The sequence below is a fragment of the Malania oleifera genome, chromosome 7 (genome assembly GCF_029873635.1).
Source record: "Malania oleifera isolate guangnan ecotype guangnan chromosome 7, ASM2987363v1, whole genome shotgun sequence".
In the NCBI taxonomy this organism is placed as follows: Eukaryota; Viridiplantae; Streptophyta; class Magnoliopsida; order Santalales; family Ximeniaceae; genus Malania; species Malania oleifera.
The window spans coordinates 108,232,021-108,304,109 of NC_080423.1; the positions used below are offsets into that span (position 1 = coordinate 108,232,021).

At 35.0% G+C, this 72,089-nt stretch overlaps 1 protein-coding gene across 1 annotated transcript; it reads left to right on the forward strand.

Annotated features, from left to right (window-relative positions):
* The first annotated feature begins 21,532 nt into the window (after positions 1-21,532).
* Positions 21,533-58,590, forward strand: LOC131160583 (ubiquitin-like modifier-activating enzyme 5). Its single transcript, XM_058116398.1, has 14 exons — positions 21,533-21,773; positions 22,611-22,679; positions 22,776-22,889; positions 23,497-23,625; positions 23,864-23,932; positions 43,403-43,555; positions 44,437-44,473; positions 44,597-44,679; positions 46,724-46,798; positions 47,154-47,228; positions 47,514-47,600; positions 47,704-47,819; positions 48,164-48,210; positions 58,149-58,590. Exons 1-14 carry the CDS (start codon positions 21,684-21,686, stop codon positions 58,286-58,288), a joined length of 1,284 nt encoding a protein of 427 aa, XP_057972381.1. The 5' UTR covers positions 21,533-21,683; the 3' UTR covers positions 58,289-58,590.
* Positions 58,591-72,089: the final 13,499 nt, after the last annotated feature.

Sequence of the window (72,089 nt, forward strand, 5' to 3'; positions counted from 1 at the left end):
AATGGGCGGGTGGTAACATTTCAACCCATAGGTTTTGTGTCGCTCCATAGTATCCAATGTAGCGCAATGGTGGCTAATGTCCCCAGATTATCAATATATATATATATATATATATATATATATGTATATTTAATTTAAAACATGTCTTATTAATGCCAACCTAATGTCATAATAAGCTATAACTAGGGTTTGCTAGCCGAAAAAACACCTGGAGATCCATCCACACATGCAACCCATGCATGCATTGCTTGTAATCATCGCTCCCTATCCCTATCTAATTTGCATATATAATATGTATACATATTATACATAGGCAGCCCCAAGGTACCATCATTACTTAATTCTCCCTCTCTCTCTCTCTCTCTCTCTCTCTCTCTCTCTCTCTCTCTCTCTCTCTCTCCACATATGTATATATATATAGTATGTAGCAGACACAGAAAGCTAATGATATATGCAAAGGGTTGCTTATTGACCTCGCAACTGAGGCAGATAAGGAATGGCTCCCGTGAGTTGAATTATAATATATATATATACACACACCCGCGCACACACAGAAATTTAAATAATTATTTTATTGAATCTTTGATTTGCCGTACAAGTGTGGATATAAAAAAATATATATGTGAATATATTATCATATGTAATATGTTTTCATTTAATTTGTTGGTACAATTTATTAATTATTTACCTTATATTTTTTTAATTCTATAATTCAATTAACTTATTATTTTATGTGAGTAAAAAGTAGATATTAAATATAAAACATTTATTGGCAATTATTAACTAATTGGTAATCAGTTAAGAACACTAAGATATTATATTTAAATATAAGTAACTATAAATTGGTTATATGATCAATTGTATTTTTTTATGTATCGTCATTAGTGGTTTCTATTCAACCAATATTCTATCCTTATGTTTGAAGAGGTCTTTGATTTGAACAAATTATGATATAAAATTGTATTGAAATTTATTTAAATTCACTAAAATCCAAATTTATGCTTTCGAACAAATTGTATGAAAAACTTTAGAAAAAATTAAATATTGAAGTAGAGGATGAATCAAACCTATATTAAAACATATGTTTTCCATGCCCAACTCGGTTTGCTCAAATGATAAGGAGTGAAATTGGGACTTGGTGACTCAAAATTTCAAGTTCGATTTTCACTTATGGTTTGCTTTAGTGAATTAACAGAGATGCATTAATGAGTGAGCAGCAATGTTTTCATTCCCTCAATTTGATATCGTCCGAGTGGTCCAAAGGGCTTGTCTAGGTTAAAGTTTCGGGTCACCTAAAAAAAAGGGATATATTTTCCACTTGTATTGATCCAAATACGTACTAATGTCACATATTTTATAATTAATATATTTTAAAAGTTATATGAGAACAATATGCATGTATACATATATATACATACATATACATACATACATATATATATATATATGTGTGTGTATATATATATATAAAATTTATCTATGGAGACATTATTAGAACACTAATATATAGCATCCACATGGCCACATGGGGTGTATGCCAATTAAACATCTTTTTGTAGGTCATGTGACATAGCACAACTTTAAATAAGGAGAAGGTTTCCTTGTTGCAGAATCCCCATCAATGGGCGACCAGCATATAAATACATAAAATAAATAAATAAATATATCTAGAGAAGGAAAAATAATGTATATATATTCTAAAATAGTGCATGATTGATATAAGTTTCAGATATTTATATCAGAGGTTTCAAATTTAAATTTAAAGAAGGGTTAAAATAAATATAAAATGAAAAATGATTTATTCTGGTGGTACAATTTAAATTTAATATAGGCTTTCAACTGATAAAAAAATCTCGTAAAGTTTACAAGATTAGATCCCATTTCTATTCATTTATCATCATACGAACAACAAAAGGGAACCGTTTTTTTTTTTTTTTAAATTATTTATTTTGGTTTTTCTGATACCGCATCACGCCTTTAAAAAAAATTAATGTTGAATAATTGTAATAATAACAAGGACAATAATAATATTTTCTCCTCAATCATTTAGTCTTAAGTATTAATTAGGGGCAAGCCGCTTAGTTGAACTCATGTTGTTTGGTCTAAAGCTTGTATACCTGGATTTTCTAAAACTACAAAAAAATAAGGTTATTAGTGACGATTTTAAACTATCACTAATAAAACAAATTCGTCACTAATACTTATTAGTGATGATTTTGTGAGTATTAGTGATGGTTCTAAATTAGTCGATAAATCTACGGTGACCAATACTTTTTAGTGACGGTTTTGTGGTTGGTTGCTGGTGTTGTTTTTTTAGAAGGGTTTTTTTATAATCACCCTTTTGCTTATCTTGTAATCACGGTATTCTTCCGCCAAAAGTGAAGGTATATTAATAAATAAATGGAGGTGCCGCACTCTTTTAGGAAAAAAAAAAATCAAGGCATGAAAATTACTACAGTTTCATTATTTCTGCCACAATACTATTAAATCAAGGGATCGATTGGTCTATTCTTTTCTTACTATTTTTCAATCAAATCTACTTGAAAATTACTAAAGTTTAAAAATGCCAAGACAGGAGGAGGTCACAAGGCTTACGAACTAGTGTGACAAATGTACCAGGGTTAGATTATGTGTTTTTCAATACCCTAGTAGCTTGTATTCACAATATTTGGAAGACTGGCAACCAAATTGCATTTAAAGGCCTTATCTTGCACTCGTAATGAAATCGTATAATCCATAAAAAATAGAAATCTCTAAATCAACAAATACCTAGTTAAGAAACTTAATAGTCTTCGCTTAATTATCGAATCCACTCATACTATATGTTGTTATCCCTTGATATCAATGATGATTACATATTCAAATGCTCCTTAACATAATATTGGATGATTAAATTTGGTTACTTTTTTTTTATAATTTTTTTAATCTTTAAATATTTAACATTTGCCATGTTTAATTGGTTGGTCCATTATAGTATTGTAAGGTCAAAAGTAACTTGATTAATAACAAATATATGGATGATAAATGAAATATATATATATATATATATATATATATATATATATATATTAATTGAAACGGCAAATTAGATATGTGCATGTGTAGGGTATTAATTATTTGATTAATTACTGTACTGTCCTAACAGGAGAGGTCAACCTAACATCGGTTGCACCTTAAAGGCAAACTAGTTAAGGTGACCCTTAATTGATGCAAAAATATATTGTTAATTTTGGTGCAATCCCAAGAGGGAGGTGAATTGGAGATTAAAATTTTTTTCTCTTAGGTTTGAGTAATACAGCAGTAGTTTTACACAACCTAGGAGCAGTTTAAATGTATATGAAGTTGCACATATGATATATTAAACAATTTTTAGAACATGCGCCACAATTTTAGTATTTCTCAACCAAAAGTAATTCTATGTCAATCAGGTATACATTATATTTAGTAGGAAATTTAAATCAAGCACAAAGCAGAATATAATGTAGGAAATGTAAATTTGACACCGAATATGATATCAAAGTTCGGTCAATGCTGCCTATGTCCCCACCTTGGCACACCCGCACAAGAATTACACTATAAGCTTACTTAACGGGTGGAGCGACATCTAAACAATCAGGTTAATTAGTACAGGGCTAACCTCAACCTTTACAAATTTTTCTTGCTGGGCAGAAAATGCCCTAACAATCCTTATGGGCTAAATTGCCACCCCCTCATTCCATACCTAGAATACAATAGTATTTTCACAATACAAATAGGGTACACTGATTATACTTCTCAATCAAGTAGATATGTATCAAATGTAATCAATCAAATGCACATAAACTATATAGGTAAATATAAGTTCAGTGATATGTATTTTTGTGCAAGCCACACACTCAACAAGATATGATCACAAGAATGCTTAAGAGTGTTCTAATCAAACTATTTCTTTGAAACAAGTTATATCAAATCTCAATAATAAATCAGAGTTTCAAAGATGCTGCAATAATATTCAAATCAACTAAAAATATTTTCTTCGATGAAATGTGCTCTGTTTGAAAGAATAATATAGCTTGTAAAAAATGTTTGCACAACAAAATATAACTATAGGAATCTTGCAATGACAATGCAAAGATTCTCAAGCTAATAGGTTTTTCCCAACACAAGATTTATTAAATAAATTTGTGGAATTAACCTTGCTTAATTCCCCAAAATAAATTAATCAATCAAACAAAAATAATGGGAGTATCAAGCATATTATACTAAGCAATAACACAAGCAAGAACTCTCACAAAGTTAAGATTTATCAAACGAATAAAGGTATGAGAGTGTTTGGAAGAAGATTGGGCAAAATAAGCTTTTTGAGATGGAGAGGATTTTTGCTAATGATTTTCACTAATTTTTTGCTAATCCACACAAATGAGGCCCTATATATAGAAGTTGAGCAAATTATGACTGTTTAGGACATGTAGGGTATTATTATAATTATTTAAAAGTCAATTAGGAAAAATAACCACGTTTAAACAATTTTAAACCAGTAAAAAATAAACAACCAGAGAGTTTTCGGGTGGCTGAACCTTGGTTCGGTCGCCCGAATAGACTTAGTTAAAAAAGCAAGTTTTGAACGTTCCGGTGCCCGAGTCTGGGTTCGGTTTGCTGAATTGGCGATTCCATTATGTCCGTGTTTCGGTCGCCCGATCTATGATTCGGTTAACCGAACTCATGTGTTTAGTCACCCGATCTATGATTCGGTTAACCGAACTTATGTGTTCGGTCGCCTGAGGCCCAATTTGAATGTAAACGTTCGGTTGGCTGAGTTGAAGGAAAAAGTAAGTTCACGGGTTCGTTTCTCCGTAGATGGTACGTTCATATTTGGTTCGGTTGTCTGAAACCAAGCCAACCTACTGACTTCTCAGCCGTTCGTGCGCCCGAAGTGTTTTGAACACGACAAGTTCTGTCGCCTGACCTCTCACAGATTTGCCAATTAAGTTCATTTTCACTTCAATTAATTCCCCTAATATGTTAAGTGATTTTGGGGACATCTAATGTGCTTGTACATGAACCTAAAGGCCTTCTAAGGTCTTTGAGGACACCAAAAAAATCTGACGTCGGTCAACCGAAGGGTGTCCTAATGACATTCTGTTCCCTATGGTCAATTTACGATAATTTTGAGCTTACAATTACCTACATGCATGACATGCAAAAATTATTACAGACCGATATAAATTATTACAAACCAAAATATAATAAATGCATTTACAAAATGAAGCATAAGCTGGTCTTCTTCTTTTGCCCTTCAATTTCTCATTGAATACGCTAGGAGTATGATGTTTAAGACTTTCAAGCTTCCATCGATCCTTTCTTATGTATGTGCACTGAATATGTAGTTTGTCATAATCAAAACCAGAGATCGGATTGAAAAAGTCAACATATCTACTATAAAGTTTGTCGCAACGTGCTCCTGCGTAGGTCGGAAACACCTGATGTGTATTGTCCCGGGGTATGCGAACTGGAAAAGGTGGATTTTAAAATAATATTTTCATGGAAAAAAATGTGTGATAGAATCGCCACTAACATTTTAGTGTGGTTAGAACACTTGATTACTACCCAACTAAGGGTAGAATCGGTCTGCATTACCAAAGTCGAATTTGGGAGTTCGGTTACGCGAGGGGAAGGTATTAGCACCCCCTATGCGCCCGTTCTTATGAACGGTACCTAATTAATTAAAAATTATAGCAAAATAAATCTAGTAAGCCTTCTTATTTTACTCCCTTTCAAAAAGTGTGAAGAAAATGTACAAAATAAAAAACTATATAAGTATTCTCTCAGAACCGGAGCATACCGTACTCCGAAGAGCTAATGCCACCCTTTTAAATCATAGAGATAGAAAATCGAGGAAATAGGGTTTTACAAAAATAGCTCCTAGGTCTTTTTAAATTTGTAAGATTTTTCTAAGTACGAAAATAGTATTCTGGGAGGTTTTTGGAATTCAAATGGTGTCAAAAACGATTTACAAATCTCAAAATATTTTTCTTGATTTTTCTATGTTTCTAATTTTTTTTTTACATTTTTTCACATTTTTTTGAATTTTTAAATAACAAAAAGACAATTAAAGAAAAATAATGAAAATCAAGTCCCAAAAATATTTTTAAATTTTTTCCAGAGTATTCTGAATTTTTTTATGATTTTCTAAGTATGAAAATATTTTCCTGGCTTTATATTTGTTGTGAATTTTTTATTTTTTATTTTTTATTTGTGATTTTTAACATGAAAATTATCTTAAGATGGAAACGCAATGAAATTGGCTTGTGAACATTTTTAGAAATTTTCCTAATTTTTTGTGATTTTTTATGAATTTTTGTTATTTTTCGAATTTTTATTGAATTATTTTAACTAAGATAAGAAAATGCTAAACCAATTCCACACTAGTCCAGTGGATCGAACCGGTTCAGAGGGGAAATCAATCAACATGGGGCAGTTAACCATTTTAAAGCCTGATCAGGGCCATCGGTTTAAAGTGTGTGCATTAGTGTGTAAAAGTGTGTGTTTAAGAGTGTAAAAGTGTGTGCTTTAGTGTATGTAATTGTAACGACTCGAATAAAAATGGAATTTAAATAATAAAGAAAAGAAATTTACTAGAGGACTCGTCGACGAATATAGGGGATTCGTCAATGAGGGTAGAAGAAAATCCATCAACGAATACAGGGATTCGTCGACGAAGAAATATCGAGAGGGGTTTTTTAGCCAACTGAATTTTGTCGATGAGGAGTGGATTTCGCGACGAAATTATTGAAGAACTCGTTGACGAATGACATGACTCGTCAATGAATACTCTACTCTATAAATATCAAAAATTCGAGTTTATCTTCACAATTAAGCTAAGTTTTTCCCTCTCTCTCTCCTCTTCAGTTTTCTCTCTCTCTCTCTCTTTCTCGCTAAATTTTCGCTGGATCGACAATTTGAAGCTAACACGACGCTCCTGGAAAAGTTCTCTATGAGTTTGCCGGAGCGAATCGTTGGGAAAACGAAATTGGAAATCATCCCTAAATTGAGGTAAGACTTTTTAAGCAAAATTTGATCTTATGGTAGTTAAAAGAAATGATGTACACATAAAAATACTGAAATTTAATACTGACAGTTTTCATTTTCAAGGTAGTGGTCAGGAAATCCTACTGGAGTTAGACTAGATTGTTTCGGGGGCTTTCTCAGTAATCAAGTAAGGGGACAAACTAAGCTAATTCTTTTTGAGAAAATGTATGTATATATATATAGCATTTGATTCCTGGAAAATAAATATATTTATATATGATATATGATTTATATTTGGGAAATATTGTTGAATATGATCGTATGTTGAATATGGAAAACTTGTTTAGTGTGGCATGAGTAGAATTGGCTATGAAATACTATTTTCCTGGAAACGTGATTACGATACGGATTTTTATAATGGAAAACCGGCGTACGGGCCGTGCTATGTGCATGATTTGCCAGCATACAAGCTGGGTTATGATGTGATTTGCCAGCGGACGGGCTGTGCTATGTTTGCCGGCGTATGGGCCGTGCTCTGATATGATTTTCCAGCGTACGGGCTGTGCTATGATTTGCCGGCGTATGGGCCGAACTATGATAAAATGTGTAATACTAGCTTTCAAGCTGATGATTTTCATGATATATGTATATATGCAAAATGATATGATTGATCTGATAATTAATGATATGAGATATTTGTGTATCACAATTTTAGTATATGTTATATGATATCAGAACCTGGTTGGTTTGGTCTAAGCTAACACTTGCACGGTACCGTTGCTATGTGCCTATGGTCTTCGTGATCGTGATATTTGTGTTAACACCGTTGTACGAAGTGGTGTGAGATTGGATGGTCGATGTGATTATTAAGAAGTGTGTGTGATCGCTCCTAGTGTACGGACCAGGTCAGGAAGACCCATCGGACTTACAAATTGTATGTTTGACTTGCCAGTGGTCGGTCAACCATTGTCAGGTCCCGCCTTCGAGCCACACAACCTAGTCATTTGGGGTAATACATGACAACAGCCAACTAATCTATCAGAAATGTTTTTATATTATTATTATTATATGAGTTGAAATATGCATATGAAAATGCTATATATTCTGCCATGATTTGATATATATATATATATATATATATTCCCAGATTTGACAAACATTTACAGCATATGTTATGTATGGTATATGTAGAACACAGAATACTCATGTTGTCACACAATGATATTAGTTTATTTTCTTTACTGAGAGGTGTCTCACCCCTAAATTTTATAAACTTTTCAGGAGCCCCAGATAGAAGAGCGGGAAAAGCCCCGCTGATCTAGAGCAGTTACCCGCCCTTTCTGAAGGGTAACTAAAGGGTAAGTTTTGTATGGACAGTTAGGTTTTTGTGGGAAATGTCACGAGATTTTATTTTTGGGATGTATATATTGAATTATAGTGAAAGTAGTGACTCTAGTATTTGTATAATGAGATGGATGTTTTGTGTTTATAATACTATAATTATTTGTTTCCCACTCCTTAGGCTTCCGTGTTGTGTTTTGATTTATCCTTGATACCTACGGGTCTAGATGTATTATGATTTGCTGAGATGAGAATTATGATATTGATTATAAAAAAATATGTGAAAATTAAGGAGTTCGTCACAATAATAGTGTGTGTAAAGTGTGCATGATGTGGCGTATGAGTGTGCGTGAGTTAGTGTGTGTAACAGTGTGTGTCAGAGTGTGCCTGAGTTAGTGTGTGCGAATAGTGTATGCATGAGTTTGTGTAAAAGTGTGTGTTTAAGAGTGTGTAAAAGTGTGTGCGGTTTAGTGTATGAGTGTGCATGAGTTAGTGTGTGTTTTAATGTGTGTAAAAGCGTGTGTGTTAGGTGCGTGTATCAGTGTGTGCGTAGGAGTTCCAAACCCCCATTATCAACCCTCTCTTCAACTTCCCAAACCGATTCCCCACAATGGTGACCACGCAGGGTCACCCCATCTTCTGAAACAACCCGCAGAGGATCTGAACCCCAATGAAGAAAAGCAGCACGTGAACGTTCAGCCAATACCCCGAACCAAAAGGAATGGTGAGCAAACCGCTACTGAAGATCCCAAACACGAGAAAAATCCGAGGATCGATGCGGTTGCCGAAGCGGCAGGAGAAGTACATTCCGATTCGAGTAAGGAGCCAAAAAAACGAGATCGAACTCGCCGAGGCGATGAGGTCCCCGAGGGCCGTCAAAGGGAGGCTAACTAGTATCTTGTGCGGCGGAGTTTGAGGAATGGGCATCAGGCTCGGGGAGAACTATTCTGCTGTGAATGTTGGAACCGGTTGGAGCTGTCGGAGTTGCAGGGAAGAAGTGGTAAAGACATCGAACCACGATGAAGACGGCTGGAGGGACACAGATGACAAAGAAGAAGTGTAGACACCATTGGAGGAGGCAAGATCGCAGGTTGTGGAAAAAAGGTCACCATTGCAGGCGGATCATGAGGTGGAAACAAGCTTGAGCGTGTAGACTACGTAAGTGACAGAGACGAAAAGGATAAGCTAGACAAGGAGCTTGAGGAGGGTTCGACCGTGCGCTCCAGCAATGGTGATGGTAGCGGAGGGCAAAGATGAGAAAGAGCGCTGATGGAATGGGGCCAGAGAGCTTGTTGGCGGCGATGGTGAGGTTTACAAGGTGGCGAAAATGGCTGACGTCAGAGGGCAAAATGTCGGAGAGGTCGAGGCTGAAGAGATCGAGGGCGGTGGCACGGCGGTGGGCGTTGCACGATGGCGCATGCCCACATGCAGTAGGTTCCAGATGGTTAAGATCTCGAAAGAGTGGAGTGTAGGAGGAGAGATTGCAGAGAAGAAGAAGAAGAAGAAGAAGAAGAATACTGTGGCCAAATAGAGAAAGGGAGAGGAGTGGGGGTAGAGAGTGGGAGATCGGAGATGAGGGTAGGCATATGCAGGCGTTGGTATGTGAAAGGGAAGGTGGGGATTCAATACGGTTGCTACTGCGAGGCTGCTGTAGGTCGAGGTGACGGTGATGGAGCTAAGGAGTTGGCATCTAGGCAGTGGAGTTGCTGCTCGTGGCGGAGGTGGTGGATGAGGGATTGAGCTCGGGTGAGAGTGAGGGAGGAGATGTATGCGGGTGAATTTTTCTCCCAACGTCCGTGAAGATGATGTGGTGCTCGGCGGTGCTGGTGGTGATGAAGTTGGTCGTGATCGTGGAGCGGCGAGGGTGGTGACAAGTTTCCCGGTGCCCGGAGATGGATGATAGAGAGTAGGGGAGAGCAACGCTCTATGTGTGTGTTCAATGCCTCTACGGCCCTTACTAGTTCAAAAAAAAATTTGTAGCCATGAACTCCATAACAAGTCCTTTATGAATTGAAACAGGCATATACCATTACGGGATAATGAACAAATAAGCCAAACTAATTTTTTTATCTCACCCGCGTCGTAGTGTCTAGATTAGCAACTGTGGAGATGATGATCCATGAGCCTGGAAGAGCTACCCTCGAACCCACACCGTCCACCACGCGCCTCGCACCTCTCACAGGGCGGCGCCACCCAGGCGAGCCGTTGATCGTTGGCAAGATCCGACGACAAGAGCTGCTCGTAAAACGGTCACCGAAACGGAACTAGGACGGAAACAACCAGATTGCACTTCCCCTTTGACGAGGACAACAGCTAAACAACTCAAGTTGACGAAGTGACGAAAATAGTGAAGGATGAACCACTAAGGCAAATAGTCGGAGAATGGGTGCGAGTGGAGGTCAGGGAGTTGGGGAGCAGCTGAAGGCGACGGTGGTGAGCTGGAGGAGGACTGGTTCAGAGTTGCAGAAGCTCTATGGATGTGAGCTGGTCAAACTGTGGGTTGCCGAAACTACTAGGTTCGGCCTCATTGGGAGGAGGAGGAGCTCGACTGGGGTTGGCTATGTTCGGTTGGTAGCTATGGCCGTTGTGAGGTTGCTGAGGAGGGTTGTGGAGGTTAGCCTGAGTTTCAATGACAACGGCAGCGAGCTGGAAACGTGTGTAGTGCCTGTTGTGAGTGGTGATGGAGCAGAAGGTGGTGACGGTGAGGGGGAGCAAGGGGTGTCGTGGAGATGGTGGTGCGGGTGATGGTGCGAGAGAATGGAGATCGAAAATGGAGGGAATGGAGAAAAATGGAGAGTGAAGGCTAGGGAGAAGAGGGAGACTAGAGTGAGGGTGAGGAGGAACAGTGCATGAACAATGAATAGAGGACCTCCCTGCCAGTGAGGTGAACACTGAACAGTGCGAGTGGGTGCATTTATAGGGAGCTCGGGTGGAGAAATTTGGCACGAGAATGACTTATAGAAATTCTAGTCCTTCCTTCCAGTATGTTCCTTTATTCCCACGAGGGAATATTGCAACCACCCACACGCACATGCCTCTTTTCCTTTATTTATTTTTCTGAAAAATCCAGCTCAATAACTCTCTTTTCTCTGCCAATTTGGCTTAGCAGCCCTTGCGAGTATGGTGCATGTAACACCGGATTAGATTTTTTTTTTCTTTTTGTATTTTTTTCTCTTTTTCACCTTTTGTTATTCAATTTTATACTCAAAAAGAGAGATTCGGTTTGATAAGACTTGACTCCTGGAAATAGCGGGCCAGGACCCGATTTAATAAAAACGACTCGATAAAATGTTCAATTTAAAGAATTCAATTTTAAAAATTAAACAGCTCCATACAAAAATTTGAAAGAGTCAATTTAAAAATTAGGGGCTCAAATGGAAAGACTCGAGTTAAAAATTAAAAGACTCGATTAAAAAACATGACTCATTTTTGAAAATACGGGGACTCAACTTAAATATACTGGGACTCAAATAAAAGAATTTAATTTTGAAAAGGACTCAATTGAATTTTTGAAAGGATCCGCCAATTTTTCGAGATTTGAAGTCAACTTCTATTACGCCGGGTCTCCTTAAAAATCGGTCTGGTAAAAATTAGGGTGTTTACAAAGTTTCTTTAAAAAAAAAAGAAAACTCTTTTATCTTATTTGTTTAATTATAAAATAGAATTATGTGTATTAATTAATTGAAAAATATTTATTTTAGAATATTAAAGACCTGTTTAATTTGAAAATTAGTATCTATTTTTTTATAAAATATATATAAAATATTAGCTTTTTTTATGTTTTTTTTTTTTTTAAAATTGCATTAAAAAGATAAGCTAATAAAGGTTGATTTGTTTGGTTACAGAAAAAAAATTCAATTTTTATTTTTAATTTCTAATAAATTGAAAAAATGATAACCCAAAAATATAAGAAATCAAAAATATAAAAAATCATAAAAATATTTTCCCACTTTGCTATACAAATTGAAAAAATAAAAAAAAATAAAACTATTTTTCACAAGTGAATAGCATCAAAATTTTTATTATTTTCTATTTTCTTACTAAATATTGTGAAATGGAAAAATAAAAGATTTCTTTTAGTTATTTAAAAATTAAAAATGCAAAACAAACAATATTCCTACAACAAAATAAACCCGAGTTATTCTAATAATAATATTCTATCTTTAGAAAATTAAAAAGATAAAAGGAAAAATAAATCACATGCTTCTTGTCTATATTCAATGTATACGTACCTTTTTGGTGACGCTAATACATTGAATGGACCAACAATCCTTACAAACCACTTTAAAATGTGTTATTTAATGTAGAAAGTATCTTTGGCTGTACACCGACCCTGTGTTAAAAATAATACATATTAATTTAGAATTATGTCATTAAAATTCAATTTAGAATTATGTCATTAAAATGCGTGATTTAAAATAGAAAGTCTTTGAATGCTATGTTAATTTAATGTATTCTATTCTAACCTAAAAGCAATTGCTCCACAACTAGTGCAAACTTTTATCTCATGTTTGTGTACTTGAAATTCGAATCTTAAATTTGAATTTTCGAATTCGTATAAATATAATAAAATTTGAAACTTAAAATTTATGCTCCTAAACACAATTTTAATATTTTTTTAAATCTAATGAGTATTGCTTTATAGCTTATAAGTATAGCGCCCAGACCTGCCACGTGGGCTCAGAGTGCTAGTAAAATATAAAAGTGCTCCCGGATACCATAAATATGAGGGTCCGACCCCGAGGGATTCGCAATTACCCTATCTATAATCAACATACAGTAAAGCATCAGAAAACATTCATTCTCAAAATACTATACCAGAGTTCTAAGTCAACACTATTACATAAATACCTCCAGTATTTCTATTACAACCCCAAAAAGAGAACTTGACCATAGTCCAGTACTTACACGAGTACTTACAAAAACTCACAAAATAATATGCTTCAAAACCCTCTAGAACGCTAGGTCTGGTTTCCTGCAGCATCTGAAACAAGATTTGTATATTGGGGTGAGACACTTTTCAATAAGGTGAATCAGATTACATCAGTGTGTGATCACATGAGTTTATTTCAAGAGAAAACAACAGTAAGTTTAACTGAAATGAATTATGCAGTTAAAACATTCTCAACCCTGTAATATAGGAGATATATATACAATTTCTATAAAGATAGTTAGGCTTATTACGAGCGAGAGTTCCCGAGGTTGGGGTAGAATACATGTCCATACATTGTACAATCCCTCTGCTCGGTACTCAAAACTATAACTTTACTCATTTTATTTTTAAATAATGTATATGCATATCGAACTCTTCCCTATTTTGGAACATCACATGAACACCATTTACTTCCCCCATGGTACAGGTTGTGTTGCCCGGAGACCCGATCTAACACTGGCGGCCCACCAAGTTAGTCACTTCACTCAGTTACAAGTCCGATTTGGCCAACCCCACCCTGGATCGAACACCAGAACTCACACTTCGTAGTACAGTGTGGTTGCACTATATCAATTACTAGCAACGATATCGTGCTCTCATAGTAACAAGTTCTTCATATGGTTCATACATCATATATACAATTTATAACGAAAGCACAATAACCTATTTTCATTTCACAAAGCATTTAAGCAATTCTAGTATTTTTCACAAACTCATTCATTCATTGATATTAATCGGCACACACAACTCTCAGTATTAAACCTGGCACACCCAGCTCTCGGTTTAACCTAGGCACACATAGCTCTCGGTATTTAACCAATCTCATAGTAACAAGTTCTTCATGTGGTTCATACATCATATATACAATTTATAACGAAAGCACAATAACCTATTTTCATTTCACAAAGCATTTAAGCAATTCTAGTATTTTTCACAAACTCATTCATTCATTGATATTAATCGGCACACACAACTCTCAGTATTAAACCTGGCACACCCAGCTCTCGGTTTAACCCAGGCACACATAGCTCTCGGTATTTAACCGACACCTTATTTTCCACATTTCTTGAAAACAATTTGGAAGTCTAGTTCCCATGTTTCATACCAAATATTCCACAAGTTCAGTTTATTTCCATTTAACATCTCATGCCACACTCATTTGATTTAATATGCAATAGTATAGTAAATGGTTTGGAAAAATATAATTTAATTTAAAAACAAGGGTTCAAGCATCTCCAACCCTTAATTTAATATAAAACTTAAGTTTTAAGAAAAATGGAGACCATACCCCAAAACCCTAATTTTCCCGAAACAGTAAACCTTAAAAATCGGCAATTCTACCTAGTGAAAATTTCCAAATAAGTATACATATCATACCTATAACCATAAACTACAGTCTAGCCGGTTCAGATTTTAAAAATAACTAATGTAAACAAATCCTCTCACCTGACTTACAAGAAAGCCCACTGAAAACCTCAAAATCCACGTCTTACGGCGTTTGCAGTTCAAAATCTTGAAATCACATTTTCCTTAAATAAATCAACACAAACCCAAAAATATTCCTCATTTAACATTTCCTAGGCCTCTTATACTCCAAAACAATTATAAAGCCTTAAAATATCCTACTCATCCTAATTTTGGAATAATGTTTAAAAAACTTAGATCAAAGATTCGCTCTGCTAGACTTGTAGAGAATCTCCTCTAGATCCTCATGGCAACTTCCGATTGTCAAATTTGGCAACAAACAACGAGAAATCCTAGAGAGAGAGGGAGAGAGTGAGGGCATGTGTGTGTGTGTGAGAGAGAAAGAAATTTAGTTTCTTAATGATTAAGCAACCAAAAAAATTCAATTTATAAGTCGTTGACCCAGTCACCTTCGTCGATGAAATGACGTCTTCGTCGACGAATTACAAAAGGACGTTCGTTGACAAAAGAAAGAGCTTCGTCAACGAACCCTAAGCCTAAACTTTCAGAGGTTCGGGATCTCTTCGTTGATGATGCCCTGAACTTTGTTGATGAATCACAGAAGGGCATTCGTCGACGAAAATAGGAGATTCGTCGACGAAACCTACTGTTATTCCCTCTTTAATTTTTCTTTTCTTCTTTTCTTATTTATTTCTTTATTTCCCGAGTTCGAGTTTCTACAATAAGTGTAATTTTAATTTAAAAAATGTGTTCCTTTAATTAACACATACGGTAATTTTGTTAAATTTTAACAAACACTTGTTGTCCAAAAAAATTATAAAAGAATTCCGATCTAACTTTTACTTAGTTGTAAATAAATTATATAATTAATATGAATAAATCAACAAAACTAGTCATATCAAGAAAATTAAATGATTTTAGAGCAAATATGTGTGTGCCTAATTGCCTATATGTATATATAACTTCTACTAATCTTTTGATTTTTAGTATGTGCTTTTAATGAGAATGTTTCTTTTTTGTACAAATTAGGACACGTGTCCTTTTTCGGCAATTCCTCTAGAAGGTAAGTACCTTTTGTTAATAAATTATAATTTTTTTCCTTTTAAAAAGCTCGGATTCTTCTACACAAATGTAAATTATCTAGATAGACATTAATTGTGTCTACAATCTAGAAATTAATTAGATGACCGTATGATGTATCGGCATGCATGTGCCATGGATCATACAGAGAAAAATAAACAGTAAATAAATAATTTAAATTGTAACTAAATAAAGATAGAGTAGAAAACCCAATTAAATTAGAAAAAAAGTATGAATTTTTCAAATTTTAAATATGATTTTTATTCTCAAATATTATTTTTAATTTAATTTAAAATGTGGTTTGAGGCAAAAATGCAATATTATTTATTTTATTCTTTGTATAAAATTGTAACTAGATCTTCGGGTGGTACTGAAAATGAATAATATATTATTTGAAGAATATTAAAAAAATAAAAAGTCTTCAAATGAAATGCAAAAACATGATTGTATAAATATAATTAAAAGCCTTTTTTGTTTAGTCTCTGTTGCAATTAATTAAGATTTCATTCGGTATCACTGTAAAAAATTATGAGAAATAGAAAAAAATAATTTAAAATCATATACAAACCTAAAAATAAAAAATCAATGAACTATTTGATTAATATTCTAAACTAAAACATACATTTTTGCCATGAACCAAATAACAACTAAAATTATGATTAAAAATAAAAAAAATAATATAAAAAATTAATATAATTATTTTCACTTAATTATGAGCCTCTATTGCACTTAATTAAGATTTCATTTGGTATTGCTATAAAAAAATTATGCGAAAATAGAAACAAAAATTAAAAAGAATAAACAAAAAATATTATAATAAAAATAGTAATTGATATAATTATTTTTACTTAATTATTATGTTTCAAAACTCACCTTTTAGTGCTACGGAGCTATTTTTTATAGCTCATGACAATTGAAAAATAATAAAATAATTTAAAATAAATTATATTGTTTAAAATTTTTAAAACAAATTTTCATTAAGGTAATTTTGCACACATAAAGAAAATGCCTAGACATTTTTTCAAGTTTATTTTTAACATTGACACTTGCACTCATGTGTAGAATAGTGCTAATCAATTAATTAATTAATTGACTTGCACTCATGTGAAGAATAGTGCTAATTAATTAATGAATTACTTAAAACGTTAACATGTATAAGGTACCAAATTAATTAAGTTTAATAAAGTGGTGGACAGCAGGCACAGACATGGACTTGCATGTCGAGTTGACAAATTAATTAATCTCGTGCAGCCTCGTGTCAGCAAGTAGTAATTAATATTTAATTACGGCCATTAATTTAATAAAGTAATTTTAATTTCAAAATTGGTTGAAAATTGTAATTTTTCATTATCTTCTCAACCCCTAATGTTCTCTAAACATAATAAGTTTGGAAAAAATGAGACGCACACACATAACATAATTACAGGTAGCTATTAGGTAAAAGACAATAACCTTCTCTAAGATTTGTAGAAAGCATATAGAGCTCCCCAAAAGTTTCAAAAACTCTAAAATCTCTTATAAGATTTCAATATATTAAGAGACATGCCTTGAGATTTGTCAAAATGAGACTGAACTCTCCTTTTAGTGTAAAGTAATGAGTTTTTCGGAAAGTATACGTGGCGTTTGGGAGTATGAATTTCAAATATTGAATTTGGATGGGTTTAGACAAATTTCAATACAATTTTATATTACATCTTATTCAAATTGACACAAATTTAAATCAAAGACCTTGCCAATAGGGTAAGTGTGTCCTAAAATTCAAATGTCAGAGAAGGTTCGTGCGATGTTTGAAATCTCAGGACAGGTTTATGGGATTTTTTTTAAAATTTTAAGAGAAGTTTCTGTCTTTTTGTCAAATTTTATGGAAGACGAATATTTTTTTTCATAATTATTAATAATGCACATAAGCTTATCACGACACATGCTACCTTAATGCCTAAGAAATTATTTGGTTAGACAATCTAAACACATCACAGGTCATACAAAGAGAGTAATAGGTATGATCCCTGTGAGTCTCAATGATATGGGTCCCATAACATTTTTATAGGTCCAAATATTAGCATAACATCTTCAAATTAGTAAATTCGAAAGAATCGTTCCATATAAGTCTTTCTTAATTTCTCCTTCAATTTAAATCTAAAACGTAAAATTCATACATCCAAATCACCTATTCATTTATAATTTGTAAATGTTATAATCCAATAAAAAATGGGTTATTTTTTAAACAATAATAACAAGAAAAAAGTATCAAAATTAAAAATAATCCACCTTTTTTTTTTAAGAAAAAATATTTACCATGGCAATGTGAACTCAAAATGTTGAAAGGTCCATTTCAAGTTTGAAGAGATAAGGTTGGGAAGCACACCATCTCCTTAACAAAAGAAAGAAGGAAAAGTGGAATATGGAAATGGTGGTAGGTGCAGTAGATATCCAAAAGGCCGCCCCATGGGCCACATTGCTACTTTTAAACATATGCATTTTAATTTGGGCTCCATTTTTTTAATATTGAATAAAGCTTAATTTTGGCATGAAATGATAGGCACTTAAGTATTGTGATAGAAATCCCAATTATAATATTTTTAATGTGGCAAGGATTTTGGGGGAGAGGGGAATTGACAATCTAACAAAAACGCAAAAGTGAAAGAAATTAACAAAAAAGGTTTAATCTAAAAAGGGAGTGCATAAAGCTTTCATGTATCTAGGATTTGAGGAAAGGGGCGGATCACAATGAATCTATAGTACGCCGCCTTACCTTACATTTTTATAAGAGGCTGTTCACCTCGAACCCATAACCTCCAGGTCAGACGACAACAACCTTAGCATTGCACCTAAACTCTTTGAATTAATTTGTATTTTTTTATTTTTTTTTAAAAATAAGAAAAGAAAATAATAAAATAGAATATTTTTAATATGTTTTGTCTTTTTATAAAGCTTTAGAAAGAAAAATTTATTCAAGTACGATTTAAAATGAAAAATCAAAATTACTGATTTTAATAATTAAATATGGAAAAATAGATTCTTTTAATTTTGTTCCCTAATATTTTCTAGATTTCAAAAAAGATTGATCGAAAGAAGATGTTTCTTGAAAGAGGTGAAAATCTTAATACCAATTTTGTGTTTGTAATTTTTATAAACGAGAAAGAAATAAGGGGATGTGAGAGGACAATTAGATAAAACTTCGTTACTTATTTTTTATCGCCATCCTAACTCATCCTAATTAGTCATATCGACTTTGAAAGATACAAATGAAAATATGCTCTCATCAAATATCATTAAAATAACATTTTCTAGATTTATTTTCACATTCGTCATTTCCATCTTCTTGCAATTTGCCTCCTCGAGGTTTATATAAATTATTATTTTTTCTTAAAAAAAAAGTGGTAAAGCATTTTAATCACGTTGTAAAAATAATTAAAAGAAGCTAAACCAATGTTTTATACAAACTTTGGGTGAATTTGGCCTTTTTTCTAAACAAGTTTCTCTTTTTTATATATTTAAAAAAAGTTATATGCGATGTAATAAAAAAATTTCACCTTTCGAGAAGCTAAGTTAACTTTCATCGAGGGCTTTTAAAATGAAAAACTTTTAAAAGATAAAAGTTGGTCATTTTCTACAAGAAATTTATGTTCTATGTGGATCGTTAATTTTATTTATTTATTTATTTTTCAAATGATGTAGAGTTATATGCACGTCTCCTAATGGTAATAGCTATCTTTATTATTTCAATTATTTCAATTAACTTATAGTTATCCCTAGTTGTATTGCTTTTCTGGTTTCTTGTTTCGTTAGCCATCTTACGGAAAAGAAAAGAAAATAAAAAACGAAAAAGAAAAGAAAGATCGATTTGATGATTTAATTTGTGTAACTTTTTTTCCCCTAATGTCTCCTCTTATTGTAGCTTTGATTTTTTATTTTTTGGGGTTTAGCACCACTATTATCACAAAAAAAAATGTTCTTATTTATTTTAGGTGGTAAAACTAGTTTTTTACTTATCACAATATTTTATTTTTTATATTTTATTTCTTTTTTATTTATTTTAGCGTCCCTCGACATACGAACATGACTTCTTTTGCCGCAAGTTGATTACAAACTTCGTTTGTTTATCTAATTAAAATATTTTTTTTATCATTTTATTGATAGTTGATAATAATTTTATAATTTTTCACTTGAGATATTGTATAGAATATTGTTTTTTTTTTTGTTTCATTGCGAACTTGAATTTAAATGAAAAATGATAATTTTAAAGCAAAAGTCATACATGTTTAAAATTTCAAAAGAAAAAAAAAATAAAAATAGTCTAAGCCAGCTTTAATCTTCATATCGTTTTCTGTATTGAATTCAACGTTCTCGAAACTACATTCAATTCGCTATGTCTCAGGATTTATTGAATTCAACGTTCTCGAAATTGGATTCAATTCGCTATGTTTTGGAATTTTCATCTTTCGGATTTTATTCGACTACCGTAATTCTGCTTTAGTATTCAACTTCATATTTCCTTTTTAACTTCTTAATTTATTAGCATCCCTTTTCATTTTTATTTTTTTATTTTTTTCATGAGTAGATAAAATTTTCTTTCGCCAAAAAAAAGAAAAAAAGAAACCAACACACAAGTGTACTGTGCTCAATTGTTGCGTACGCAATGTTTAAGCCCATAGAGGCTCAGCCCCGATCGAATCCAAGTCCAACTAGAGGCAAGTTGGGCCTACTAAATTGAAGATAGGTTTCCAATTTCAAGGGCAGGCAAGGTCTAGACACAATTGAGCGTGGCCCGCTTAGTTTTATTGGGCCTGGGGCCAGTCCAATTCGCCAAATCAAGTTTGTAATTTATAACTTGAATCTTTTACTCGAATAAAATAAAGTTTTAGCATAAACTGTCATTAGAATCCCTTTGTACTAAGGATTTTATTTTATAAAAAAATAACAATAAAAAATAATTTTCTATTGTGTTTTCTGTCTGTGTTAAATACTATTAATAATGAAAAAAATTATTCTAATATAATTAAAATTAAGAAAAAATAAATATTAATAATATGTAAAATCAAATTTGTGTTCATGGATTTAATATATTTTTTTATCACTTTCATTGATAATCAAGCATGAATAATTGGAATCGTTCGTATTTTTCTTTCTTTAAAATTTTTATGTGTTTATTGACTTTAATAATGAGAGAGTGCATGTTATCATCACGATATGATGGTAAATTGAATTTAATCTTGATTTTAATAGTTTACTGTGTGACTTCAGAGGGGTCAGGGATCAAGTTATGCTCTTAGCCAGGAATAAGGGGTTCGATGAGATTGGGAGGATTAAAAATAAAGTTGTGCCTACACAACTTACTCAAGATATTGAGAAAAAAACCATAAATGAGATTAATCACTTAATGTTACTATATAATTTGTGTCTGAATTCTCACATAATAGCATATGCTCTACAATTTGTACTTAAAAAGGATTAGACATAACATGATAATTACGATATATTATTTTACCAAATATAAAAAAATGTCAAAACGTTTATTATGTAAAAGTAATTAATATTCATATGAGAATTGACGAAAATAAAATAGCATAGCAATAGAAAAATTTATTATTTTCGAGGTTACATTTGAGCAGGGTACAAGTATTTTAAAAGTTAAAATTAAGATACTAAAAATTGTACTTTATATAATTTTCCGCTTAACATGAGATTTTAGAATTTTTTGACACCAAAAAAAGGTTAATATCATTTTGCTTGGGAAATCTCCGAGAGAAAAAAAAAAAACAAATAATTTTTTTGTTTTGGGGACTAGGGAGGGGGAAAAAAAAAAGAAAAAAAAAAAGAAGAAGCGAATTCAACTTGCATCGTTTGAGGAGTCGGGCACCGGTCTGAGTAGCTCTCGAGCTGTGTATCATTAGCAATGGAGGTCGAGATCAAAGCGATACTCGATGATCTTGAAACTCTCAAGCGATCATTGATGGACACTTCTCATCGCGCTTCGATCAACCAGGTATTTTTCAGGTTCTACGCCTTTAATTCGTTGAAAATGGAATCTTGTAGCATTGATATGAATTGCGCTCTTTTATGTATAGAATCAACAAGTTGTTGCTCGGAATTTTGGACCTTGGATTGAATTTTGTTGTTATAAGAGTTACAGTGATGTTTACACTATATTAGATTGACTTCTATATATTTCTCTTAATAATCGGATGTTGTATCGTTGATAAAAATGGCGTTTGGTGATTCGCGATCATGTGTCGCTAGAACCAATGCGTAGGAGCTTGGGATTTCGAATCTTTGGATTAAGTTGTGTCGATATATCAAGTACAATAATGTTTGGATTTTATTGGGTTAGTACTGTGTAATGTGTTCTTAGGTGTATGAACGGCAAAATTAGCAATTTTTGCTAAATGTTTTGCATATTTTCCTTTTATTAGTTTAATTTGTATGTGACTCGTGCTGTGATATATCCAAGTGTAATCCATCAATGATTGAAGAAAATGTGGGATGTTTTTCTGGCGTTTAGTTGACTGTTGGGAAATCGAAGAAAATAACTTAAAGAGAATATGAAAACCTCATAATTTGGTTGTCTTGTTCACACAATGAAATGGTGGAATAAATTTATTCTTGTACGTAGAACCAGCTTGTGAATTTTACATTTTCTTGGAAACTAATCAAAGAAATATGAAGTTTTTACAACTTCATATGCCTTTTCCTTATTTTCTCAGGCAGCCAAGCATATGGTAATTGAGGATTATAGTAGTGTAAATTAATGTAGCTAGAGAAGTGAAGTAAGCATGCTTGTTGGATATTTGTTTTAATGTGATTCCTGTTATATGACTTGTAGCTGCAATTGCGAGCAGAACATCTCGCTGATCTTGCAAAGTCTGCACCTGTTCGACGATCAAAAGTCAAGGTTTTCTCTGATTTCTCACCATTTCGATGATTTATCTTTCTCATGTTTTTTGATTATTATATTACTGATGCACGCTTTAATTGCCTTTAATGACAGGATATGAGTGCCGAAGTGGTAGATAGCAATCCTTATAGTAGGCTTATGGCACTTCAGAGGATGGGAATTGTGGAGAACTATGAAAGAATACGGGAATTCTCAGTTGCCATAGTTGTCTGTACTTATTTCCTCTTCCTAGAATCCTATCTCCCTTCTAATTTGTTTTTTTCTTTTTTGGACATGATGCGGCACTGTTTGATACAGAATTTTTCGCACATGCACACACCTCTGACCCTTCAAGTATGTGCATGTATGCAAGCATGCTGATCAGAGTTCCCTAAAGAAACTTCAAGAATAAATTAATTGACATTTCAATTTTTAAGTCATATTTATGTCCCAAATTTTGTCTACAGTAGTTATTATAGCTATTTCTGTGTCTGTCACACTTTGACTTACGGCTGATCATAAGAAAATAATGCATGTAAAATCAGAGAAAATTTCCATTCTGACAGCGACAAAAATAGATTTATGAACTTTGAGATTGGGAGCATAGTCATTGGCAAAAGGACAGGATCTCTGCTTCATGCATGGTGCTTTTAATGCATGCTTAGCTTCTATATAAATTTCAATGTTGATGGTGATCCCTTTTGGTTCTGGAATGTTTTCTATCTTTTATGGTGCATAAAACCAGTTTTGTAATATGGATTCTGCTGCAATGATTTGCAAATTTGACAGTGCCTGCAATAAAATTTGTGTATTTGGTATTTTCTTGATGATGTAGGGTATAGGTGGTGTAGGCAGTGTGGCAGCTGAGATGCTGACAAGGTGTGGTATAGGTCGTCTTTTGTTGTATGATTATGACAAAGTGGAGTTAGCTAACATGAATAGGCTATTCTTTCGTCCAGAGCAGGTTTTCTTCCATATTATGCTCCTTTGGCATCTCTCATATTTGAATATTATACGCTTTATGATTTTAAATGACAGTATTTTTCAAGTAATATCAGTTGTCATTATTTCCTTGGTTGCCGTTGTGATATTATTTTAACATCCAATATGTTGACCATGACTTTTTATATTTGTACAAGGTAAGCAAGCTGGTATACTGTGATATCTTATATTGGCTTATGTATTTGGTTTTGTCAAATTAGGTTGGTATGACAAAGACCGACGCTGCTGTCCAGACCCTATCGGACATAAACCCTGATGTTGTGCTTGAGGTAATAGTTAGCGAACATTTTGTTTCTATGGTTTCTTTAAATTTGTATGCTTATCAGTCATCCCTAACTTAAACTGATTATGTGTTGATTATGCTAGCGCATGATCTCTGCCCGAGCTCATATTAGATGTACAAGCTGATTACTTTCTCTACCACATAGTTTTCTAGGAGGGTGATTTAGCAAAAACTCAAAAATGAGGTTGTATTTTTTGGACCTCCTTACCACAACCATACAATAACAACAACAACAACAACAGCCAAGCAAGCCTTAAGTCGGGTTGGCTACATGAATCCTTTCCCGCCAATTTACATAATTGTGGGCAATTTCATCCCATGATTTAAGAGCTATTAAATCATTATTTACTATCTCTTTCCAAATTATTTTAGGTCTACCCTTATCCCTTCTACTGCCACTCCTCACTGGTCCACTATTTGGCCTACATTGTAGGTGCCGAATTAACTGAGTTGTCTCTCCTTTATCTTATTTTTTACAAGTGCATTCCTTAATTTATCATTCACATTATACCACTCATCCACCTTAGAATTCTCACTTTTAGCAACTTTTACTTTTTTGGACATGTTTTTTCTTAGTTGCCCAACATTCTAGCCCATATAGCATAGCTGGTATTATAGCTGTCTTATAAAGCTTTCCTTTTAATTTTAAAGGTATGCTACAATCATACAACACGCCTGAAGCACTTCTTTGATTTGCGCACCCTACTTTATCTCTATGTATAACATTTTCTTCGATTTCTCTTTCAACTTGCATAATAGATCCATGATATCGAAAACTAGTAGTGCTAATAATTTATTGATCAACTAGTTTAATCTTTTTTCCAATATCCACTTCTAGCTATCCGAAAACCTTTCTCTCCATTATTTTAACATAAATTCTACTCCATTCCTAGTTTCATCAATCAAGACAATATCATTTGGAAACAACGTTTATCATGGAACCTTAGTTTGGATATTCCTAGCAAGTTCATCCATCACTAGTGCAAAAAAGGTAATGGCTCAACTGCTCACAGTAGATCCTTGATGTACACCTATTATGGTTTTAAATTCCCTAGAATCTCCTATAGTCCTAATGCTAGTAATTACTGCATCACACATATATTTAGTGACATCAATATACCTACTACATACTCCTTTTTTTTTTTTCTCCTAAAGCCCACCATATAACTTCCCAAGATATCCTATCATAGGCTTTCTCTAACTTAATAAAAATCATATATAAATCCCTTTCCTTCCCCTAAACTTTTCTATTAATCTCCTTAAAAGATATATAGCTTCTTTGGTTGATCTCTTAACATAAAACCAAATTGATTTTCTGACCCTCGTTTATAACCTTATTCTTTGTTCAAATATCCTTTCCTTTAATTCCATTTTATGACTATGAGTTTAACTTTGCGATTGTTATTACAATTTTGAATATCTCCTTTATTTTTATATAGAGGTATTAAAGTGCTTTCCCCCTTATTCATATGACATTTTCTTAGTTTTTATAGTTTTATTAAATAAATCAATTAACCATTTGACTCCATTTTCACCTAGGGATTTTCAAACTTCAATTGGGATCTCATCTAGTCTTTTAACTACTCCATTTTTCATCTTTTTTGCAAACTTAACTTCATTAACTCTAATTTTGCAAATAAAAATCAAATTTTTAGCTTTTTCGTCACTTGTCTATTGTAAATTTAAGCCTTCTTCTTGTTTTCATTAAACAACTTATCAAAGTAACTTTGTCATTTTCTTTATGTCTTTTTCTTTAACCAAGACACTTAGAATGTTGGGCGACGCAGAAACATTATATCCAAAAAGTAAAAATTGGCGAAATGAGAATGCTTAGATGGATGAGTGGTATAACACTAAAAGATAAATTAAGGAATAAGTTAGGTGTAGCTCCTATAGAAGATAAGATAAGGGAGGGATGACTCAGATGGGATGGACACTTGCAACGTAGGCTACATAGTGCGCCAGTGAGGAAGAGTGAGTTAGTTATTGTGGGGGGCAGTAGAAAGGATATGGGTAGACCTAAAATAACTTGGAAGGAGATAGTGAGTAAGGATTTAATATCCCTGAATCTGTCAAAAGAAACGGTTCATGATTGTATAAATTGGCGGAAAATGATTCATATAGTCGACCCCACCTAGTGGGACTTGTGGTTTGGTTTTGTTGTTGTTGTTGTTGTTGTTTATTTTCAATTTTCTAATACATTGATCTAACACTAGAACTTTATGTTGTGTAGTTAAACTTTCGCTTGGGATAACTTTAAATGCCTATGTCGAAAATTGAAAAGAGTTATGTATTGATCTGAACATTACATGTGAATATATACGACAATCCTAGCATTCTAAAAAGTAAATTAATAAATCAAATCCCATGATTTATTGGAAACCCTAATAGAATAGGAAATCCCATGATTTATGGGACACCCTAACATAATAGGAAACTTAGCTGTATAGGCCTAATTCTAAGGATACAATTTGTTATTAAAAGAATATCCTAAAATAGCTAACTAACTATACACCATTTTCCCACACTCCCCCTCAAGCTGGTGAATAAGTATTCTCCATTCCCAACTTGGAAACAATAGTTTGGAAAATAGAGCTACTCAACCCTTTGGTAAGGACATCAGCAAGTTGACCATGTGTAGACTTGTACAAATCAATCCACTCTCCAACTTTTCTTTGATAAAGTGTCTGTCAACTTCAATGTGCTTCGTTCGGTCATGTTGTACTGGGTTATGAGCTATGCTGATTGCAGATTTGTTGTCACAATAAAGTCTCATAGGGCCATCCCACTTAATCTTCAAATCTTCAAGGATGATCTTCAGCCAAAGTAGTTCACACACACCTTGAGTCATTGCTCGGAATTCAGCCTTTGCACTTGACCGAGCTACCACACTTTGTTTTTTACTTCTCCATGTCACAAGATTCCCACCGAGAAAGGTGCAATATCTCGAGGTTGATTTGCCATCAACAATTGATCCAGCATAATCAGCATCAGTGTATGCCTCAAGTACCAATCCTCCATTTCTTCTGAACATGATACCTTTCCCTGGTGTTCCCTTGAGATACTGTAGTACTCTATGGGCTGCTTGTAAATGAACTTCCTTTGGGGTATGCATAAATTGACTAATCACACTCACTGCATATGCTATATCTGGTCGTGTGTGAGACAAATAAATGAGTCTTCCTACCAGGCGTTGATACATTTCTTTGTCTACTGCGACGTCCTCTTCAGCTTTTCCAAGTTTAAGATTAGAATCCATGGGAGTACTTGTTGGTTTGCATGCTGTCTTGCCAGTTTCCTTGAGAAGATCTTTGACATACTTCTGTTGAGAGATAAAAATTCCCTGCCTAGACTGAGCAACCTCAATCCCGAGAAAATGCTTCAGTCTTCCTTATGCTTTAATCTCAAACTCTTTAGCCAAATATTGACTCAAGACCTGTTTCTCCTTAGCATCATCTCCTGTCACTATTATGTCATCAACATACACTAGAAGGACTGTAACTCCCCCTGAAGGAGAGTGTTTAATGAACAATGTGCGATCCCCTTGACTTTGTTTGTATCCCATAGCCAACATAACTCTTGCAAATCTCCCAAACCATGCTTGTGGTGATTGCTTAAGGTCATACAGTGCCTTTTTCAATTTACACACAGTGTGAGTAGCCAAATTCTTCCTATATCCTAGTGGAACCTGCATATAAATCTCTTCTTCTAGTTCCCCATGTAAGAAAGCATTCTTAACATCAAATTGTTGCAACTCCCAACCATAATTAGCTGCTAGTGATAATAATACTCTAACCGTGTTCATCTTTGCAACAGGAGCAAAGGTCTCTAAATAATCAATCCCATGGGTTTGAATATACCCCTTGGCTACCACCCGCCTTGTATCTCTCAATTGACCCATCTATCCTATGCTTCACTGTATATACCCACTTATAGCCCACCGGTTTCTTTCCTGCCACTAATTTCACCAACTCCCAAGTCTTGTTTTTTTCCACCGCCTCCATCTCCACATTCATAGCTTGTCTCCATTTTCCATTGGACAAAGCCTCAGATAATTTGGTAGGAATGGTGATGGTATTTTGGCTTACAAGAAAGGCTTTATGGGATGGTGAAAAATTCTTAAATGACGAAAAATGTGCAAGAGGGTACAATGGTTGCTTTGTGCATTTTCGAGTTCCTTTCCTAATGGCAATTGGAAGGTCCTGGTCATCACTATGAACATGAGATTCAGTTTCATCTTGTAATGGATGGTTAACAATTGTTACCTCATTCAAATGATCTGAGTTGGACTCTTGGATTTGCATTGGTTCAGGAACAGCCGTCTTCCTTCTTGTGAACGCCTTGCCAAATATGGTATTTCTAGGAGCAGAATCGGTATTTTCTTTGGATTCATTTGGTGTTTCAGGCACAGGTTTAGAAGAACTCTTAGGTACATGGTTGGAACAAGATGAACAAGGAGGTACAGGTATAGGGTTCGAGGTTTTAGACATAGGAATTGATGGCAAATCAAGAAAAAAATCTTCCTTATCTTCCCTAGTTGAATTCTCTTCCTGAAGATAAGGATTAGTGAAATAAGACTCTTGCTCATTGAACGTAACATCCACCGAGACGTAGAATTTCTTTGACGGAGGGTGGTAACACTTATATCCTTTTTGAGTCGAAGAATAGCCCACAAAGGCACATTTTAGAGCCCTTGGATCTAATTTCCCCTTGTTGTGATTATGAACATGGACAAAATGACACACACCAAAAAATCCTAGGAACAATGTTGTTTGTAGTGGTTAGGTCTGGGTAGAATGTGGAAAGTATGTCCATAGGACTCTTGAAACCCAAGACTCTTGAAGGCAAACGATTTATCAGATGAGTGGTTGTTAGAACTGCTTCCCCCCAAAAAACCTTAGACACATTTTTTTGAAACAACAAAGCTCTGGTTTTTTCAAGGAGATGGCCATTTTTCCTCTCTGCTACCCCGTTTTGCTGTGGGGTATTGACACAAGATGACTCGTACTATTTCTTCTGTCTGAAAATATGGGGTAAGAATTTGATTGAAATAGTCCCTGACATTATCTAACCTAAACCTTTTGATATTGACTCCAAATTGGTTTTTAATCATGGAATAGAAATTTGGGAACACAATACTAACATTAGACTTATGTTTAAGCAGGAAAATCCAGGTAATACGAATGCAATCATCAATGAAAGAAACAAACCATCTTGCCCCAGAAACATTAGAAATAGTAGATGGACCCCAAATATCACTGTGAATGAGATAGAAAGGAATTAAGCTTCTTTTGTAACTAATTGGAAAGGGTACACGCTTGTGTTTAGCAAGTTCACATACCTCACACTGAAAGTTTTCAACATCTAAATCCTTAAACAAGGAAAGAAACATAACTTTAATAACCCTAAACGATGGATGTCTAAGTCAGCAATGATGAAGTAAAATTTTTTCTTTATTGGATAAGACAAGCTCTGACATAAAGGAAGAATATAATCTGTCCTTGGTCATGTGCAACTGACTTGGTGTTTCAAGATAGTAGAGGCTATTCCTTTCCCTAGCACGTCCAATCATTTTCCCTGAATCCTTGTCTTGAAATATACAATTACTATTGTCAAAAATCGTATTACAACATAAATCTTGAGTGAGTTTATGTATAGAGACCAGATTTGTGGACAATTTAGGAATATGAAGGACATTTTTCAAAGTTACTGATGGTCTTATTTTCACATCCCCAAAACCAGCTACAGTGGTCAAGGATCCATCTGCTGTTGCTATTTTCCTACTGCTTGGGCATGGAGTATAGGTTGAAAAGATATTGGATAAATGGGTCATATAATTGGTTGCTCCTGAGTCCATGACCCAGGAGTTGGTAAAGGTTTTATCGGAGACATTTAATCCAATAGGAGATGGAAGCTCACCTGAATATGCGAAAGAACAAGTACCTGGAGATCCTTCAGGTTTTCCAAGACTGTTGATAAGTGATCTCAGCCTCTCAATCTCTTCTTGGTTGAAACTACTCAGCTCCTGCGATGTTGATTCACCTTGTGGTCCTGCAGCAATGTGGACTTGTCCATTGTTCCGTGGTTGTCCTCCTTTTTGGCCCCATTCTCGGGTTGGAGGCTTTCATGAAGTTTCCAGCATTTTTCACGGGTGTGATGAGACTTCTTGCAGTAAGTGCCCCATAATCCATCACGATTTTGGGTTTTTGGCTGGCCACCTTTTTCTCCATCAAGTGTTGCTCCTCTCTCCATGTTTGTGGCTAATTTATTGTTACCACTAGCCACCATAGCCGAACTATCAGTGATTTGTGGTTCAAGCATCAACGCTCTTCTACTTTCTTCACTTCAGATTATAGCCACTACTTCGTTAAAGCTTGGAACCTCCAACTTCCCAAGAATCTGTATCCTCACTTGATCAAATTCTGGATTAAGTCCAACCAAAAAATCATACACCCTATCTTGTTCAATAAAGGCCTTTACAACCACTGCATCATCGGAGCATTTTGTTTTTATCACCCGGTAGTGATCCAATTCTTGCCACAAGGATTTCAGTTGATTTGCATATTCAGTGACTGTTTTTTTTTCTTTTTTTGCAGCCATAGTTTTTACCTTGACCTTGTATACTTGCGCCGCATCATTAGCTTTGGAATAGGTTTGCTGAATCACATCCCAAATGTCCTTTGCAGTAGCCAAAAACATGCATGTGTCACTTATTTCTGGAATCATGGAATTCCCCAACCATGCCATGATCAAAGAGTCTTCTTCATCCCATGCATCAAACTTAAGATCCCCTGGTTTAGGACCTGTACCTGTGAGATGGCTAATCTTTACCTTGCCTTTCAACACTGTGCGAATGAGTTGAGACCACTTAAGGTAGTTCTTTCCATCTAACCTGTAGGAGGCATGAATATTCTGCAATTCTCCTGCTTGTTGGTGTTGGATTGCCTCTTTTGATTGGGCTGTAGTAGTAGTCTCTAGATTTCTGACATCTTGAAGGCTTGAACAATCAGCTAATCAATGATGACATCAGCCGGAAGCAGAAATGATGATGACAACTGGGCAAAAGTGAAACCCATAGAGAGAAAAATTGGCAATGAAGGCAAGCAGAAGTTTTTAAGGCTTTGACGAAACAAGCCCTGTTTGGCAGAAACAGAGGTGCACGAGCTCAAAATATAGAGTAGAACAGAGGTCTGCAAAGACGGGAAGAAACCAGCAATGAAGGCTGAAAAAAAATTGAAACCCTAAGGAGCCTAATTTGGCTCTGATAGCATGTCGAAAATTGAAAAGAGTTATGTATTGATCTGAACATTACATGTGAATTATACAACAATCCTAGCATTTTAAAAAGTAAATTAATAAATCAAATCCCATGATTTATGGGATACCCTAACAGAATAGGAAACTTAGCTGTATAGGCCTAATTCTAAGGATACAATCTGTGATTAAAAGAATATCCTAAAATAGCTAACTAATTATACACGGTTTTCCCCACAGCCTACATGCTAAATGAGCTATCCTCGTAGTTAAGAAAAAAATCTATTTGATCTATTTTGTCCACTTTTGAAGGTTATTAAGTGTTCTTCTCTCTTCTTAAAGTATATGTTCATTTTAAATAGATCATATGACATGGTGAAGTCTGAGATAATATCTCCAATCTCTTTTTTGTCTCCATATCCTTGTCCTTAATGTATCCTCTCATAACATTTATTTTCCTTTCCAATGTGTCTATTCAGATAAACTCCTATGAATAGTTTCTCATTCCTTTATATCCCTTGTATAATATTATCCATATCTTCCCAATTTTAAGGTTTTTTACTAAGCGTATTTGAGGAGCATAAGCACTAATGACATTTATGCACTGATGACATCTATTATCTCTTGATCTAAGACCATCTTGATTTTTATGATTCTCTCCCCTACTCTTTTAACATCTACAACACTATCTTTTAGGTCTTTTCTACAATGATTCCTATCCCATTATTATGTTTTTTCTTTTCGAGTGTACCAAAGATTAAGTCTTGATTTTCAATTTCTCTAGCTTTCTCAGTTTTCTCCTCTATTCACTTAGTTTCTTGAAGGCAAATTACATTATTTTTTTCTTTTAGTCACTATGTCAACCATCTCCATGTTTTTATCTATTCCTATATTCCATGTTCTAATCTTACCTTAGTATCTTGAACTAACTTCTTTACCACTCACGTCCAAAATGATGTGGGAACCCTTGCATATTTGACAACGTATTCAGGCTCCAACACAGTGCAGTGCTTTGGGCAACGATTGAGCCCACCCTCACCCATGTTTTGCCACACCCTAGTGGTATAAGGGAAACATGTCGCTTGTAGGGAATGCCCCAATGCATAATTGGGATTCATATCATAGAGATTTGATAAGTTTTACGTTGGATGCCACCTACCTAACACGACCCTCCTTCTTTAGCCGAGTTTGGGAGTTGGGTCAAGCTGTGTGTTGAAAGATTTAGGACATTGAGCACATCAAAGGTGGAGTTCCTTTAGACAATCACGGTTGGGCCAAAAATAATGTGCAAATTTTGAGAGGAAGGATTTTACACTGCATAATCCCTATTGTTGAACCAATCTTGAAGGTAAGCAAGCAACACTTAGAAAACTTTAGGTAGTGTTTGGGAACATGAATTTCGGGCCTTAGATTTAGATTTGGGTGGATTTGGATAAATTTCAATACAATTTTATACTACATTTAATTCAATTCTAATATAACTCCAAATCCAAGGTTTCTCCAAACATAGGGTTAAGTTATTATTGTCTGCTCACACTATTTTTTATGGATCAAGATGTGGCTTGACCTTCAAATTCAATTCCTAGCAGCTTCTTTAGAAACTTTACTTGCTAAACCACCAGAACCAATAACCAAAGTACAAAATTGTTTGCAATGAATCTCTCGTCTAAAAGCTGCTTATTCTCCAATCTTCATTTCATTCAATCTTATGGGAATAACGGATAGCTTGAAGTACTAAACAATCTCCCACTTGGCATCTTTATCTTAATTACTTGGGACTTTTGTTTAGCTTCAACTACCTACGTGGCATCATCATCCTTTTTTCCCCCCCTGCAATTGTCATTACTTGTTCAGGAAATTGTGGAGCTTGATGCCCAAAACCCTAATACTTGAAGCACTCGATTGTTGGCTGGACTTTGGATGTTGCTCCGGAGTGCTTTGGAGTCTTCCAAGGGGTAGCAGTAGTTTGTACTCCTTTATACAGCTGGTCAATTCACTTCTGCACAATTCCACTAATAATCTTTGTTAAATAATTGTGTAAAATGGAAGACCTAGCCTTAATGATAGGTCTCTCCTTTATTTATAATATATGTCAAGTACAATTGTAATAACCATAATACCCTTACTTACACTTATTACTAACAAAACTCTTAACACATAATAATAATGCTAAATGACTAAATAACCATTAACACTTCTCCTCAAGCTGGAGCATATATATCATATTCTCCTAGCTTGTTACAAATGAATTTCGGATGAGCACCTCCCAAGGCTTTAGTGAACAAATTAGCAAGTTGAAACTCAGACTTCACATGAATGGTTGTAATAAACTTTTGTACAAGTTTCTCTTGAATAAAGTGGCAATCAACTTCAATGTGCTTTGTCCATTCATGGAAGATTGGGTTGGAGGCAATATGAATAGAAGCTCGATTATTACGCATCAACTTCATAGGCTGAGTATATGGAAAAACCTAGTTCTTTCAACATGTTTTTCAACCAAACTAGTTCACATGTAGTGTGTGCCCCTATACTCTAACTCGGCACTTGACTTGGCTAGCTTAGTTTGTTTCTTACTTTTTCAAGACACCAATTACCACCGATAAAGATACAATACCTGGTTGTGGATCTTCGGTTAGAAGGTGACCCAGCGCAATCTGCATCTGTATATCCCTGAATATGAGTGTGACCCCGATCCTGATATAAGAGACCTCTCCTTGTTGCACCTTTGAGATATCTCAAAATGCGAATTACTACATCCTAGTGACTTGTTCTTGGGGGATCGAGAAACTGACTCACAACAATTGTTGCGAAGGATATATTTGGTCGAGTGACTGTGAGATAATTCAACTTTCCAACAAGTCTCTGGTATTGATCTGGGTTAGGCAACAAAACACCCATATTTGGCACTAACATGCTATTGGGATCCATGGGTGTATCAACACGTTTGGATCCTAACAGTCCCGTCTCATATAAAAGATCAAGAACATACTTGCTCTATGACAAGACAATTCCCATATGAGATTTCGATACTTGTATTCGTAAGAAGTACTTTAGTGGTCCCAAGTCCTTGGTTTAAAACTTACTGTGTAGGCAAAGCTTTAGGTCCTAGATGCCTTTATCATCATCACTAGTGATCACAATCTCATCCACAAACACAATAAGCAAAATTCTGCTAGATGGAGTATGATGATAAAACGGCCAAACCATGCTCTTGGAGATGATTTTAATCCATGGAATATTTTTTTAAGCCAACATATTGAGTTTGACTTCCCCTCAGCAACAAACCCAGGTGGTTGCTCCTCATATATCTCCTCATGAAGATCACCATGTAGGAAAGCATTTTTCACATCTAAATGGATGTAGAGACCAATGACAAGTGGTGGCTAAAGAGATGAATAAACGTATGGAGGCAAGTTTAGCAACATGAGAGAATGTGTCTGAATAATCCAAACCATACACTTAAGTATGCTCCTTGGCAATAAGGCAGGCCTTCAAACAAGCCATAGAACCATCAAGATTGACTTTCACATTGTACACCTAGAGACAACCAACCACAGACTTATCAAGAAGAAGAGGTTCCAAATCCCAAGTATCATTATCATGTAATGCGCTTATCTCTCAACCATTGCCATCCTCCACCTAGAATGAGGAGGCTTTAGAAGTAGATTTTGGAAGAGCAACGGAAGGCAGAGTACTAACAAAGCAGTAATAAGAGGGTGACAAGAAATCATAACAAACAAAATTAGAGATCGGATTTTGGATATAAGTGTGTTTACCTTTTTGAGGAGCTATAGAAAGATCAACATCATGGGAAATAAGATCATTCGACGTGGGTGTAGACACCCTATTTTGTCCAGGGACCAAATATAACAAGAGAAGACACTTTCTATTTTTATACAATTATAGCAACAGAAAAATACAAAAAAAAGAAAATACAGCAGAAAAATACAAAAAAATGAAGTTCAATACAACAAAAATAAATGCAAACAAAAAGGTGGTTGGCTGTTAAAATTAAATGGGGTGTTGGGAGATTAGCAATAAAAAGGTGGTTGGCTGTTGGGAGATTGGCAATAAATAGGTGGTTGGATGGTTGAATTTAAATGTCATGATCAATGCATCCAAGCCTATAAATAAAGGCTTTTGAAGAAAAGATGAGGGAGGAGAAAAAAAAAAGAGCTTCTTGCATCTTGGAGATAGCTAAGAAAGAGTGGGGGACAGAAGAAAATTGTGTGTTGAAAATTTAGGATTGTAGGTGCTTGCGCAGTTAGCTTGATCTTGACGATCGGATGATGATTTCTCGTCTGATTGAGTTGAAATTTTGACAAATTGTTCGTGACTCATCCTTCTTCATTTTGGTTGATCGGATTGTCATTTGGAGCTTTGTAACTTAGGTTTCGTGGCCTAGACATCAGGCCCATTGCAGCAGCAACTTCAGGTAAGGAAAAGTCTTTTAAAATCTTAGAAATTTTTTAAAACTTTTTTTGAAAAATTTTAGAAAATTTCTACAAAAAATTTGAAAAATCATGGGATGTTTTAAAGATTATTTTGCTTAGAATTTGGTGATTTTGCTTGTTTTTGTGTGTTTGCGTCTCTATAAATTAGAAAATGGCAGTGAAGTATTTTACACCTTACCTGTATTAGTTCTAAGGGGAGTTTATTTAACAAGATCTCCTCGTTTGGAGGTCTTATTGGACATTTCTAAATCGCATGGAGGTTTTTAACCTCTTGTTAATTTTGTTCATTTATTTAGTTATTTAATTATTTATTATTTTATTTGTTTGTTTCAAAAGGAGTTAGTTAAAGGTTATTAAATTCGATTTAGGGATAACTCATAATTAATTATGTACCGTTCGTAGAATGGGTGTGTAAGGGGCGGTAGTACCTTCCCCTCGCATGACTGAACTCTCGATCTTGACTATGATAAAAGCAAACTGAAACTACTAATTCCTTGGCCTAGATTTAGTCTAGTGACCAATCAAATAAGTAGTAATTAGGTGTTCTAACCGCACCAAGGAAAATTGGTTAGTGGTGACTCCAAATCAAAAAATTTTGAACTTCATATTTTATTCCCTCGCGGGCCCGGGCCCCACTGTGGGACGTTGCGACAGCTCTGGCGAAAGCTGTCTTCAACAGATGATATGCCTAGGATTGATCCAAAGATGATATCACATAAATGTAGAACCAACTTGAAAACTAGTGCAGCAGAAGAAAAGGAGTGTTGCTCTTGATCGAGCTGAGGCTATAAACGAAGAGGTAAAGAAACTTTTAAATGCATGGTTTATTCGGGAGGTGAAATACCCGAAATGGGTGGCAAATGTAGTCCTATTGAAGAAGTCAAACGACAAATGGAGGACTTGCATAGACTATACCAACCTAAAGGCAGGTTCTTATTGCTCTGCATAGACCAGTTGTTTGATTCCACTGCAAAACACCAACTCCTCAACTTCATGGATGCCTCTTTAGGTTACAATAAGATTATGATGAGCCCAAAAGATGAAGAGAAGACCGTATTTGTAATGGATTGAGGCTCTTATTACTATTTGTTATGTCCTTTAGCTTGGAAAATGAAGGAGCAACGTACCAAAGGTTGGTTAACCACATGTTCAAAAGCAACTTGGTAAACCATGGACCCGGGAGCAGGGCTCGGGATTGCGAGGGAATCAAATATAAAGTTGAAATTTTTTTGATTTGGAGTCGCTACTAACCTATTTTCCTTGGTGCGGTTAGAACACCTAATTACTAATTTGATTGGTCACTTGACTAAATCTAGGCTAAGGAATCTGTAGTGTCAGTATGCTTTTACCAAAATCAGGATCGGAAGTTCAGTTATGCAAGGAGAAGGTATTAGCACCCCCTGCACATGCGTTCTACGAACGGTATCTAATTAATTATGAATTATCCCTAAATTGAATTTAATAATCATTAATTAACTCATTTTAAAACAAACAAATAAAATAATTAAATAACTAAATAAGTGAACAAAATTAACAGGAGGCTAAAGCCTAAGTGCGATTTAAGAATGTCTAATAAGACCTCCAAACGAGGGGATCTTGTTAGATAAACCCCCCTTAGAGCCACTACAGGTGAGGTGTAAAATACCTCATTGCCATTTTCTAATTCATAGGGACGCACACACACAAAAACAAGCAAAATCACCAAATTTTAAGCAAAATAATCTTTAAAACATCCCCTAATTTTTCAAAATTTTTGTAGAAATTTTCAAGAAAATTTCAAATTATATATTTTTTTAAATATTTTGAGATTTTTAAATATTTTTCCTTACCTGAAGCTGCTACTGCAATGGGCCTGCTGTCCAAGCCACAAAACCAAAGTTACAAAGCTCAAAATGACAATCCGACCAGAGTGAAGAAGGATAATGAGTCACAAACAATCTATCAAAATTTTAGCTCAGTCGGATGAGAAATCACCATCTGATCATCAAGATCAAGCTGATTGCGTAGGCACCTCCAGTCTTGAATTTTCTGCAAACAATTTTCTTCTCCCCGTCACTCTTTCTTAGCTGTCTCTAGGATGCATGAAGCTCTTTTTTTTTTTTCCTCCTCTGTCATCTTCTCTTCAAAAGCCTTTATTTATGGGCTTGGATGCATTGATCATGACATTTAAATTCAACCATCCTTCCACCTATTTATTGTCAATCTCCGAATAGCCAACCACCTTTTTATTGCTAATCTCCCAACACCCCATTTAATTTTAACAACCAACCACCTTTTTATTTGTATTTATTTCTGTTGTATTGTACTTCATTTTTTTGTATTTTTCTGCTGTATTTTTTTTTTTTTTTTGTATTTTTCTGCTGCTGTAATTATATAAAAATAGAAAATGTCTTTTCTTGTTACATTTGGTCCTTGGGCAAAATAGGGTGTCGACAGAGGGAACTAGAGGTACAACAGTAGAAGCTAGAGGAGGCACTCCCCTCTTGAGTTGCCGTGTGTATGATGGCAAATTGGGATGATCCAAGCAATGAGAAGGACTCAAACTTGATGAAGATGTAGGGGGATTGGGATCAGATAATATGTTTGGATCTAGAAGGCAAGGTAGAGGAAGGGACTCATTAAGGTTAGCAGAACACAAGGAATCAAAGTAGTATGTTGTTGACTTAGAAAAGATGACATCAGTAGAGGAAAAAAATCGATGTAAAGTAGGACTATAACATTGATATCCCTTTTGAGTATAGGAATATCCTAGAAAAATACATTTGATAGCACAAGGATCCAACTTATCCGTTCTTGGAGTTAACTGATGGACAAAGGACACACAGCTGAATATACGCGGAGGAAGGGAGAATAAAGGAGCCTTAGGGAAGATAACTAAGTATGAGATTTTACCACCATGGACATAGAATGACATTTTATTGATGAGGGAGTAAGCTATGAGCACAACGTCACTTGAAAAAACTTTGGGGACACTCATTTGATACAATAGGATGCAAATTACTTCAAGAATATGTGTATTTTTTTTGCTCTACAACCCCATTTTGTTGTGGAGTGTGGGCACAAGGGACTGATGGATCTTACTAGAATTAGTCATATAGGTACTCAATTGGGTACTGGAGTGCTCCTTAGCGTTATCACTATGAAGTATCTTGACCTGTTGACCGGCGTATCAAATTGAGTTTTTATTTGGGAACAGAAGGCACAAAAGATATCAAACAACTCGGAACGATTTCATTAAATATACCAAGTCATCCTAGAGTATTCATCAACAAATGTAACAAAGTACTGAAACCCCAACTTTGATGTGACATGACTAGGACCCCAAATATCGGAATGCACTAGCATGAAAGGACTAACCACCCGTTTGTTGACCTGGGAAGTAAAGGGAACATGATGATGTTTGCCCAATTGAGAAGACTCACACTCAAGATTAGACACTGAACTTATTGTAGGAACTAGCTGTTTCAACTTGTCCAAGGACGGATGACCAAGGTGACAATGGATTTGAAGTGGTGTTGCTGCGACTGTGCAGGCAATGGGTGGGGAAGGCAACTCAAAGTAGTGAAGTCCACGAGCCTCACGTCTTGTATCAATTGCCTTCTCGTCTTTAGATCTTGGAAAACCACAAAGTTAGGAAAGAATGTGACAGAACAATTTAGTGACTTTGTTAGCTTAATAACTAACATGAGATTGAAAAGAGATTTAGGAATGTATAAAGCAAAAGTAAGAGAGATGGAAGGAGTAGGATTTACTATTCCTATGCCCTAATAGTGGACCCATCAGCAAGGGTAACTCGGGATAGATTTTTAGGATATTGGAAGTCAGAAGAGAAGTTGGTTGCACTTGTTATATGGTCAGTGGCAGCAGAATTGATAACCAAAAGACTAATGGGAAAGATACCAAATGACATACAAATTGTAGGATTACCTTTTTGGGAAAAAGTTGCAATGTGATAAGATGCTTGTTGAGACGATTGATACTATAGAAACCTTGATATAGTCACATTATGTGGTTCACTCAAAAACGTGACTAATGAGGGATGCGTTTGGGATTTGCGAACTCCTTTCCAACACTCACAAACTGAGACCAATGATCACAAGGTTAATTGCTGGAACAATCGGAACAACCTCGCACAAGGTGACCCACCATGAACAGGTCACAAATAATTCAGTACATGGCTGTCACAGCACTAAGAAACTCAGACGCAGCCCCAAGAAAGCAACACTATTGGAACAATTGGAGAGGTGAACCACCAAAACTAACATGGAAAAATCAACAAACTTGTATAGCACTGTCGCAGCCTCACAAAAACAGCTTATGAGCACTACCACTGTTCCAAGAAAGTCACCAGTGACTGTTACTAACACTGAACAACAACTAATGAATTACCTGGAGTGCATTGTCACAACAAAGATTGGATCTTTGAGCAAAACACATTGCCAACAGCTTGATATTTTGGTATATGGAAGAAATTAGAACATTGAATAAAAAAACACAGCAACTCCCACTGTTTCAGACACAATAAACTCAATAACCATTGATAAACAGCTTTATGAAGCATCAAACAACCATTCCTTGGGTGCCACACATGAGCAATTAAAAAAGGTGAGATCTTGGACAAAAAACATCACGAAAAACTCCATCCGGATGTTAATGGAGGGATTGGATCACTGTTGGATGATTTAAGGTAAAAAACATGCCTGAAAGTAGCTTCACACGCTGGTGCGTGGGGTCAGTCCTGACAGCCTTCAACCGGCACGTGAGGGCGCGTGGGGCACTTCCTGGACATGGGATTTCAGTGGGGGGTAGATCAGCAGTGTCAGTGGGTGACTATGGTGTTGTTTTTGCAAAATCTATAGTAGATTTTGTGCTCTTGAACTGGCAGTGTTGCCCACGAAATTTCCAGGGACTGCTTTGACTTTTGACTGCTGCTGGCTGTTTTCTAGGGCTATGGTGTTGCTGGGAATTCTTCTAACGATGGTAGACATGCAGCGGATTTTGCGTTTTAGGTTTTGGTTTTGATGGTGGCGGTGACAATTAGCGATTAGGTTTCAGAATCACTCTGATACCATGTTGAATAATTGGGTAAAATGGAAGACCTAGCCTCAATGAGATAGGTCTCTCCCTCTATTTATAATATATGTCAAGTACAATTGTAATGACCATAGCACCCTTTCTAACTCACACTTATTACTAACAAAGCTCTAACACATAATAATAATGCTAAATGAATAAATAACCATCAACAGTCTTCAACAGAAGGGTCAATGTAGTCCTAGGGGGATTATGCTCGAATCCTCCTCTATCTAGCTATGTGGCATCTTGCATTGCGTCTCCAACCATAATGAGGCAACATGCAGCAGGCTTGGAGGCAATAGCTGGCTTCAACCCTTTCCTATATATACTAAAAATCATCAGATCTTCTTTCTGTTCTGCATTGGCACAAGTAACCATGCACCACTGTAATTTGCAACTGTCTTGTCTTCCTGCATAAAAAGCTTTAATACACTGCTGGTAGTTGAAAGGTGCAAACTGTTCCTGCATGGCTTTTCATCCCATGTTTTATACCCTACTAGACAACAATTTTCTACTTCTGTTAACTCAACACTACTCCCCATGTTGCTGAATTTTTTTAAACTGCAGTTGTATAAAAAGCCGAAGCACAACTTGCAACTATTTTCGGTGTACTCTTCCAATTTTCTCAAACTTTACTCCCATTTATTCACAAAATATCTTGAAATTCTCCTTTATTCTGGAATGTCTTGCAGCAATTAAACAAATTCTCATGGACCAATCATAAATGCAGCAAGAACGTCTGATACTTGACACTGGTAGAATCAATTGACCCTCCAAAATGTCGACCAAACACAATCAGTCTGTTTTCTGCTAAACAGCTTCAAAATCTGGAGAAGAAAACCAGAATATTCATGGCTAGAATTAACTTCTCTTGGTTCTGGAAGTGTCAAAGGAGGAATCACATTTGTTGCTGGTGCAAGTCGCCATCGGCAACTTTCTGATGATTGTTTTCGGTGCAAAGGCAGGTTGGGGGGTAGAGGGTCCTTTGCTGGTGGTGGTGGCAATGTGTGGAGAGGACTGAAAATTGGAGATTTCTGAAGGGATCAGATCAGAAATTCTATCACTGGTGGTTTGGATCTTATGCATGGTTGGATGGCGATGAAATTACGAGGATTGACTGATTGGAGGCAGATGTCACAAAATCTTCAAGCAATGTGGTGTTCATAAATGAAGGGCAGTGACTGTAAATTTCTGGTGAAGACATTGCTGCAGTCATGATGAGGTTTTGGTTCTAATGTTTCAGTAGTGGAGAATATGAAACTGAATCAACTTGGCTCTAGTACCAAATGATGCAGGATAGTAGGGGTTTACAGGAAAGAGAGTGTAGTAGGGAAAGAAGAGAAGGGGGAAAAGATTGGCCAAATGTTTCAATATTAGACCCCATATTTTTTTATTGAATCAACGGTGCCCAACTCAACATTGGCTCTAAGGATAGGGAGAGAAGACCAAAAGAGAGGAGGAAGAATGCAAGGGTGAAACACATGTAACTTATCAATGTCAAATTCACGAACTGTTGGCAAATGATTTGAAAATCCTAATTTATAGGTAAGGCTAGCAAATAATTGAACCAAACACATTTGGGCTTATTACCCGACAATCTTTTGGCCCTTTTCTTTGAAGTCAGCCTCCATATTGTGTCAAAACTGTTCGGCCAATAACCTGCTTACTGTCCTACATTTCACCACTTTAGGGAGCTTCTAATCAATGTAACAAGTGCAAAGATGCAAATGTTGGGTTTGACATGGGTATGTGGTGTTTGGCATAGTGTGAATTTTTTAGTCTCATCCTCTTTATCCTCGTATTGCTCCCCTTTCTAAAGTTTTGGCAGAAAATGATTCATGTAACCATTCCTACCTAGTGGGACTTAAAACTTGGTTTGTTGCTGCTGCTGTTGTTGTTGTTGTTGTATCCTCATCAATGATGCATCAACAGGAAAAATCTGCTACTGACTCTAGGCTACCAATTGGGATGACTCTGCGGCATCCCAATTTCAGGGAGCTTTGGTTGAGCCCAACTATTGGAGTTCCCTAGGACTTTGACATTATTGTGGTGAATCAAAATCAATGGGGCATAGTGACATACTATGTGACTAATACCAATGCAGCATAAAGCCTCTTGCTTGGAAGATGTGTGCTGTGTCAGCCTGATGGCCTTTCCATGGCACCGTCTGTGGGGGCTTTCATCACCCACAGGGATGCAGGATTCCACTCGTGGACAATCCTAAGCCTGTCCCTCAGATGGACCCAAGGTACACCGATAGGCTTAGTAGGTGCCACATGCAGTAGGGGGTGGCTGAGCTTATTGCCAGTCCTCCTTAAAGAGCTTTTATGCCATTCCAACTTTCCTCAGGGGTATATCAACTTGGTTGATGAGTCATACTTGACGTATTTATGTCACCTACTTCATTTTCATGATGCAAAGTCAATGTGCCTCACCTGTATTCCGTTGGGACAATCACAGATATTGTGCAAGATTAAAAGTCAATGGTTGTTTTTAGCATGCGATTCTCATGCTTACCCTTTTCATTTTTCCTTAGAAAGATTATCTAATTTATTATCTGGTACAATCTTTTAAATTTAAACTGACTGATATTTTAGCATTATGTCTTTACAGTTGATCCAGTTCAATTTGGCTTTCATTTACCACATCTGATTAGTGCATTATGTAATTAGAGCTATACACTGAACATCACAACAGTGCAAGGGTTTGAAACCTTCATATCAAGTCTGAGAAATAAAACATTTCGCCCTAGTAAAGAAGGCAGTGGAGTGGATCTTGTGTTAAGCTGCGTAGATAATTATGAAGCAAGGATGGTTGTAAACCAGGTAAGAGTTACTGCCATAACTAGCAGGCCTTTTTTTTTTGTTTTCTGCCACTAGTTTTATGTTGCTGGTATGTGATTTCTTATTTCTTTTTATCCATCTTAGGTACTGTTTTAAAAGGTTTAATCAATGCTCACCTTGAGGGTTGCCTCAGGGCAAGGCATGCCTAAGACCCTTTGAGGCTCAATCTAAAATACCAAATTCCAAAAAGGCTAACACATTACATGCTGAGGCTTATGCATTTTTACAAAAGCACGCTTTTTGCACCTTTTTAGTTGAGGCATTCACATTTTGTGTATGTGATTCTCAAGTTAGAATTGCTTAAAATTTTTTAACTACATGTTTGTATAGAAGGAACGCCATAATATGAGTTGATTTTTGAAACTCTTGAATCTCAGCCTTTCCAAAATTACTACGAATTGTATCTTAGATCATGAAAAAATTTTAAACTTTGTAATTGTATGGCTATCTTTTGTCATGATCTATGTCATGTATTCAAGTTAGCAATTTTTGAATGGCCAACAATTAAATTGCCAAGTGTATATAGTTCTTCTTTTTGACATTATGTTTGTAATTTTCTTAATTTTTCCTTATTTTAAAATATATATAAGTAATTTACATATTTTTATCTTAAAAACAAATTCCCAAAAGAATTACGCCCTAATGCCTTCAGGCTTATGCCTCACCTCTTAAGGGTTAGACTGCTTTGCCTTGTGCCTTCGCCTTTTAAAACACTGATCTTAGGTATTTATTAACTTCATGATTATATTCTGTTTCCCATCTGAAAGCAGTTCATTGAGAATCAGGGGTTTAAATATTTGTTTTATTTTCAAATATTCATATACTTCTAAATTTCCATAGCTAAGTTAATTTTCACTTAACAGGCTTGCAATGAGCTAAATCAGACATGGATGGAGTCTGGTAAGCAATATAATTCTCATATTTTTCTTTGCTATAGAAAACCTCTTTGAAATTGAAAACCTCTTTGAAATTTTTTTTTTTGTCTGAATAAATGATAATTAGATAAATGAAAATTTTGGACAGGCGTATCTGAAGATGCTGTTTCAGGTCACATACAATTATTAATTCCTGGAGAGACAGCTTGTTTTGCTTGTGCCCCTCCTTTGGTAGGTTTATTCATTTTCCAGTTTCAATTTGAAAATAAAAAATTATTTGGCCTAGTGTGGATGGTTTGGACAGAGTTAAAAGTTACATAAAATTTATGTAGAACTCTATTATTCAAAATTCAAACAATTTAGAACTGTTTCATTTCTTTGTTTTGAAGTATTATTTTATTCTTGATAAAGAAATTATATTGAGATGGAGAATAGAAAGAATTACAATCTAGAAGAGCGCAAGGATTCTTCAAAGCAGAAAAAACAAACGAATACGAGAAAAAACACACACAGAATTTTTTTCTTTAGAAAAACTAGCAAAGCCAAGCACTTTCCTTGGTAATTGATAGAGCTCTTTTTAGTCTTGTTAGTTCCTTCTAAACTTTAGTTTCTTTTTCTTTTTGCCCCATCCAAAATAAACTTCATTCCCTTCAGAATCATCTAGCAACAACACCCCATACTATCCAAAAGATTTTGGGCACCAACATCCTACGCACCTCTGCAGGAATAGGTAATAATCCATCCTACATTGATTAGTCACAGCCAAAATGAACACCCAGTCCCTCCTCAAAGATAACATCCTCCCAACCTTCAAGTGGGGTAGGAGGCATGTAAAAATTATATCCCCAAGAGTGTGAGAAGAATGGAAACATAATTCATTTTTCACAAATATCATCCAACAAAATGCCACTATGACAAGCAAACTCACTATCATATTGTGCTCTTCTGAAATATCTCCCCATTTTTTCTTCTACTTCTGAAGCTGACTTTATCTAAGTCATATCAATTCTGAGATTCCTCAATTATAAAAATTTCCATCTTCTTCTATTTTTAATTTTCTCCCTATATTTGGGTTCATACAATTGTTAACAAGCAAATTTTCCTTATCTTCCGCCCCTTCCTCACTGAACAACAGTTATACACCTTCATATTCACATCCTTTTTGCAATTCTCCCCATTCTTAATTTTCCCTCAAATATCCATGACAAATGGCTACAAACCAGCAGCTAAAGACTGATAATTTCTTTTTGCTAACCTGAAACTCCAATCTGGATGAGTCCTTCAGATCCCCCAAGGTGGCACCAAACTGGGGGAGGACGTGACTGGCCCCACAGCTCCCTACTAATAAATCAAGGATTAGCCTTCTTGCATAACAAACCCAAGACCTGCTATTATTGGGAAGCCTTGTAGGCATATGTTCATTTGAGCCAACCCGCTAAAACCCCAGATTTACCAAAGCCTTTCTTGTCCTTCTAATTCCTGCCAACCAGGACCCATGGATCCATTATCCCTCACTTGTGAAGAAGTATCTGACTCCTTCTCCAGTACTGGAGCAACTTTTTTTAGGAAGACCTGATTTGCCCTTGGTCTGCGAATCTTGAATAATCTGACTAGTTCCTTCTTTCATCTGCTTGTTTAGATTCAACAGCTTGTTAGTACTTTGGGCCATAATAATACTATTGGATAAAATGGGCTGTGTATTCAATGGACCTGCATGCAAGGCCCAACCCGTTCCACTTCCATCTTCTTCACACATTCATTCTTCTTAAAATCCTAGCCACCTATGGAATGATCAACTTGGCTTCACGACAGAGCGTTGCTTTGTACTCCCTCACCACACCTCTTTCACTAGAATTCTTAGCCGAGGCAGGAAGCTCCTTAGACAATGCACTTAATTCCTGCACAAACTCTTGCAACCCTGGCCCCACCTGAAACAATTACTGAAAAGTTTCTGTTCCACCGCTACCGATTCACATGCTTCAATAACCCCTTCCCAACCTTTCAAATACTGTAACATCTTCCCCAATAACCGTATCTATGATGACGAAGACAACCTCACCTAGTGATTCCGATATTAGTTATTCTTGAGCACGAATAAAAACTCATCCCTACCCATCCACTTTGTCCAGTCTCAAAATCTAATTGTTATTATACTTTACTTGTTCAAAGTTAACTAAGATAAATTATTTGAGTGACTGAGTCCGGTGTGATCATTTTTATTGCTAAGAAGTGGAATAGGATTTCAAAAATGAAGGCAGAATCTGTTTTTTATTAGGTTGTTGCATCTGGAGTAGATGAACGTACACTCAAGCGTGAAGGTGTGTGTGCTGCATCCCTCCCAACCACTATGGTAAGAATTCTCTCAATTCAGATTTTTTGGCTGCGTTCCCCACTATCTGTTATCCATAGAAGGTTTTCTGCATGGCAAGGCCAGGGCTTATGTTTCAGAATAGTAGATAGCAGGTATAGAATTTGTGGAGGAACTCTTGCATATGAATTATGCTGGCTTATTCTTGTTGCCTTAAATGCTGTTCATTGCCTTTCCTTTTAACTGAAGTGATCTATCTTCATGTAAAACAAAGGTTGTTTATCATGACTGTAGATGTGTTCCTGAATGATAGCTGACCATTGTATGTGTAAAACTAATCCATTTTTATCCTCTTTTTTTTTTTTTCCAACTATATGATGATTTGCATCATTCTTAGGGAGTTGTTGCTGGGCTTCTGGTTCAAAACACACTCAAATTCTTGCTGAAGTTTGGAAGAGTCTCCCCATACTTGGTAATCCTATTCTCTCTCTCTCTCTCCTCCTGCTGAATTATAAATTTGTAACTAATATTTTTGAAATGAACCCTTATCTTTTTAACTTCTTTTTATGAGTTATTTAATGGATCTTGCAACATTCTGACTTGCATTTGGGCTGGACTTGGCAGGATTTAAAGAAATTAGATTCATTTTATGCCCTAGTTCCTATCAAGTTTGCTGGATGCCTGGAAAATCAGTAATTTCATGCCAGTCATCCTGACTCAAAATTTGATTGGTTTTGTCTTTATTGCTTAATTCCAGGGATATAATGCTCTAAAAGATTACTTCCCAACCATGGAAATGAAACCAAACCCTCAATGTTCAAACATATCTTGTGTGGAACGACAGGTAAACTTCTTGGATGGAGCCTTTGTTCCGCACCAGGTGAACCATGAAAATTACGTATTTCAAGTTGTTTGGTTTATCTCATGGTAGAAATATTATTTTGCAGAAAGAATACATACTTGCAAAACCTGCTAGGGATGCAGAAGCAAAAGCAAAAATGGAAGCAGAAGCATTATCAGAGACAGCGGCCCCAGTTCATATTGATAATGAATGGAACATAAGGTAATTTACTTGGAACTGGAACAATTAGTTGTTTCTTTCCTTTTAAAATTTTGTCCCTAGGAATTTTTCTTCACCATATTTTGCATATTTGCATATCAGATAAATCTTCTTACATTTCAGTGTACCATTTACTTGTCTTGACTCTAGAGTATGAGAGGAAAGCTTGATGTAATTTGCAAACTACTGTTGTGTGTTGATACTTATGAAATTTCAATATAAATGTCATTAGTAGTCGCTGCAATGTGACTGGATGATTTTATTTTTTGAAGCCCATTATTTGATTATTACTTCTTTTTAGAAAGCTTAAGTTGCCATATTCATTTTCATCCTTCTTGTGTTTCCAGTGTTGTCGATGATAGTGAATTGCAGAGTGCAGACACCAAGAATTCAGGTTTTTTATTTTTTATTTCTGCTCAAAATTCATTTTTGCTTTAGATTTCCTTATGATCCACCTAATTGAATGATCTCTTAGCCAGTGGTGTGTAAACAGATGTACAAAGTATCTAGGCTTCTTCATCCTCTCTTATATGTCAAGAACAGTTCCTTAAATGGTTACATGCATACATTCAATCATACATACATACATACATACATACATACATACATACATACATATATATATATATATATATATATATATATATAATTTTTCTGCTTGTTTTTGAAAACTACAAATTCTTTGACCTGGAGGGTGAGGTTGGTTAAGTGTTATGCTCATCACATAATTCTGCAAAAATTGAAGGACTTAAGATGTGATTAAGAGATTTGTAATTGATATTGTATAATGATACTTTTCTACCAGTGGAAATTCTTCAAACCCACTAATATACATTAGTGGGAACAAATATGTTACTACTCAAGTGTGGCATTCTCTAAAATGAATATTGTTTAGTCATTACCTTGTCAGCCTTTAGCATACACTACAATTGTGATAGACCATATCTTTTTTAGTAAAAAAATCACAATTACTTGAGTATGTGTCTATTGTGAATGTCATATTGTATTGAAAATGTAAAATAATGAATAAAGTAAATGAATTGTTTCATTAGTTAGGAGCAAAGTAAGGCAGTCTGATGACTTGTGGCCTTCTAGAGCTACTCGCCTTTTAGAGCTACTCTTGCAAAACCTTGTACCATTGAGAACAAAATCTTTAGAAATTTGGGGACCTTTCAGAGGTCTTGTATGGCGTTCTGGAGCTATTCCAAAATCCATTTGGGAAAGAAAATTCTAGAAATTTGGGAAATATGGAATGAACAGTGTCTCGGTTAAGTTCATATAGAATTGTCAAAGCTTGACAGACAGTGTTGGCCCACAACTAACAGCTTAATCGTTTAGGTGAAGTGGTAATCTAACATGGTATCAGAGCTGATTACTAGGAGGTCTTGGGTTTTAGTCTTGTTGCCCGCGTTTATTGTGTGTGTTTTAAAAGAATTTATTGTATCATGCTTATCATGTGTTCATCTCTTCACGTGCTGTCGAGCTGCATGTTCAGGGGATTGTTAAAGCTTGATATACATTGTTAGCCCACAACCTAACAGCTTAATATTTGAGGTAAAGTGGTAATCTAACAAGAAGATAGTGAAAAATAACCATGATATGTCCATTATTAATTACAATTACCGGATCTCTAAAACTTATAATTTGTTTCATATTTCTATAAAGAGAGCACATATTTATGTGGATTGATCCTTATCTTTTCCTAGGGTAAGCAAATCTGGGTCCACCTTGACAGTGAAAAAAAAAGTGATGATTTTAGCATAAGACTTTATGGCTTTTGTTTGCTCCATTAGTTTTTTTCTTGTTAGTAGTATTTGAGAATGAAATCTTTTTTGAAAATTTTGAAAATTTCTGTGTCTTGTGTGGCCTTCTAGAGCTACTCCAAAACTCACTTGAGAATGAATATCTATGAAGCACAAACACCGACATGGGTAAATTGATAGTTGATACATGTCTAACATGTTAAAATGCAAAATCGTAAATATTCAAGACATGAAATAGCAAGGACATGGAAATAGAAAAGCAATGTGCCATGTTGGCGCTTGAGTATAATGTCAAATATGCGAGGGTTTCTGCATCTAAGGGGCTCTAGGATTAGATTAACAATTTGGAATATAGGGGCACTTATAGGTAAAAGTATATAATTTGCCTTCAAAAAACTAAGGAGCCGTTTGGTATCACAGTTTTCAAAACTATAAAAACTAAAATTAGAAACAAAACTAAAAACTAAAAACAGAAACTAAAAACCGAAAATTCGCAACTTGTTTGGTTAATATTCTTAAGCTAGAACAAATCAATAACTTGATTGAACAAATTTGTAATAAAAATATTATAATAAAATTTAAAATGTTATAATAAAGATAAAATTCATTTTAATTATATTACTTAATTATTACATTTCATAATTCACTTCACAAGAACAATCTTATTGTACATAATAATTGAAAAATGGTAAAAATAATTTTAAATTGGTTTAATTTTATTATTTTTTGAAATTTTATGGTTATTTTTATTTTAATTATATTTTAAATTCGCATGATCATTTTATTTTTATTTTAATTAAAAATTATGTATAAATGAATGATTTAATTCACAAAAGTTGATTATTAAAAATATGAGGATTGGTCTGGTCAAATGATAAATAAAGACAAGTCAAGTATTTTTTTTGTCAAAGATAATTGCTTATGCTTGGAAGTGATCCTTGTTAAGGATGACTAGCTTTGCGGAAGGAGGGTTTCTTGCTACATACTTGGGTGTTCCTTTGGTATTGGGTTGTCTTACAACCCGTATTTTAGAGCCTCTAGTTACCAAATTGAGGAAAAAGATAGCAGGTTGGAAATTTAAGCTTTTATCTCAAGGGGGCCGCTTAGTTTTAATTAAACATGTATTATCATCAATGTCGGTTCATCAATTGGCGGTAATTGACATTCCTAATATTGTCTTCACAAAGATAAATTCTATGTTATTGAATTTTTTTTGGAGTGGAGTAAATGATAAAAGGAAAAGGAAATGGTATTCCTAGCCTAATATATGTAAGCCTGTTTGTGAGGGTGGTTTGGGTATTAGGGATTTTGAGGAAGTGAAAAATCTTTGCATATGAAGTTTGTGTGGAGATTGTTAACTATGGATAATCTGTGAACTCAATTCTTTAAAGCCAAGTATTTGAATAATAGACACCACTTGAGAGAAATAAAGCCAGATAAAGGAACCAAATTTTGGAGATCAATTGCTTGTGTGATACCTGAAGTATTAGAGCATGTTTGTGTTTAAATTAAAGAAGGGTCGGTCTCTTTCTGGTTTGATCGATGGTTAGCCTCCGGTCCCCTTTGTGCTAAGGTTCAGGAAATCAGAAACCATAAGCTACGAACACGAGATTGTTGGGATAGAGATGTGTGGAATGTTGATTTATTAGTGGATCTGTTGGGTGAAGAACATGTTGGGGAAGTAATGAACTCTGCTATTTCTTGCGAGGAGGGTCCAAATACAGTAATTTGGGAACCTTCAACAGATGGGAAATTTACCACGACAAGTGCTTGGGAAACTATAAGGGAGCATAAAGAGGAATTCTTAGTTTCAAAATGGATCTGGCATCCTATGTTGCCAAAACGGGTGTCAATTTTTATGTGGAAGTCTTGGTTTGCTTCTCTTACGGTTGATACTCATATTGCCACGACAAGTAGGTGTTCAGATGACCTTTCGGTGTGATTGTTGTTCAAATGCCAAGATTGAATCTCTAGACCATGTGTTTTGCACGAGATCTTTTGTTCAGGAGGTATGGAAGCAAGCAGCAGTGGCGTTGGGTGTTATACATGGAAAGCCAGAGTTAATTTCTGGTTTAGTTATGCAAGACGGGCCTCACAGTTAGGTATTTTGGTAGGTCTCATACCTAGTCTCATCATTTGGAGACTTTAGACTCGTCGATGTAGAGCCAGGATGGAATCAATTCATGATTTGGTGAGAACTGTGTGGCTTGATATTAAATATTAGCTGAGATCCATTTCGGACAAGTTAACTAAATGTGCACCTACTTCTTGCACAAATATTGCAGTCCTTCGTGCTTTGGATATTCAAGTAAAAAATGTGAGGGTTCGTCTTCCTCGTGTAGTCAGATAGTGTAAACCTGGGATAGGTTGGGTTGAGTTGAATGTGGATGGAAGCTGTAGAGGTAACCTAGGTAATTGTGGTGGTGGAGGTGTGATAAGAGATGAAAGAGGATTATTTAAAGCAGCTTTTTCCTCATTAGTGGGTTATGGAACCAATAATATGACTGAATTGAAAGCGATTATTATAGAGATTAATAAGCAAAGATCTCGGATTTGATCAAGTGGAGATTGCCTGTGACTCTGGTTTGTTGGTTCAGTGGATTAATTATGGGAAGTGTTCGGCTTGGAACTTATGGGATTTGTGGGAAGAGCTTGTGTTTGCATTGAGAGACATACATTACAAAGTGGAACATGTTTACAGGGAGGCGAATCAAAGTACGGATTTCTTTGTCAAGCAGGGTGAATCTGATATATCTTGATCATATAGTTGACAGGATGAGCTTCCACAGAAAGTCAGGGGAATGATTCGATTGGATTTGTTAGGATTTCCTTCCTTGCGCTCGTGATGCTTTGTGCTGGTATTTGTGAAGGTTGTAGTGGTTGGTTTATTTCTTGAGATCTTCCGAAGTTTTGTTTGTTTTCCACTTATAGTTGTTTAGTTCTTATTTATTTATTTGGTTGTTGGTCATTGGTTTAGTGATTTTGAATAAGTTGGTTAAGTCAGTTTTAGATTCTTGGGGTTTGATTTTGTTTTTCCCAAGTCTCAAGGTTGGAACCACGGTATTCCTCTGCCATAAGTGAGGGGTTTTCTAATAAAGATTGGAGGTGACGCCCTCTTTTTCCAAAAAAAAAAAAAAAAGAAAAGAAAAAAGAATAACATCAAAGTAAATTGGCAAAGGGTTGCCAAAACCATGGTTTTAAAAATCGAACCGGTGACTAACTCGGTAAACCCAATTGAACCGGTGGGTTAACCTATATATATATATATATATATATATATATATATATAATTATATTACACATGCATATACATGTATTACAAAGAGAACATAATGATGGTGATGATAATATTAATTACTATTATTATCATTAGAAGTAATAAATATAGCATAAGACTAAGAGATAATTTGATCCAATTAAAATTACTTTTAAGTTTTTGTGTTATGTGTCCATATATTTTTGAATTTTTATGAACTTGGATGAAACTTAATAACTTTTTTTTTAATACCCAAATTCAGACAAAACCAAATTTAGGGTCATACATTAAGGATTATTTGGAATTTTGAAAGAGATTTTTTTCTTTAAAAAATGTATGGATAAGTATATATTTATGTATTTATGTGTATAGATGTAAGTATTCATATATAAATAAATATTATACATGCATTCAACTATATACGTATTGTATGTATAAATTGAGATATGCAATTTTATATTATATATATGTACATAAATAACATACACACACGTTCATGTGTATGATGTATGTATTGAGATATACAAAATATATAAATATGTTTAACAACAACTCAAAAGCATGGCTGGCCAAGGGGTAGGGATCTTTGATCTTTCCCTCTTCCTTGGGTGAGGGATTCAATTCCCACTGTTAACATTCCACCTCCCTTTTTTAATTATATATATAAGCAGCTAGCTCAACCCAGTTGACTCGTCGGGTCTGGTCAGTTTAGACTTTGTCACCTGAGTCAGACCAGGTTGACGTCGGTTCGTGAAAAATTCTGGTTTCTAGCATACCCGAACCAATGCAGTGGTGGGTTTGGTCCAAGCAGGTTGGACTGGCTGGTCCGGTTCGAGTTTAAGCTGTGGTCAAAACAACTGAAAACCATAAAATATGGTTTTTAGTTTTTTCGAGAACAATAGAAAACCAACAATAGAATCTGGAAACTAGCAAAGTTAACAAATGCATTTCATAATCTATTTTTTCACTATATAGAAACAAAAATAGAAAATAGAAATGACACCAAATAGACCCTTAGGTAACGGAGAAAGGTAGAGAAATTGAAAAATCAAGATTTAAACTTTAGTACACTTGAAGAGAAAAACATAAGAATGGGATAGGAATGATTATAGATATAGCGTTGTAGGTGTAAGATAGAACCATAAAAATCAAGATGGTCTCAAGTCAAGAGGTAATAAATGTTATGAGAGTTTATGCTTCTCAAACAGCCTTAGCAAAAACCTTAAAGAAATTTTAGAAAGATATGAATAGTATTATACAAGGGATAAGAGGGATTGAGAAAAATGTTCATAGGAGCTTGTTTGAATGGATGCATTGGAAAGGACAGTAAATGTTATGAGAGAATACAAGGAGGACATGAATATGGAGATAAAAATGGGTCTAGTGATATGATCTTAGTCTTCACCATGTCATATGATCTCATTGCAATGAATACATGCTTTAAGAAGAGAGAATAACACTAAACCTTCAAGAGATGACAAAAAGTTAAATAGATTTTTTCTTAACTAGGGGAGTACATCATTTATCATGCAAGGATTATCAGGTTATCTTAGGTAAAAGTTAATTGCACAACATAGAGTTTATTGTTATATGTATTAGAAAATGGAAGAGAAATCCTAACATATATCCATGCCAAAGAATTGGTTGGTGGAATCTAAAGGAAAAAAATATGATAAAACTAAAGATAAAATGATCAAAGATGGTAATGGGCAATAGGGAATAGTGTAGACACAAATACTATTCGGATTAGGATTCTCAATTAAAAAGATAGCAAAATAGATTTTAGGTGAATCAAGGAAGATTAACAGATAGTTAATAAAGGTTGTATTTGGGATTAAGATTTCCAAAAAGCTTTAAAGACAAAAAGATTTTGGTGTAAAACATGGCAAAAATATAGAAAAATGGAAAACTTCAAAAAGTGTAAAGAGGTAAGAAAAATTAAAAAAAAAAAAATGCTGTTGGTGAAGCTGAATATAGAGCATATAATAATTTATATGCTAGATTAGATTCAAAAGAAGGGGAAGGGGACATATTTAAACTTTTTAGAGATGGAGAAAGAAAGAGCAAGGAGTTAGGTGTCAAATGTATAAAAATTGAAGATGATAGTGTCTTGGTTAAAGAAAAGATATAAAGAAACATGGTGAAGCAACTTTAATAAGTTGTTTAATAAAAATCAAGTAGAAGGTTTAAACTTAGAATTGACAAATGAGGAGAAGACTTGTTATCTAAAAAAAAAAAAAAAAAGAGGAAAAGGCTAAAAGTTTAAGATTTATTAACAAAATTAGAGTTAATGAAGTTAAGTTAAAATGGAAAAGCTATAGGATTGTATAACATCCCAATTGAAGTTTGGAAATGCCTAGACAATAAAGGATTCATATGGCTAAACTAGTTTGTTTTAACACAATCATAAAAACTAGAAAATAACAGGAAAATGAAAGAAAAACGCTTTAATACCTATATAAAAAAAAAATAAAGGAGATTTAAAATTGTAATAATTATCGTGTAATTAAACTTATGTAATGGTTTCGGCCCAACTCTGATGAGATATTGTCTATCATGTTTGCTTTTGCCTACTAGGCTTCATGGTTTTGTCTCATAAAAGACACATCATATCGTTGAAGCTAAACTCATTGTATGACCAAGATTTCTCTAGTACCCGTCCGATGTGGGATTTTGGTAGGATTTCCCATATGAGTTATACAATGAAACTGTAGAAAAGGGTAACTGAACAGTGATGGTTTAGAAATCAATTTGGTTCTTTGCTTGGGAGATCGATTAAAGAAGTTATATATTTTTAAGAATATTAATGGAAAAGTTTAGGGGAAAAAAAGAGAGTTTTGCATATAGTTTGTTATTAACTTAGAAAAAGCATAGGCTACTAGGGAAGTTCTATGGTTGGTTAATGGCTAGCATTAAGGCTAAAGGTGGAGAGTCTAGGGAATTTTCACTCGTAGGAGGTTTACATCGAGGATATTCTTTGAGCCATTATCTTTTTTGCATTGTGATGGATGAACTTATAGGAATATCCAAAATGAGGTTCTATCAAGTATGTTGTTTGTAGATGATATTAGCTTAAATTAGGAATGGAGTAGAATCCAACTTAGAATTACAGAGAGAAGCATTAAGATCTAGAGGTTTTCGGATAAGTAGAAATAAGACAAAATATGAAATGTAATTTCAATCATGGTAGGAGGAATAGTAAAAAAAGATTGAGTTTGATGCTCAAGAAATTAATAACACTAGTAGGTTTCATTCTCTTGGATCTATCTGGAAGCTAAAGGAGAAATCGAAGATGTAACACATAGAGTTAAAGCAGGTTGTTTAAAATGGAGAAGTTCTTGGGCATGTTGTGTCATCATAGAATATCTGTAAAATTAGAAGGAAAGTTTTATAGGATGACTATAAGACTACCTATATTATATGGATTAGAATGTTGGGCAACACAGCCAAAAAGTGAGTTGTTGAAATGGGAATAGTAAGGTGGATGAGTGGTATATAACATTAAAATATAAATTAAGGAATAAATATATTTGTGGTAAGTTAAGATAAGATAAATAAAAAAGGAGCACCTCAGATGGTTTAGGCATCTACAATGTTGGACAAATAGTGCACATGTGAGGAAGAGTGAGCTACTTACCATTATTGTCTGTAGAAGGGTGGGGTTCCCAAAATATATGAGATAGTGAGGATTTAATAGCCCTCAAAGTTGGAGTTAATCGCCTAAATTGTGTAATTGACCAAAAATGATTCATGTACCTAACTCTTACCTAGTGGAACTTAGGTTTGATTTGTTGTTGTGTTGTTTTATGTTGATAAATATGTTTTATTTGATTTTTAATCTCTTCGTGGATTGATGTTTTTTTTTTTTTTTATAAATATATGATGAGATTGATGCAAGTTACAAGTTCACATAATTTAGACGCTATATCTTTTTTTAAAAAAAAGGCTCTCAAAATTTGATTATATTACAACTTAGCCTCAAAGATTTTTATTTTTATTTTTATTTTCCTCATAATGTGTCATGTAATTGTCAGACTTCATATTTTCCATGCCCAACACTGTCCAGAATTTTTTAATTAAAAAGGCCTGACATACTCGAGAAGTGTCTGATGTGTGTCAGAGCGGGTTGGTGTCCATATGTGTTGACCAACGCTTCCCCCTTATTGAAGTGCTGGTGCTTGGAGATGAAACCTGTAAAAAATTGGGAATTATGGAATTAGCAGTGTCTCACTGGGTTCATGTAGAAAGTGAAAAATATCATTCTATGCTCATTAATTACAATGACCTCACCTCTACAACTTACAAATTATTTCACTTTTTTTTTTCCCTCTAGAGATAGATGATATGCTCATGTCCATTGTTTTCAAGGTGGTTGTGAGGATTGTAACTGGAGACTTTATGGCTTCTGTTTGCCCCTAATCTTTCTCAAAACTAGTGTTTTCCAAATTGTCCTGGCCCCTCTTTATCTGAAATTGTTTTTCAAAAAGAGGGGTGAGAGAGGAGGTTGTTTTCTTCATTTTTCCCCAGTGTGACAGCATGCAGATAATCATAGGTATTGTTTGGAGCCTCTTACTCAATGTATTCTCAATTAAATGATTTCTAAACAGAAACATTGGTATTGAATGTTTCTGCACGCTTTGCCCCTTGCCAAAGTGTCACATTCATTTTGTGACCCCATTATTTGAAGTCTGATGCTTTTGCTCCTTTTTATATTGGTGCCTTGATTGCTTACAGACTGATAGGCTTAACTAAATGCCTTGTTGCGTCTAGTGAGAGTGGTTTGCTAGTTCAAACTTAAGGGTGCCTAGTGCTGGTTCAAAATTATGATTCCTTGTGCCTTGTATTATTGAAGAGCTTAGCTTTGGAGGTTGGGGGAGGTCTGGGTTTTGTGGGGCACTGAATAAAAATTATAGTTGTTTGAATGACAGATGCATAAAGCAGATATTAAGTCTATTGGAGTGTTTGAAGCAGTTAAAATTCGGGTTCATGTATTGCATGAATAGACAGTTGCTGCTTAATGTGTACGTTATGTTGTCTGGAGTTGACCATCTGATTGTTATTTTTAATATTTTTTTTGTTTGGTTTTGTTTTTCCAGTTTTCCCTTTTTTAGGCATAAAGTTAAGTGTATAGAATTACAAGAGAAGCAATTTGTTATTGGAATTACGTCTAAAATATCACATTGCATTGCTTTGCTTATTAAGCCTTCTTTTTCCAATTAGAATCTGCTCTAGTCGATCGTTCTTTTCCTCCAAAATTTTTATGCTTTGTGGCCGCATCTCTCATCCTTTTCTCTAATTGGTCTTTTTATGCAGGTGCCCTTCCAGAAGGTCTTGTTCATGAACTTCCAGCTGCAGATGAGTTTCAAAAACCACCACCAGCTCCAGAAGAGCCCATCTCTGTAGATGACCTAGAAGATCTTAGGAGGCAACTAGACGCCCTTAATGCTGCTTGATCTACATCTCAAAACCTTGGGTCCTAAATTTTTGCAGTGTCCTTTGTAAAGAGAAAAATTTTGAAACCCTCATTATTGATATGGGTTTCGGGCAATAGGTACCATCCAACCATCCTTTCTGCTTGAACATTTTTTTGAAATATTGTCACTCTTAAAACCTGGAAGGAATTCCATACACCTCATAACTGTACATTTTCACTATGTATTAAATTTTTAGTCTCCATGTTAAGGTAAATACCTTGGAGATCTAAAATGCTGTTTTGGTTTGAAAAATAAATCTTTTTATTTTTTTTTCTTTCTAATTTTATTTGTTTATTTATAGAGGTATATGGGCACGAATAATTTTTTTTTTTTTTTTTTTTTTTTTAAATGGAGGTAATTGTGTAGTCTGATGCTTGCACTCGATGCTTTCACTCGGCACATTGAACTTGGAAATGACTGTACAAATGAGTCTTGTGTCACCTGTTTGCTAAAACTAGGGCTACGTTTGGATTATGATTTTAAGAGAGAAAAAGAAACAGAGAAAAAGTAAATAAAATTTTGTGGATGTTTTGAAGACATCTAGTAATGAAAGGTCTTGAAATTTTGTACTGCGAATCTTTGCAGATGGTGATGGGAATTTACTCAATCTTGGTTGCAAGAATGGAATGGAATCTAACGAAATGAAATGGAATAGGTTTTTATATTTTTATATGTCCGCAATATAAGTTAGCTTTTCGATGTCATATAAAAGTATAAAGCTTGTCTTGTGAACAGGTACCTCCGCAGCCCGCGGGTGTTTTTAAGGTTTCCTTTCTCTGGTTTGCTTGGTACATGAATGGGTTTCTTTTGTTCCTTCACTTAAGGCTCCGATTGAAACTCTGAAAACACTAAGTTCTGTTTGGAATTAAAAAAATATGAGAGAAAGGAAAATAAAATATAAAGGAATCCTTATTTTCTTGTTTGGTTATTAAGGAAAATGAGAAAGAAAATAAAAAATATATTAAATCTATAAATAAAAATTAATTTTTATTTTTAGGTATATTATAATAAATTTTTACTTTTGATAGTATTTAATAAAGAAGGAAAATATAAGGAAAAATGAGTTTATTCCTTATTTTTCTTTCCTTTTTCACATAAAATTCTTGATTCAAATGGACTTTAAAAGAAAAGCTGGAAAGCAAAGAAAATATTAAGAAATTTACATTTTTTTGTTTAGTTCTCAAGAAAAGCAAGAAAAAAAAAAATAAATTTATAAATAAAATTTTGATTCTATTCATAATTAATATCTGATTTTTTAATATTTTAATTATATTCAAACAATCTTTTATTTTCAATAGTATTTAATATAGAAGAAAAATATAATAAAAATAAGTTTCTTGTTTTTTTTAAAAATAAAATTCTTGATGCAAAGTAGAACAAATCAGAAGGGTTTTAAGCAAATAATATATAGGTCAGGCTTTGAAGAAGTACTTGAACCTAAGCATGATGACCAAGAAGGCACAGCAGTGAGTACAACATTTTAATGGCACTTCCAAACCCTAGTGCCCTACAGCAAACAAGTACAAGTGACCTGCCCCAAAAAACCCTAGCAGGTTAAGGACACCAAGGGATTGAGATAGGGTTTTGCTTGAGCTATATTGAGTAATGGCTGCTGAGATTTGAAATGGAGGCTTATTTTTAAATAACTATTATAGGAATATCTTGTGATTTACTCGTCCAGTTTCCAAATAGGGTTAGGCAATTGTACTAAACTAAGTCCACTGAGCTCAGTTTTGTTTAATTGCCTGATTTGCCCTTGCAAACGGGAAATAGATCAATGAGCAGATATTATTAGGATAACATGGCTTAGTCCTAATCAGGAACAGGGATGTTCTACAATGACAGTGTCCATTAATTAGGGTGTTCATCACTTCATGGAACCGACCAATCCAATCAACCTAACCTACACTCTGTAAAAAGGAAAAATGGTTTGGAAAGTATTTGAGTTAGATTATGGATTTTAATTTTATACAAAATGAATATATAACAAAATGAAAGGAAAGAAGGCCGAAGACTGCATTACTACTCTAAGATTAGGGTTCTATTCTCATTTCAGTATCTGTGTTTTGAGCTACTAAAGACTAAGGTCACTTGTATATGTTTTTGCAAAATTTCAATTTTACCTTTACTTTTCAATGTTAATTTTTTGTTTGAAAAAATAACATTTAACTGTCAATTTGTCCCAAGCCAACCAAATGTCAAATCAATCCAAACCTATACCCAATACAGCTTGGCTTCGATTTTTGTTGGGTGAAAATCGAAGCTAAATCCGACTTGTTGGCAAAAATGGCAACCCAAGGAGAGGGAATGAATTGGGTTTATAAAAATTAAAGTGCTTGATACAAAAATTAAAATTAATTACGATAATTAAACAAATTACACAAATATGAAAGCAATTTAAAGAGAAGAGGGAAGATGCAAACTCTTTCGTATAGTGGTTTAGTTATCTCTGTCTATGTTCACTCTCTCAAGACCAATTGTTTTAGAATTTCACTATATTTTTTGTTTTAACGAAAACCAAGGAACTAATTACGACCCCTTATTTCTATGGAGGCAAGACAACTAAAATACAATTCTTGTTTTTGGAAGACTAAGAAACTAATATAATAAAACTTATAAAAGAAAATTCCTTACAAAATAAAGGATTTTTCCTTCAAAATAAACTCTCAAAGAATAATTAAATGTAGGCTCAACAGTTTTCCTTCAAGAATTGACAATATAAAGCTTAAAAAGAGAACAAGAGAGAATTGAAAGTAAGAACACTTGTATATTCAATATAAGTCTATTATTTAACATACACAAGGCTTAGGAGGACATATATAGAGTTTGGATGAAAACTATCCGTTTTCTATCCACGGGAGCCTTTTGGCTTTTTAGACTAGTCGTCTGCTAGCTGGGTTAGTCGATTGCTTACTAACCGTTAGAGAGGAAAAATTGAATGTTGGAGGCAAAACTTGCCAAATCGGTCTTCATTTTATTTCCATTTTGCTAGTTTAAGTCATTTAGTGTTATACCTTATATTTTTTTAGAGTTTTATAAATTAAAGTACATTACAATTGAGAGAAAAATGATACAAATAAATCAATTAAAGTCTTCAAATGTCTCTCTTAATTCCCTAAATGTTTTTCAACTTTAATAAATTATATCCTATAGAAAAAAATTTGAACACAAAACCATTAGTTCACAATAATTTGTTATCATTAAAACTAGTTAATGAAACTTTACGATTAATAATCTCTACCTTTTTATGACAACAAACTATTCGCAAAAATGAGAACAAATATAAATTAATTATCATAAAAGATGCAAGGAAAATAAATAAAGATGAGATAGAAATTTTACATGGTTCAGCTATGCCTACTCCACGGGCGGATGGGATAAAAAATTTCACTATTTCAAGAGGAATTACAATATGATTTGGAATCGACCTTGTACAAAATATCTCTCTTCTCTTTATCTCTCCTCTTCTCTCATCCTTTTTATATGCCTACTCTCTTCAAGCATTTTTTGAGTATATTCAAATGAGAGGGAGTGAGTGTCATTTTATAGGGTAATAAGGATTGTACATTATTTATGGTGGTTGAAGATGAAGGGGTGGAAAATGAAGGAATGGAAGATGAAGGGGTGACATCCATTTATATTTTTCATAACGCTCCCCCCTTGGATGTCACCTATATATTAACTTCTTCTGTTAAGATCTTTAAGATGTCTCATTTCGATAAGATGAACAAATTTCTTGAATGTTGTAGTAGACAAAACTTTGGTAAACAAATATGCTAGATTATCACTTGATCGGATATACTAAACATCTATATCACTATTCTTCTGGAGTTCATGTGTATAGAAGAATTTTGGAGAGATATGCTTTGTTCTGTCACCCTTTATGTATCCTCCTCTTAATTGAGCTATACATGCAACGTTGTCTTCATATAAAACTATCGGAATACCCTTAATTGATTGAAGACCATAGTTTGCTTGGATATGAGAAATCATTGATTTGAGCCACATGCATTCTTAACTAGTTGCAGCTGAAAGTTTTGAGTCAGATAATATTGTTTTGTGTAACACAACCACACACAAAATAGAGGGTATTCTTAATTACATTGCCTTGGATGTTTGGGGATCGGTGAGGGCAGCATCACAAGTTGAACATAGGTACTTCGTGAGTTTGTCACAAAAGGTCTTGGGGTATCTCATGCGGCACAAGTTGGAAATGTTTGTCACGTTTAACTTGTGGCTGAGGTGGAGTACTAGATAGGGAGAGAGTTCCTCAAGTTAGAGATTGGAGCTGAGTACGCTGGTGTTCAAGGAATTTTGCGAGCATGACATGGTGTATGCAGAGCTTGCAAAGAACTTCTTGGTAAAGTCAGAGAGCATAACGAGTTTCTTGACTAATCGATGGCCAAGGGTATCACTAGATGGGAGAGTTGTAAGAGAGACTTGGACAGGTTATGTGGTAGACTTCTATGGTTTAAGAGATTTTGGAGGTCTTGCCGTGCGCATTTCTAGTGAGGTGAGATCTCAGTTTGGTGTAATGTCTAGAATATACATCTTTTTTGGATATAAGAAAGATGAGTTCAAGCTGTGTGATCCAATGGAAAACAAGGTGGTGATAAGTGGAGACATTATTTTTGGTGTTAAATTCATGGTGTAGCGTACTTAGGTAGATAAAGACAAATGGGTGCCAAAAAGCTGCACCAGCAATAAGCATGTTGTGCAGGTAGAGTTAGAGACTCAGGGCAAAAGTGCAAGGAGTTCTAGCTCAGGAAACTTGTAGTATCACAGTATAAACTGTAGTAGAAAGGAGATTGTGATGTAAGTGGAGTTAACATACTCAGGGCAGAGATGACATTGGTCATAATACAGGGAGTTCAAGTTCGGGAGACCAGAAGAATCACAATGGGCTCAATTGCACTATCAGGCTACCACCCAGGAATAAAGATCTGATGTCTTATACATTCATTACTACTATGAAGGATCCTATTACCTTTTAGGAGGCAGTGCATGACCAAGAGAAGGGTAGGTGGATAGGCACCATGGCAGATGAGATGGAGTTACTCTATAAGAATTAGACGTGGGGGTTGGTGGACCTCCCAGAGGGGCAGAAGGAGATAGGATGCAAGTGGGAAATTATTTTGTTATTATATGTGAGTGACATGCCAACTACTGGGAAGGTTCCTATTGAGGTAAATCAGTTAGAGACTTTGTTGAGAAAGGAAAGTAACATGAAGGTTTTGGGTGCTGCTAAGAGGATTCTTGGGTTAGAGATTCGCAAGGTTAAAGCTGCAGAGAGATTGGGGTTATATAACGCCCCGACTTGCCACGTGGGCCCGAGATGCTACTTTAGTGACGTCTGTGTACCTAATACCATAATCATTATTTAAATGCAGCAAAAATACATAAAATATTCTCCATAATCCATTACCAGAGTTCTATGTTACTAATATACATCAGAGTCTCCCATGCTCATAATACAAGTCGTAGCACAATACCTAAAAGCTAACTTAGTCCATACACCCATATTACATACTTAGGGCCTTCAAACCCAACTTAAATACAGTAGAGTTCTTATTTACACTCACAAAAACTAACTAGCTATCACCCTGCCCTAGCGTTTGCTAAACTCGATCTCAAGATGGTCCTAAAAAGATAATTTGTATATTGGGGTGAGACACTTCTCAGTAAGGCAGATTAAGTTAACGAAAATGTATGGTTAGCATGCATTTAGTGTTTGCAGAAAACATCCTTCCTTCATATAACTAAAAATAGCTATTTTACATCATACACACTTTATACAGTTGAAAATACTCGTCTCGTTTCCATAGTATAAACAGTTCATTAAATAGTAACATCATTTACATAAATCTATAGATATGTATAAAAGACACTTCTTGGGACTAAACACCATTTACTTCCTCCATGGTACGGGTTGTGTGGCCCGAAGGTTGGACCAAGCCCTGGGGATCAACCTAGACAAAGTCAAAATCATCCATCTACTGCTAACTACAACTACAGGCATCCACAACTTGCTTGTTGGTCCGATTGTCTTACCACTTCCTGGTCCGGACTTCCAGGTAAGGTACCACCTCTTCGTAGGCTAATCGACTGAAACCACTATACACTTCTATCCAGAACAGTGTGAGCGCACATGCTCAACTATTGAATCTCTAGCAACGGTACCATGCTCATAACATAACTGGTCATCAGAGTTCCTAAAGCATATCATGCAATTTAAGTAATAAAAACTGTATTCCGTATAAAACCTATCATATTATAGAATCCCGATCCTCGATCGTCATATAAATCTCGGCTCACAGTCGCTATATCAAATTTTGGCCCTCAACCATCATATAAAACTCAGCTCACAGCCGCTATATCAAATCCTAGCCCTCGGTTGTCATATAAAACTCGGCTCACAGCCGCTATAGCAAATCCTGGCCCTCAACTGTCTTATAAAACTCGGCTCGCAGCCGTTATATCAAATCCCTGCATTTTTCACAACTAGTTCTAGTATTTCACAAGCATTCACAAACTCAGTTATACTATAACCTCAAAATATTTTTCATCAGCCACACAATTTCAGTATACAGTATATCCCGTTTATATTGTCAAAGCAAACATTCCACCGTTAATTTTTACTCAAAATACCATATCATATATCCTAAGTTTGAAAAATTCATTTTGAACGGTTGGTTTTTGATTACGCGTGCAAACTGCGTAATTGGATACTTTAACCCAGTCTTTATGGCATATATTTTTAATTAAATGTCAAAATTTGTTCAATATTTTAATAAAATTCCGAAATTATCATTCTTGAGTTTTATTGTGCAATTTACGAGTTTTTGATAATTTTTTCATCGCAGGAAAAGTCTTGGGAACCAAAACTGACACCTGTTCGTATTTCATGCATAACTTTTTCGTCCAAATTCCGATCGAGGCGATTCAAATTTCTGGAGAAAGAGGAAAGGATTATCTACAACTTTTATGTTTTGAGTTTTATGAGAAACTAGCTTCAAAAGGGTCAAATATTGCAGTGAACAGAAAGAAAAAATGTGACCTGGCCATGCAAGCCGGGCGGGTCAAGTTGTCGGGTCGGGTTGGCTAAACCGGGTCTAGGGCTTCCCCCAATCTCTTTTGAATATTTCTTCTTCTCCCCCTTCTTTCCTAGGCAGCTCGAGGGCTTTCCTCCTCTTCTCCCTTCTTCCAATTTCCTTTCTCTTTATCTTTTCCTTCTTGGTTTTCTTCCTGTCCTTCTGTTCTCGCTCTCTTTTTCTCTTTTCTCTATTCTTTGCTCCAGCCACAACACTGCCTCATCCTCTGCAAAACACCAGTAGCTCCAGCCACCTCTGCAACCTCCAAGACCTCCAGGCCACCAGTAGATTCTGTGGTCTTCTACAACTCTCCTGCACGGCCACCACCACAGAAGTAGTCCTTCCGGGTTCTCCATACTAGCAGCCGTGTGACAGCCGAGCAGAGCACCTCTACTGCTACAACCACAACACCTTCGGCCAGCCCTTTGCCTCTCCAGAACTTCCCAGCAACAACAGCTTGCTGCCCCTTCCAGCCTGCAATTCAGAGGCCATCTCCATGGCTTTGTTTTATCCCTCTCTCTCTCTCTATCTCTCTCTCTTTTTTCTATCTCTTTCTTTTATTTATTTATTTATTTACTTTTTTTGTATTGAAAGTTGGACATGGTTAAATTAGTATTAAGGTTTATTTTAGATTTTAAACAATTGTTAAGTTGTTTTTGCCTTTGGAAAATTAAATTAGTTGTGTTTTTTTGTTAAAGATTTATTTTTATTTTTTTTGTTGAAACTCAATTTAGATTAGGTTCGGTTTTATCAAAGTTTGTATTTTTCTTATGGTTTTCCATTTTATTGATGCAGTGAGCCATCGTGGAATTAATGTGACCCGAAAATTGTGTATTGTGAACATGAGTGGCTAAGTTCGGTAACTCGGGTTGTGGGTCAATGTCATTTGTTTTCCATGGTTTATTAGTTCTCCTAAGAAATTATTGTTAAACTTTTATTTGGTTAAAACCGAATATTGAAGGCATCGTTGATAAATCGCTGGCTCTTATTTCTTGTTTTGTTGTTGACGATAGGCGCATCCAAACTTTGATTTAATCTAGGATTTTAATCAACTAATTTTTACATAAAATTCAGTTGATACTTAATGAGAGTTTTTATTTTCTTCCGTTTGGATGTGACCAATTTACTCGATCTTTAGCAATAAAATTTTATCTTATTAATGCCTTGATTGGATTAATAAGAAGAGGAGTAAGGCCTAGGAAATTAGTAAATGGTGGAAGCAAACAGACGTTGAACCCGTAACCCGAGTGTTTGGTAAAATTGTTTCAGTTAATCTGTTTAGTTTTGGTTGCATTATTAGATTTACATTTTTGAAAAATTGATAAAATTTTAGTCTCATTTTGATAGTTTACTCAAGCATCTTCCTCTTTGTTTACTGTTTTTAAAATCATAAAAGACCAAAAATATTTTCAACTTACATTTTACAGCAACAGGATTTCACTAAACTTTCGCAAATACTTAGATACTCAGTGGTCCCTGTGGAATACGATCCTGGACTCATCCTTGATACAATTTGACACTTTTGCACTTGGAAGCATAACTTAGAACGAGTCAAGTTTTTGTTCGAAATAACAACTAAAAACATAAATATACATATATAACATTTTAATTGGTTCAATTGTAGTAAAATCCTGACTTAACTTAATCCCCTTACCTGTTTACTAAGAGAGTTCCTACAACACTCCTATAGGCCACCCACGACAACACGGAGCCCAAAACCCTGAAAACACATTTCCCCAATTCAATCAACTAAAATCCCAGATTAGCAACCATTAAACATCCCCAGGCCCATACCCTCCATTTAACTAGTTAAATGCTACACAAAATGCTCATTTCTACACTTACCTCAACTTTGGGGTGATGCTTGGAAAGACCTCATTCAAAAATTTACTCCGCTAAACTTGTAGAGAAATTCCCCTAGTTCCTTGTGGTAACGTTCGATTGTCAATTCAAGTAATGAACGACGAGATATCGTAGAGAGAGAGAGAGAGAGAGAGAGAGAGAGAGAGAGAGAGAGAGAGAGAGAGAGAGAGAGAGAGAGAGAGAGAGAGAGAGAGAGAGAGAGAGATTTGATTTCTTAATCAAGAAGTAAAGTTAGAATTCTATTTATAAGCTGTTAACCCAGTCACATTCGTCTACAAAATGGTGCCTTCGTCGATGAAAGAAAGGGTTCATTGATGAGCAGAAGGTTTGTTATGCTGCTTTCAAAATGATAGGAGAAGTGAAGTACTGGTGGCTTTCTGTGAAGCTACTAGAGGATTAGAGGGTCGTAAAGATAGCTCTTACTTAGGAGAGATTGAAGGAGCTTTTATTTGACAAGTATTTTCCTTCATTTGTTAGAGAGGAGAAGATTGAAGAGTTCACCAATCTGACCCAGGGAGACATGACAGTTGCGGAATATGTGGCTAGATTTATAGAATTTTCGCGGTTCGCTCCATTTCTGGTCCCAAATGAAGCAAGGAAAGTTAGGAAATTTGAGAAAAGTCTAAGGCACAAAATCTCAAGCTGGTGGTTGGGTTTCAGGTCCAAATTTTTTTCAGAATTAGTTGACAAGGCCTCAGTGTTGGAAAAGAGTATCCAGGGCAGCACTGAGCCTTCAGAGTAGAAGAAGAGACCTGCACCATCTAGCTTTCAGTCTGAGACCAGTCAGGGATCAGCGAAGAAAAGGAAAGAAGCAATGGGCTCTGTATGCCCGAAATTTGATAAGAGGCATAGGGGTGAATGCTGGTATGACATTCCGAATTGTTATAGGTGCGGTAAGCTAGGGCACCACGGGAAAGATTGGCGAGAACCCTTGCCTATGGTAACTGCTTAGAATCAGGAGAAGGGAAAGCAGTAGATACCACTTGGAAGAGGTGGTCCGCCTCGACTATACACACTCCGAGCTGATGAGGAAGCCATCAGAGAAGCAAGTATGAGATAATTTAATTTAATGAATGATAATTAAATGACTTATGTGATTATATGCATGTTAATTTCTTATAATGGTATTTAGTAAATGAGTTTAAGTCATGTAAAAGGATGATTAGATAGTAAAATTTTGAGGACGAAATTTCTTAAGGAGGGGAGAATGTAATGACCCAAAATTAAAATAATTAGAAAATATGAATTAAAATGGATTAAAGGAAAATAAGGGGAAGGAAGGAAGAATTTTTAAGAAAATAATAGGCCTCGTCGACGAATGTCCTGTATTCATCGACGAGTGTCCTTCTAGAATTGTCGACGAAGTTTGCTTCATGCCGACGAAGAAATCCTGAGAGAGAATTTTGGAAACCCTAAATTTTGTCGACGAAGGTATCTTCTCATCGACGAAGTCTCTATAGCGCCTCATCGACGAATCGATGTGTCTCGTCGACAAAGCCCTGCCTATAGATAGAGAGTTCTTCATTTTTCCAACACAACTCACAAACCTTCCTCACTCTCTCTCTCTCTCTCTAAAATACGAACTCACAGCCTTCTCTCTTCAATTTCGGGCCAATTTTGACCTGGTTTGATAATCCGAAACTGTCACGAGGTTCATGGGATCATTCTCTTCAAGGCTGTAGGAGCTGATCATTGGGTTGTGAGGTTTGGGAAACATCCCAAAATTAGGGTAAGTGATTTATTTTAGGATTTTCTTAAGGAATGTTGTTATTTAGAGTCTAGAAAATAGTAAATAAATATTTTCTCTAAGATTTAAGTTAATTGGAATTTATTTTAATTAGGTTAGGATTTTTGGATTCAGGGTCCAAGTGAAAGTTGTGTGGGTATCAGTTTGGGGATCCTACAGGTGTAGTTTGAAAGTTAGGTAAGGGAGAAATCTATGTATTAAATCAAATTTTTCATAAATTAAAATGGATTATATGTTATTTAAATATATATGTTTTTATGTGGGTTTAAAATGCCAGCCATGAAATTTATGTTTTCTAAGCTTAGGAATGCTTATATAGCTATGTATATGTGAAAGTAAATGAATGAAAATGAAAAGGAATTTTCTGGGGAATTAAGTAAGAAATGAAATGTATTTTCAGCATATAAAGGTTAATTATGGGTTGGCTTATTTTGTAAGGAATGCATATGAATTTTATTGTTAAATTGTGTGGTATGAGATTCTGTACAAATATATGTTAAATGTACGAGATACAGGTTAAGTAAATAAAGCTTTATGAATAAAATATGATATGGACAATGTTACTTGTGTATGTTAAATGCAACCATGTAAATGTAAGACAGCTGAAAGACAACCATGCTAGTAGATTTTTAGCGCATTTCTATGTGGACTAACTGTAGCAGATTCTAGCGCATTTCAATGTGGACTAATTGTAGCAGATTCTAGCGCATTTCTATGTGAAAACTAACAATTGATGGCTAAAGACCAATTGTAGTATGAAGGAATGAAATGAAATGTTATGCAATGAAATGACAAATGCGAATGATGTAAATGGGAAAGAGTCACTTAAAGTGAAACGAAATGTAAAGTTAAGTTATGAATATGAATGAATGTATAATGACAGAAATGAATGATGTGTTATGATATTAGAAGTATGTATGTACGTAGAACATGTTGTGATTGGGCAAGACAAACTCTTCGCCTGAGGGCTTGCTGAGAAAGGCGAGTGCACTAGTAGTTTCAGATGTGACAGTAGCTGCATAACGTATTAGGGCAGAGGGAACTTATTTGTATGGGCGGGTAGATTTCCCTATCCTTAGGGCCTTTGCCGGTAAATTATTGTTGAATGTGTGAGTACAAGATTAATCTAACACTTGAGGGCTTACTGAGTAAGGTGAGTGCCCTAGTATGCTTTAGTCGTGACCTTAGGATTACCTAAGCATCAGAGCAGAGGGATGCTACTTGTAGGGCGGGTAATCACCTCTATCCTTGAGTAATCTCGTGGGTTAAACCTTTACATGTGATTGTTTAGGTTCAGAAAATGATTTCAGAGTTATGTTAATGATTTGCAAATGTAATTAAAATGATATCTATTTACCTTATGTTGGCCACATGTTGTTTTAATATGTATGTTTCTTTCCTTACTGAGATGTGTCTTATCCGAATATAAATGATTTTTTTTCAGGACACCCTCGAGTTCGGGCTTAGGAGCTCGAGGGTATTTTTAGTATTTTTGGAGGACTATAAAGAAACAGGGTATATGTTGATAATATTTTGGGGAGGGATGTATATGTTATGTTATAAGTCTTTATATTTTAAGTTTGTGGAGACAAGAATGTTTGTGGACATACTGGAATGTTATGGAATTATGTATTTATGGAAATGCAGGCGATGATTGGATTTTATGGATTTATAGGTAGAAAATAGAAAACTCTGGTATTACGGTATTATGGTATATGTTGTATGGAGATTATGTTTATGTTTTCCGCTGCGTATGTATTTTATGGATTATGGATTATCAGGTATAACGCACCGGGCCGGGGTTTAAGGGTTCGGGGTGTTACATCAAGCATTTTCATTGCCTTTTGAGACATATTGCATGCTGGTTCTTTAAAGATATGTTCAATTAAGGTTCTCTTTATTTGAGGCTACTTATGACATTTTGTGATTATCTCATAAGCTCTTCTTTATTTCAATTAGTTCACTAACCTTGTAGAAAAAAAAATTGGATTAAGTGACTTTCTTAATTTCTAAAAGGGAATGCTTAAAATCTATGGTTTATGAACTAGTCTTTCATCTTGGTACCCATACTTTCTTGAGTCCAGATTGTTTAACAAGAGATGTTTCTTTAATTCTCCAAACTTGTTTAGTTTTCACACCCTTCCTCTTTAATGGACATTCAAACTTTATATATCCCTTCTTCTTACATAAGAAGCATATAGCGTGAGTGTAGGCATTTGAAAAGGTGCTAGCATAATTTTTGGAGGCTTTTACAAAGTACCCCATATAGAGGTTCTTTTTCTTTATATTTTCAACACCATTAATATCTTGTTGTAGGGGGGTGTAATTATGTCTTGTTGAAGACATGATAGCAGTAAAAACAAGAAACAGAGTGATTACGATTTGAAAAAGGAAGTACTTATTAGATCCTTGGTTAGGTTCAGCAACTAAGAACTGCAAAATCAAAATACAGATTTTTTTTTAAACAATTTTTTAGCAATTTTTTATGCAATCAGGAGTCCCTCTTAGTTTTTGTTTTTGTTTTTCATTCATTCATTCATGTTAAAAAAACAAAATGGAAGTAATGGTGCATCATCTCCTTGCTGTGGTATACTGTACTTTTAATTTTGAAACTTCATGATCCTTTGCCTCCACTAGATAATGCCTTGACCTCATTAAAAGGGTAAATAAGTGTATTATTAATTTATTGAAGCCTTTGTTGACAGATGTTATATAAATTTATTTGGTAACAAAAGAAAATGTATTAAGGAAAAAGAATAAAGAGATTACAACCTAAGAGAGGACAAGAAATCCTCAAAAGTACAAAAAACAGCCAATGAAAGAGGAAAAGAAAAGGAACAGTAAATAAAAGAACTAACAGCAACCAATTAACAAATCTATTCGGAGGTTGCTGACAAAACAAGGTAATTCCATTTTTGCAACATTTTGAAAGAATCACTGCTTGCTGCTATGAGTGATGCTTTCAGTAGTCATCCTATCCATAAATGTTTCTTTTTTGTTGGATCCCAGACATGGGTAGTGGGTGTATGGTTTCTGATGAGCAAAAGTTAAGAAGTTGAATACAAATGGATACAGCTAT

What these genes read in the sequence shown, in the direction of transcription:
- LOC131160583 (XM_058116398.1), top strand. Translation starts at nt 21,684, where the DNA reads ATGGAGGTCGAGATCAAAGCGATACTCGATGATCTTGAAACTCTCAAG. An exon ending in ATCGCGCTTCGATCAACCAG is followed by an intron (nt 21,774 to 22,610) that starts GTATTTTTCAGG and finishes TATGACTTGTAG; the next exon opens with CTGCAATTGCGAGCAGAACA. An exon ending in TTGCTTGTGCCCCTCCTTTG is followed by an intron (nt 44,680 to 46,723) that starts GTAGGTTTATTC and finishes GTTTTTTATTAG; the next exon opens with GTTGTTGCATCTGGAGTAGA.